Source organism: Anomaloglossus baeobatrachus, chromosome 3, assembly GCF_048569485.1.
Source record: "Anomaloglossus baeobatrachus isolate aAnoBae1 chromosome 3, aAnoBae1.hap1, whole genome shotgun sequence".
In the NCBI taxonomy this organism is placed as follows: Eukaryota; Metazoa; Chordata; class Amphibia; order Anura; family Aromobatidae; genus Anomaloglossus; species Anomaloglossus baeobatrachus.
In genome coordinates this window covers 121,783,037-121,855,125 of record NC_134355.1, presented here as the reverse complement: position 1 = coordinate 121,855,125, position 72,089 = coordinate 121,783,037, and positions in this window count along the sequence as shown.

The following is a 72,089-nucleotide window of genomic DNA, read 5'->3' as shown; positions in this document are numbered from 1 at the left end:
GTGGGGAAAGCAGCCGCTGCAAAGTCTCTCACTGCTGGGGCTGGTGGTATTGAGCAGCTTGGATGTTATGGCCCTCTGCAAGTAAGGCTAAGCCCCAGGGGAGAATGGTGGTGGTTGTAACATGGTGGCAGTTGGTGATGGAGAGGAGCAGGAAAAATTCAGACAACACAGGGACTGCGGGTTAACTTATTCTTTACTCACCGGTTCTGTGAAGCTGCAACCTGGCTGGTGCTGGTTTCTACCAATCTGGGCCTCAGGTAATCCGGTATTCCCTTTATCCGAGTGCCAGTGTGGTGACCTGGTGAGCTTTGCTTCCATGCACCCATCTGTAATTGGTGGGTCCCTGTGGCCTGAAGGGTTTTGGGGTCCCCTCCTATTGTCACAGTCCTGGCCCGTATGGCAGGCAGCTTGAACCTCTCTTGTGTTGGACCTCTGTCCCCGTTCCTGGGTTCCCTCTTTGCTGCTGTGCCTCGGACAATAAGGTTGGTGAGGAACCTTGATGATTCCCTCACCAGGCAGATTTATCAGGCGAGCTTTAAGTGCCTTCCTGAACTAGGGCTCTGCACCCCGCCGGTACTCGGTCCCGTGAGTACTCACACTGTACTCTCCCGGGCGACCGTACTCCTTTAGCCCAATAAGTCACTTTACACTCTCTGTCTGTGCGTTGACTTCTGACTGACTTCCACTGACTGTCTGCTTGACTATCTGAACATCCATCTCTTGTCCACTGCACAGACTATCCCCTCCTCCTCCCAGGTTTCTGAATAGCGGATTGCATAAATCCCGACCAATAGGTGGCCATCCATCAGATCCGTCTCTAGCCTGTTACCCAGTCTGGGAAAAATGGGCATGGATGTGTGTTTGAATGGTATTTACCGTCACTGGTCTTCCTGGAATCCCGGGGTTAGCACCGCAACTATTATTGGATGCAATACCCGGTGGCACCTGACACCTCAGGGGCGCCACATTGGCACCAGGACATAGATACAGATACAGGAACACAGGCTGTCAGTGTCAAGGTTGGGAATTTTGGGGAAACCACAAATGGGAATTCCCAGGGTCACAGAGATGGATTTCAAATCGATCTGCGCAGATATAATTAATTCTGACAACAATGATCATGCCAAGACGTATTCACTGCTTGAGCAGAAGCAAGCTTCTGACTCATGTATTAAGAATCTCATGATTATACAGTCCAATATTTGACCTTGAAGCAGAGTGAGAAAGAGATAAGACCCCCAGTTTCACATCCCCAGCTGCTGGGAACCAGTGTGTTATGATTCTGAATACCTCTTTGTTCATTGTTCATTTTGGCTTAATTATCTAGTTAACACTTTCCTGATCACACATCTTTAAGTTTTAATGGTGTCTATGCGATTGTCATACAGACATACAGATAATTATGCAAGGACATCTATGCTTTGATTATATACACACACAGATCATCTTATTACTTCCGGACAAACAGCCTACAGCCTGGGCGGTCCTCCCCTCACATCACCACTACACAGGCACGGATCCAGAGTACAGGAACACAGTCTGGTACCAGGACACGGGCACCGATACAAAAACACATGAACTCAAGTTTGAAATGGAAACCAGGAACTGGATCCGGACTGAAATCAGGAACTCAAGTTGGAACCGGGAACCAGTAACCTGATTAGAAATAGAATGAGGAACTCAGGCTGGAATCAGGAATAGGATCAGAAACAAAATCAGACTGGAAGAGAGAACAGGATCAGACATGGAATCAGGAACTCAGGCTGGAACCGGGAACAAGGAACTGAATCAGGAACTCATGATGGAACTGGTAATCAGGAACGGGATCAGGAACAGAATCAGGAACTCTGGCTGGAATTGGGAACCCAGAACGGGAGCAGGAACGAACTCAGAAACTGAAACAGGTTCAATTACGGAATCAGGAACAGAATAGGGCATACAGTCGACTATTGAATCTGGAGCAGGATCAAGGAACCAGACAATGAGCTTGCAGCCATAAGGCAAAATGACTACAGGAAACGTTGCACAGCCACCTCCCAATAGGTGAAGATTCCTTAAATACCTGGTACTCCCCAGCGAAAGGCTGAGGACACATCAGGTGTCACATTGAACTCTCCAGCCATAGGCTGGGAACACATCAGGGACTTCCCTGGTACTTCCCATCAACAAGCTGGAAACATATCAAGTGTGCGCGCACTGCCTCTTTAAGAAACCGGGAGCGCACATGCAGGCAAGCTAAGTACATGGCAAGTGAACCCATGTGAAAGCCAGGAGTCATGGTGGGCACAGACGCTGGCAAAACAGGAGGGCAGAGACAGGTGTGGTGAGTACGTTGGTATATCTTTCAATTAGAGCAGGGAACACCTGCATTACAATACACCAATTTATTGACAAGAATACAACCATTTCAAGCATTTTACCATTTAGAAAATTGGATCAAAATGTATGTTTGTGACTAAAATTCTAAACTAAGCAGAGTCTAAAATGTACAAGACTTTCTCAAAATAAAAGTTTAAAATGTGCAGAGTATGACCGTTATGGCAACATGCAGAATGTTATCAAAACTAAGGGTATAAAATATCCACAATCCAGATGCTCATGAACATCACAGTCACAAACAGTCTATTTAGGTGCATGGATTTCAGCGATGAGTAAATTGATATAAATCATTTCAAATCTGTTAAGAATTTTGGATTTTAGTAAATCTTAAATTTTGGGGGTTTGATTAAGACAAATCCCACAAAGTAATGATCACCATTTTGCTATTTTCTTTTGAGCAGTGGGAAAGGGTTGAAATAGTAAAATACATTAAACGGACCTCTCCTACAATTTCATCTTACTTAGGCCCTTACCTAGAAATGTCAATGACATGCATTGCCATTTTGTAAGACTAATCATAAAAGTCTGTACACTGTATTATGGCCCCTATAGTAGACCCCACACTGTATTATGGCTCTCCCTGTTTCATCTACAGTATATATACTCACTATGGATCAGTGCAATAAATGAATATGTGAACTCCAATATTCTATACACTAAAAACATATGCTTTTTTGTTGACTTTTTTAATCAATAAGTGTAAAAGCCAACCAAATATGTCAAGGTGTACCATTAATATGGATGGTCCCTATCACTTCAGTTTCATCTCTCTATGTGCTAAGGAAGGCCTCATCAGAACTCAGGAAACAAAAGAAGACCAGGCAAAGCTTATAGTGATTAAAGCCATCTTTTGGAAAGTTGGGCGGGCAAGAGTGCTGAGCCCTGGAGCAAGGCGCCAACCTTCCCCAATGTATAAAAAACACAAGCCACAAAGGTCTAGCACACATTCAGTATTAAATTAATGTACACGTGCACACATTTCTGTTGCCAGTATACAAATATATATATATATATATATATATATATATATACACAGTATATATATATATATATATATATGTATATATATATATATATATATATATATATATATATATAGTGCCTACAAGTAGTATTCAACCCCCTGCAGATTTAGCAGGTTTGATAAGATGCAAATAAGTTAGAGCCTGCAAACTTCAAACAAGAGCAGGATTTATTAACAGATGCATAAATCTTACAAACCAACAAGTTATGTTGCTCAGTTAAATTTTAATAAATGTTCAACATAAAAGTGTGGGTCAATTATTATTCAACCCCTAGGTTTAATATTTTGTGGAGTAACCCTTGTTTGCAATTACAGCTAATAATCATCTTTTATAAGACCTGATCAGGCCGGCATAGGTCTCTGTAGTTATCTTGGCCCACTCCTCCATGCAGATCTTCTCCAAGTTATCTAGGTTCTTTGGGTGTCTCATGTGGACTTTAATCTTGAGCTCCTTCCACAAGTTTTCAATTGGGTTAAGGTCAGGAGACTGACTAGGGCACTGCAACACCTTGATTTTTTCCCTCTTGAACCAGGCCTTGGTTTTCTTGGCTGTGTGCCTTGGGTCGTTGTCTTGTTGAAAGATGAAATGATGACCCATCTTAAGATCCTTGATGGAGGAGCGGAGGTTCTTGGCCAAAATCTCCAGGTAGGCCATGCTATCCATCTTCCCATGGATGCGGACCAGATGGCCAGGCCCCTTGGCTGAGAAACAGCCCCACAGCATGATGCTGCCACCACCATGCTTGACTGTAGGGATGGTATTCTTGGGGTCGTATGCAGTGCCATCCAGTCTCCAAACGTCACATGTGTGGTTGGCACCAAAGATCTCGATCTTGGTCTCATCAGACCAGAGAACCTTGAACCAGTCTGTCTCAGAGTCCTCCAAGTGATCATGAGCAAACTGTAGTCGAGCCTTGACATGACGCTTTGAAGGTAAAGGTACCTTACGGGCTCGTCTGGAACGGAGACCATTGCGGTGGAGTACGTTACTTATTGTATTGACTGAAACCAATGTCCCCACTGCCATGAGATCTTCCCGGAGCTCCTTCCTTGTTGTCCTTGGGTTAGCCTTGACTCTTCGGACAAGCCTGGCCTCGGCACGGGTGGAAACTTTCAAAGGCTGTCCAGGCCGTGGAAGGCTAACAGTAGTTCCATAAGCCTTCCACTTCCGGACGATGCTCCCAACAGTGGAGACAGGTAGGCCCAACTCCTTGGAAAGGGTTTTGTACCCCTTGCCAGCCTTGTGACCCTCCACGATCTTGTCTCTGATGGACTTGGAATGCTCCTTTGTCTTTCCCATGTTGACCAAGTATGAGTGCTGTTCACAAGTTTGGGGAGGGTCTTAATTACTCAGAAAAGGCTGGAAAAAGAGATAATTAATCCAAACATGGGAAGCTCATTTTTCTTTGTGCCTGAAATACTTCTTAATACTTTAGGTGAACCAAACAGAATTCTGGTGGTTTGAGGGGTTGAATAATAAATGACCCTCTGAATAAACTTTTCACAATTTAAAAAAAAAAAAATAATAAATTACATTCTTTTTTGCTGCAGTGCATTTCACACTTCCAGGCTGATCTACAGTCCAAATGTCATAATGCCAAGTTAATTCCGAATGTGTAAACCTGCTAAATCTGCAGGGGGTTGAATACTACTTGCAGGCACTGTATATAAATACACTGTGCGCAGAATTATTAAGCAAATGAGTATTTTGATCATATGATACTTTGTATACATGTTGTCCTACTCCAAGCTGTATAGGCTTTAGAGCCAACTACCAATTAAGTAAATCAGGTGATGTGCATCTCTGTAATGAGGAGGGGTGTGGTGTATTGTCATCAACAGCCTATATAGGGTGTGCATAATTATTAGGCAACTTCCTTTCCTTTGGAAAAATGGGTCAGAAGAAAGATTTGACGGGCTCTGAAAAGTCCAAAATTGTGAGGTGTCTTGCAGAGGGATGCAGCAGTCTTGAAATTACTAAAATTTTGAAGCGTGATCACCGAACAATCAAGCGTTTCATGGCAAATAGCCAACAAGGTTGCAAGAAGCGTGTTGGGCAAAAAAAGGAGCAAAATAACTGACCATGAATTGAGGAAAATCAAACATGAAGCTGCCAAGATGTCATTTGCCACCAGTTTGGCCATATTTCAGAGCTGCAACATTATTGGAGTATCAAAAAGCACAAGGTGTGCCATACTCAGGGACATGGCCAAGGTAAGGAAGGCTGAAAAACCCCCACCTTTAAACAAGAAACATAAGATAAAACGTCAAGACTGAGCCAAGAAATATCTTAAAACTTATTTTTCAAAGGTTTTATGGATTGATGAAATGAGAGTGACTCTTGATGGGCCAGATGGATGGGCCAGAGTCTGGATCAGTAAAGGGCAGAGAGCTCCACTCCGACTCAGACGCCAGCAAGGTGGAGGTGGGGTACTGGTATGCGCTGGTATCAAAGATGAACTTGTGGGACCTTTTTGGGTTGAAGATGGAGTGAAGCTCAACTCCCAGACCTACTGCCAGTTTCTGGAAGACAACTTCTTCAAGCAGTGGTACAGGAAGAAGTTGGTATCGGTCAAGAAAAACATGATTTTCATGCAGGACAATGCTCCATTACATGCATCCAACTACTCCACAGTGTGGCTGGCCAGTAAAAGTCTAAAAGATGAAAAAATAATGACATGGCCCCCTTGTTCACCTGATCTGAACCCCATAGAGAACCTGTGGTCCCTCATAAAATGTCAGATCTACAGAGAGGGAAAACAGTACACCTCTTGGAACAGTGTCTGGGAAGCTGTGGTGGCTGCTGCATGCAAAGTTGATCGTAAACAGATCAAGCAACTGACAGAATCTATGGATGGTAGGCTGTTGAGTGTCATCATAAAGAAAGGTGGATATATTGGTCACTAATTTTTTGGAATTTTGTTTTTGCATGTCAGAAATGCTTATTTCTAAATTTTGTGCAGTTATATTGGTTTACCTGGTGAAAATAAACAAGTGAGATGGGTATATATTTGGTTTTTATCACGTTGTCTAATAATTCTGCACAGTAATAGTTACCTGCACAAACATACATCCTCCTAAGATAGCCAAATCTAAAAAAAACCCACTCCAACTTCCAAAAATATTAAGCTTTGATATTTATGAGTTTTTTGGGTTCATTGAGATCATAGTTATTGATGAATAATAAAAATAATCCTCTAAACTACAACTTGCCTAATAATTCAGCACACGGTGTATATATTATGCATCAGCACCAGTGTCGTAACTACCGCGGTCGCAGCACTCGCGATTGCAACCGGGCCCGGGAGGTTAGGGGCCCGTGGCCGCCTGGCAGATCAGCAGCCAACTCCTTTCTGTGAGAGTAGCTGTGCTGTTCTGCCACAGACCGCGCGGTGGCCGCTATATCACAGGCCCCACGCTCCCGTCACCGCACACTGCTTTGATATTGCATAGAGTGTCCGGCGCCGTTCTATTCATCATCAGTCTTCCCCCGTGCCTGCGCGGTGACGTCACTCCTGTGCGACTGCTCTGTGTGGTGAAAGCGCAGAGCACAGGAGGACGCCAACCAGAGCCACGGGGGAACGAGGACAAAAGTGAGGACGGGCAAGTAGAGGTGAGGACAGAACTGTGGTGGAAGGAGAAGAGAGGTGAGTACTTGTTTTTTTTTTGTTTTTTTTTTATAAATCAGTGAGTACACGGGAAGGCTGGCTGCAGGACAAATGGAGTCCTTGGGGGGGCCCATCTGCAGGACACATGGAGTCTTTGGGGGGGCCCTGGGTGCAGTACACATGGAGTCCTTGGGGCGGGCTGGCTGCATGACACATGGAGGCCCTGGAGGGGGCTGGCTGCAGGACACATGGAGTCCATGGGGGGAGGCTGGCTGCATGACTCATGGAGGCCTGGGAAGGGGCTGGCTGCATGACACAGAGACCCTAGGGGGCTTGCTGCATGACACATGGAGGCCCTGGGGGGGGCTGGCTGAAAGACACATGGATGCCCGGGGGGCTGGCTGCATGAAACATGGAGGTCTATGGGGCTGCATTATACATGGAGGTCTATGGGGCTGCATAATAAACATGAAGGACACCTTATACATGGACTATATGGGTGCATTATACATGGAGGAGTATGGGGCTGCATAATACAATATGAAGGTTTATGGGGCTGCATTGTAATACATATAGGACTATGTGGGCTATATTATAATATATGGAGGACTATGGAGGCTACTTTATACCTGGAGGACTATAGGGGTGCGTTATAAAACATGGAGGACTCTGGTGCAGTATAATATATGGAGAACTATGGGTGAATTTTAATACATGGAGGACTATGGGAAATGCATTATAATATATGGAGGACTATGGAGATGCATTCTAATATATGAAGGGTTATGTGGGACCCTTTGTACTATATGGAAGGCTATGTGGGGGCCATTATAGTATTTGGAGAACTATATACAAGGGGGGACAAAGATACAAGCATGGGATGGGAATGTTTTGTGCTGAGGGAAAAAGGCTGTTTCCCTCAGCACCCAGCTTTCCCATGCTCTGCTGTACAGCTCTCAGCACCCAGCTTTACCATGCTCTGATATGGGAAAGCTGGGTGCTGAGGGAATGATGTATAGCAGAGCATGGGAAAGCTGGGTGCCGAGGACAAGATGGATATCAGAACATAGGAAAGCTGTGTTCTGATAGAGGGATTTCAGGTCATGGGAAACCTGGGTGCTGAGGGTAAGAGCCAAGTGTCAGCATCATTATCCTGTACCCCGAGTGTCAGTGTCATTATCCTGTACCCTAAGTATCAGTGTACGTAGAGGGGGGGCCCCGGTCCAAATTTTGCACCAGGGCCCATCAAACTCTAGTTACGCCTCTGATCAGCACACTCACTGGCAGACACAGACAGAAGAGGGCCCTGATGCAAAAACAATATGTGGCCCCTTTGAGGCCCAATAGCTCATCATAATGCACAATCCACCTAATTTGGAGGTAGAAATGGGCCCCTTTACCTTGTGGGCCACTGACCGGCCACACACAGTTTGCACCAATTATATGTCCGCCCCTGAGCACACAGCAATAAATTAATTCCCTATTGCTACACACATTAAAATAGTAAGGTACTTGGATATAATGGTTTGATCAAAAAGTACAAAAGCCATCCAACTACATCTTAGGGAATGTGTACCTGCAGTTGTCTAATCATTTATACCATATACTGCAAAACCTTAGTATTGTAGCATATAATGAAAATCTTTGTCTCCTATAGAACTCAGCTTATGGCTGAGCTTTATAGGAATACCAAGATGGCAGTGATGGGGGCCTGAAGAAGGCTGTAATGGTAACAAATCAGTGCCCCACGACACAATAAGGGGGGGCGGCGATGGAAGCTGTTTTCATTACGCACCAGTAGTCACTCCATCTAAGTGACACGATCAGAGATTGACAGCGTCATTCAAATGGTTAACAGTAGTGATCAGAGCTTAGCCCTGGTCACTGCTATTACAGACAGGTGTCAGCTATATTAAATAGTAACATCTAATATGTGTGAAGGGAGTCTCTTTCACAGATGCACACTGCAAAGAGGGGTCTTAGCGGAAGCCACTTGTCCTTGACCATTAGAAGTATCTAAAGATATTTCTAATGGTCAAGGACAAGTGGCTTCCGCTAAGACCCCTCTTTCTCACGCTTTTTATGTTAATAAACTAACTACTGGTGATAGTTTCTGCTATTTTTGCTTCCAGAGGGAACCTGTGAGCTGAGGACCAGGAAGCCATTCAGAGAACATTTGCTGTGTGAAAGGTGTGTTGTTTTCCTTTCCTTAGTCCTACTTGGTTTTTCCCTTCTGACCCGTTCCTCATTATTACCTTTTGTTGTTTGGAGTGCTTTGTATTATTGCTGTTTATTTTACCCTTTTCTGTCTAATCCTCTCTGTGTCTTCAACCTAGAGCAGGATTAGCATTTCTTCTGCCCTGCACACTATACAAGGCTGAGCTCAGGGAAAGACAGACATAGGCACGTGATCAGCGACGGGGTGAAAAAAAAACATATTGGCATGTTAGGAAGTGCAGGGATCAGCCTCAGGTGAGGGTAGGAGATGACCCTGCTCCCATTTCCCTAGCGCAAGGGTCCACCTTTGTACTGCGTGCCCTGTATGTTGTGGCGCTCGATGGGGCTTCCCATGTACCTGGTGGAACCCCAGTAGTCACTGCGTGACACAGACGCTCCTGATTCATGGTGTACACCTGTAAATGAATCAGGCTTCTCCTATTTCTCCTATTCACTAAAACTTTCATCTCTAATACTAGTCTTAATGAATAAGGGTCTATGAGTTCTTGAAAAAGCATAAAATAGATCTTTCCATAAAATGAATATTGAAATAGTATAGAATGATATAAATTGATATACTGTACATAACATCTAACAAAAAAGGAGGTGAAGTGATGAGACATTAAGAGACGAAAGTTCACTCTTTCCCTTTATGATACTTATCAGCTTCCATTCCTCGTAACCTTTATCATATCTTACTATTCATTGGAAAATATATTACATTTAGGTGTCTACAAAGCAGTGTTGTAATAATCAGGATGTTTCCGAAATGTGTTCTTTCATTTCTAGTATATGGGGTTTACTGCATACTTTCATTTTTTGTCATGTTAATTAATGGCTACACATATATTTAAAAAGAAAAATTGTATTTTCAAGCTCATAGTGATTTACTAGGTAATTTGCAGCTTGCAATTGCTCACAGTATGTAAATCTATGCACCTGACATATTCGTACTCCTATAGATGGAAAGTATCAGCTTTGAAACTCATTATAAATGGATCAATAGTCAATTTAGTTTAAAGTAACTTTATGACACATCAATATGCTGATCTTAAATTGGCCATTCATAGCGTATTAACTTGCAGTTTTGTGTATCACTGTGTACATTAGCTATGCCTCAATAAATTATGGTAAATGTAAAAAATAGAGTAGATGTATGCAAAAAAAACATGCACATGAGAAAAAAGAAACATTCATAAAATGTATATTTGCATGGTTACAGTTTGTTTTTTTTACTTCACAAAGGCGATTTTAGGAACATCTTTAAAGTATCTATTAACCCTTTTGTTTTATCTTTAATTCAAATAGATCCAAAAATATTTTCTAATATTCCTTAATATTGGTTGGAGTTCTGTTTTGCCAAAGTAAATGGCTAAATACCTCGCTGTCTGCAGGTTCCACAATAGGTAGCAAAGGTGCCTACTGAATATTATTTATACACTGAACTCTACAAGGGCTCATTCAGATGTCTGATTGTCACATGGAGTGGCCATCACAAAGCCCTGATCTCAATCCTATTGAAAATTTATGAGCAAAGCTGAAAATCTGGTGCGAGCAAGACGACTAGAGATAAGCGATGATCGAGGTTCCAGGGTCGTCAATTTCATGTTCGAGTGATTTTGGGGGGTGTTCGAGCTCGAACTCGAGCTTTTTGCTAAAAGCTTAACAGTTCGAGTTAGGTTCGAGAATGGTTCGATCAACAAAAATGTGTCTTTTCACAGTAAGGCTATGTGCACACGTTGCTATCTGCATGTGTCCTGTGTCCCCAGCACAATCCCTCTCTCTTTCCTACTCACCGATCACGGGCGTCTCGCTGCACGGCTCTCACAAATCTGCGGCATCTTTTCCTCTTTAGAAAATGGCTGCCGCTTCATTATTCAATTAGTTATTCCGTGCTTTCCCTGCCCACCAGCGCCCATGATTGGTTGCAGTCAGACACGCACCCACGATGAGCGTCAGCTGTCTCACTGCAACCAATCACAGCCGCCGGCAGGCGGGTCTATATCGTGCAGTAAAATAAATAAATAAATAATAAAAAAAAAATAATAATAATGCGGTTCCCCCCATATTTGATACCAGCCAGGATAAAGCCACAAGGCTGGAGGATGGTATTGTCAGGATGGAGAGCACCACGGTTTGCGGAGCCCTCGAGCATAACAATATCACCCAGCAGCCGCCCAGAATTGCCGCAACCATTAGATGCGACAGTCCCGGGACTCCACTCAGCTCATCCCGAATTGCCCTGGTGCGGTGGCAATCGGGGTAATAATGAGGTTAATCATGGCAGGCGTCTCCCCGAGATACCTTCCATGATTAAAGTGAAAGAAAAGAAACACACACAGCGAAAAATCCTTTATTTGGAATAAAAGACAAAAAAACACCCTCTTTTACCAGTTTATTAATCCCCAAATACACATCCAGGTCCGACGTAATCAACACGACACTGTCAGCTCTGCTACATGAAGATGCAGCAACACTGTAGAACACGATCGCGCTGTGTCCTCTCCACGTAGCAATGAAGTGAATCGCGCTGTCACCAGAGACTTCACTCTGCAACGCAGACGTCAAGATGACCAAATCTGCCTATCTTTATCATTAGAGGCAGTAGTTCAGTGGATAGAGCGCTCGCCTAAGAAGTATAACTTTGTGAGTTCTAGTCCTAGTCCCGGTAAACAATTTAATTTATTTTTTTTACATTTTTTTTATTTTTAATTTTAAATGATATCGTGCAGTAAAATAAATAAATTTAAAAAAAATGCGGTTCCCCCCATATTTGATACCAGCCAGGATAAAGCCACACGACTGGAGGCTGGTATTGTCAGGTTGGGGAGCACCACATTATGGGGAGCCCACCACCCTAACAATATCACCCAGCAGCCACCCGGAATTGCCGCATCCATTAGATGTTACAGTCCCGGGACTCTACCCGGCTCATACCGAATTGCCCTGGTGCAGTGGCAATCGGGGTAATAATGAGTTTAATCGTGCCAAGCATCTCCCTGAGATACATTCCATGATTAAACTGAAAGTGAAAGGAAAGAAACACACAAAGCGAAAAATCCTTTATTTGGAATAAAAGACAAAAAACACCCTATTTCACCATTTTATTAAAATCCCCAAATACCCCTCCAGGTCCGACGTAATCCACACGACACTGTCAGCTCTGTTACAGAACACGAGTGCTCTGTATCAGCTCCATGTAGCAATGAAGTGAATCGCACGGTCAGCAGAGACTTCAGCAATGCAGACTTCAAGATTACCAAATCTGCCTTTCTTTATCATTAGAGGCAGTAGCTCAGTGGATAGAGCAATCGCCTAAGAAGCATAACTTTACGAGTCCTGGTTCCCGTAAAGAATTTATTTTTTTTAATTTTATTTTTAATTTTAAATTATAATTATTATATATTTATAATTATAATTTAATTTAATTATGCACTGAGGGGAGGAGCTGGACATCAGCTGTGAGCCGCAGGACACACCTCTAAAATCGGAGCAGTTCACGGAATGAGGCTGCATTGCTTTCTCCTCTCTCTCGCTCTCTTTCTCTCTCTCTCTCCCTTTGTCTCTCTCTTTCTCTGTCTCTCTTTCTTTTTCTCTCTCTTTCTCTCTTTTTCTCTCTCTCTCTCTATTTTTCTCTCTTTCTCTCTCTCTCTCTCTCTCCCTCTCTCCTCTCTCTCCTCTCTCTCTCTTTTTCTATCTCTCTCTCTTTCTCTCTCCTCTCTCTCTTTTTCTCTCTTCTTCTCGCGCTCTCTTTTTCTCAGTCCCTCTTTTTCTCTTTTTCCCTCTCTCTCTCACTCCCTCTCTCTCTTTCTCTTTCTCTATTTCTCAGTCTCTCTTTTTCCCTTTCTCTCTTTCTCGCTTTCTCTCCTCTCTCCTCTCTCTCCTCTCTCTTCTCTCTCTTCTCTCTCTTCTCTCTCTCTCCTCTCTCTCTTCTCTCTCCTCTCTCTTCTCTCTCTCTCTCTTCTCTCTCCTCTCTCTCTTCCCACTCTCTCTCTTTTCTCTCTCTTTTCTCTATCTTCTCTCTCTCTTCTCTTTCTCAGACCTGGCAATGATCAGCTGATGCGGTCACCTGACAGAATCAGCTGACACTATAAGTCGAGCGGTGTGGCCGGCTTTTCACTGCCCGGCCGGCTAAACTATCAGCTGATGCTGTTGGACAGGAGTCTGCACAGAATTGTGTAGTTTGTTTGTTTTTTTTGCACTGATGCATCAGCTGATTGTATAAAAGCCGTTAATACAATCTGCTGCTGTGTCATGTGATTCAGGCCCTTAAACCTGACACATCATCTGATCGCTTTGCCTTCCAGCAAACCGATCAGATGATATTAGATCCGGATTGGAAGGTGTTGGACCCTTGACCCAGGATTACTGCGGAGGGGGGGTCTTTATTTCAATAAAGATGGAGTCACTAATTGTGTTGTGTTTTATTTCTAATAAAAATATTTTTCTGTGTGTTGTGTTTCTTTTTATCTGTACTAGAAATTCATGGTGGCCATGTCTAATATTGGCGTGACACCATGAATTTCGGGCTTAGGGCCAGTTGACAATATACAACTAGCCTTAACCCCATTATTACCCGGCGAGCCACCCGTCACCAGGGCAGCTGGAAGAGTTGGATACAGCGCCAGAAGATGGCGCTTCTATGAAAGCACCATTTTCTGGGGCGGCTGTGGACTGCAATTCGCAGCATGGGTGCCCAGAAAGCTTGGGTACCCTGAGCTGCGGATTCCAATCCCCAGCTGCCTAGTTGTACCTGGCTGGACACAAAAATTGGGCGAAGACCACATCATTTTTTTTTAAAATTATTTCATGAAATTCATGAAATAATTAAATAAAAAAGGGCTTCCCTATATTTTTGGTTCCCAGCCGGGTACAAATAGGCAGCTGGGGGTTGGGGGTAGCCCGTAGCTGCCTGCTGTACCTGGCTAACATACAAAAACATGGCGAAGCCAACATAATTTTTTTGGGGGGCAAAAAACTCCTGCATACAGTCCTGGATGGAGTATGCTGAGTCTTGTAGTTCTGCAGCTGCTGTCTGTCTGTATGGAGGAAAGCAGACAGGAGCTGCAGAACGACAAGGCTCAGCATGCTCCATTCATTAGTGTATGCAGGAGAGCAGACAGCAGCTGCAGAACTACAAGGCTCAGCATATTCCATCCAGGACTGTATGCAGGAGTTTTTTGCCCCCCCAAAAAAATGACGTGGGCTTTGCCATATTTTTGTATGCTAGCCAGGTACATCAGGCAGGTACGGCTGCCTCCAACCCCCAGCTGCCTATTTGTATCCGTCTGGGAACAAAAAAATAGGGAAGCCCTTTTTTTAATTATTTCATGAATTTCATGAAATAATTAAAAAAAAAAATCGACATGAGCTTCGCCCCATTTTTGTGTCCAGCCAGGTAGAACTAGGCAGCTGGGGATTGGAATCCGCAGCACAGGTTAGCCCGAGCTTTCTGGGCCCCTCTGCAGCAAATTGCAGTCCGCAGCCGCCCCAGAAAATGGTGCTTTCATAGAAGCGCCATCATCTGGCGCTGTATCCAACTCTTCCAGCTGCACTGGTGACGGGTTGCTTGCTGGGTAACAATGAGTTAATACTAGCTTTGTTTTACTAGCTAGTATTAAGTCAGAGATTCTTAATGTCAGGCAAGTTTGACCGGCCATTAAGAATTCTTTAAGAAGAAAGGGTTAAAAAAAAACCACACCACACAGAGAAAAAATACTTTAATAGAAATAAATACACAGACACACTTAGAGACTCCATGTTCATTACTCCCTCGCATCCCTCCACGATCCATGGTCTTCTGTCTTTTTTCTCCTTCAACCCATGCAGCTCAGCCAGATCAGACAGAACTGCATGGGAGAAAGACGCTGCTGCTTCCCGTGCAGTCTATATCACTCAGTGAGTGAGCAGCAGCTGCATGCTGTAAGCGGTGACGTCACCGATCACAGGCGCTTTGCTATAGCAATGGTGATCTCCGTTATTGAACGGCTGTGGCAGCCGGTGAATAACGGAACAGGGAAGCAGAACGGGGAGCCGACCATGTGCCAGAGCATCTCGCCGGTACACGGGGAGGCACAACCGAGCACCGCGTACTGGAGAGATGCACTGACAGGACCTAGCAATGACGTCTAGCCATGTGACCAGTCTGTAGCCAATGAGATAATAGACACGTGACTGGTCACATGCTTTTTTGACATCACGGAAGGTCCTATCATCAGTGCTGGTTACCGGGAGGACGCAGCGATTATCGGAAGGAAAAGCGGTGGGAGACAGAGTGCAGGATGCATCACAGGGACCTGTAAATGTAAAGGCAATGTTTTTTAACTATATGTGTACATTTATAATGTGTTTTTATGTGTTTGTCTGCCATTGTTTTCGAAGGGGTTCGAGAGGTTCGTCGAACGGTTTGTCGAACCGAACTCGAACGCAGCCTCCGTTCGACGAACCGAACTCGAGCCTATAGAGGCTCACTCATCTCTAAAGACGGCCGACAAACATGGCTCAGTTACACCAGTTCTTTCTGGAAGAATGGGCCCAAATTCCTACCAACTACTGTGAGAAGCTTGTGGAAAGTTATATAACGTTTGACCCAAGTCATACAGTTTATGGGCAATGGTACAAAATACTAATGAAATGCCTTAAAACATTCTCTCTGTCTCATTATTCTGTAATATGGCAAATATAAACAATTTTGGCTCCTAATTGACCTAAAACGGGAAAGGTTTATTCTTATTTGATGTCAGATAGTGAGAAAAACATGTATATGTATCTTTATAGATAGTGTATGTAAACATCTGGTTTCAACTGTATGGTTCGCACTGGTGTAGAACTAGTATTACCATTCTATGGTCACTGTAAGGTAGTAATATCAGTTTTATTGTAGTGTTTTGGTTAATGATCAGTATTATATGTTCACTATATTGCAGTATTGATGTCAAAATTGTTTTTTTACAGATGAGTTTGATAAATGGGTCGTCCACTACATTTTCAGCAAGCAATGCAACTTGCCAAATCTTAATGTATTACCCCACAGGACCTGCAGGGCTTAACCCGTCACCAGGCCAGTGGTTTTGTGGGGTTGCTGTGAATGGCCTGACCCAGCTCTGTGGCTCCGTCGGCTACAGGCAAAGAGAGAGTCAAAAGGGAGGCTGGGGGGGTTTGCTTTGCAGCGCCACCTGTAGTGCACAGCCAGGGAGCACGGTGGTGACAAGGGAAGAGCTGTTGGTGTCGAAGCGCGGGGCGGCGGCGCTGGCAAATCAGCGTCTCACACAGGGGTTGCGGTTCCAGGTGTTTTACTCACAGTTCGTGTGCTGCGCCCGCAGAGTACTGGTCATCGCTGTGATGGGCCCCGATACTGGATGAAGCAGAGGTCACCACTGGTGTTGTGAAGTGTGATGCCCTGGACTAGTCAGGTCATCCCAGGTAGTCACGCACACATACACCCCCTCCCCGAGTAGGTGACAGCAGCAAACCAAGAAACCCTTGTCACCACCCTCCAGGTTTGATGTCCACACCAGGGGGGCGGAGCCAGGTGGTTGGCTCCGCCCACCGAGGAGTTCACAGGCCTGGAGGCGGGAAAGACACAAGTTCAGAGAGAAGTTCTAGAGCAGTGTGAGGAGTAACCTTGACAGTGAAGGAGGGAGGATGAGTTCAAGGGCAGACCTGTGACCAGGCCTGCCAACAAACTACTCCAGTGGCTGGGTTGGAGTCCAGTCACCTTTGGCAAGGAGGCAGATGGTGGTGGCCGCCTGCAGGAGCTGGGATTACAGCCGGTGAAACCGTAGGGACCGGGGTCTGGCGGTGGCCCGCCGGTACCGAACCAGGGAACCGATTGGAAACCGGAGCACCAGGAGGGGTACTCAGACCCAGTACAAAGCTTTGAACCGACAGGGCCGAGTCAAATCAACTGATTGAGGACTGGACTTAAGGACCTATCCCACACAAGACCTGTTAGAAGACAACAGCCCAACTATACAGGGTAAAGCCACCGCCAAGGCATAGAGACCCAAAGGGCCAGCGTCTGCGGGCAAACGGGCTCCTAAGGCATATACCAGTTGGGGAGCGGACTACCATTGCTTAGGCATAGGAGTCAAACATTCACACAAAGAGGTGCAGAAGAAAGGCGGAAACTACCAACCTATTCTGGGAGAAGCTGCAGCCAGCTGCGGGCCCTGTTCATAACCCCGTTTGGTTTACCAGAGACTCCAGTGTATTGTGTCATAGTGAGTACACCAGTGCCTTCGAGCTGCGCACCACGCCGCACAGCATCTGCACCCAGCACGCACCCGCTCCCACGCCTCGGCACCTCCATCAGGCCCCCGGGACCATCGCTCCCCTACCCACGGAGGGGTCAACACCAAGCTGCGCAACACTGTCCCTGGGAGGCCTAGTTAACGGTAGCGGTGGTGTCCATCTATTCACCACAACCCGTGGGTGGCGTCACGAACTTACATCCCAAACCAAACACTGCGGCCCCAGCCGTGGAACTTCCCCGTCAAGTCCCTACATGTAGCGCCAAGTCCCTTGCAGTGTGACGTGACCCCCGGGTCCGTGAGAGGCTCGAGCCACCACCCACCGTACGAGCACGGATCCGAGCGGCTCGGCGGTCGCAGCCGAGCCCGCGGGACGGTACAACAGCACTCGCGGTACAGAAGCATGTGAGACCTTCCTCCTTGTGCCTTGTAGTATGGATCCTTGTGGCGTGAAGCTACTTGGAGACCCCAGTGTCGGCTTTAGTTGTCATCCCGTATGCAGGCAGTGTGAAACTTGTTATGGATCCGATCATGGCCATGGCTCCTGTCTCTATCTGCTGCTGTGCCCCGGTACTTTTCATGGTGGGCAATGGGACGTGAAATCCCCTTTCCCTGCAAATTTATTAGAGTCCATGAAGGTTCCCCTAACCGAGGGCTCTGCACCCTGACTGGCGCCGGTCCCGAAGGGGCTGTTGGGGCTCAGCCTCCGGCTACCGTATAAACTCCTCTGTCTCACAGCTGTCTCTGTCATCTCCTTCTTTTCTCTCAGTCTTTCCTGTGCAAACTCAGTGCAGTGTCATGGCCCCTGGTCCTGGGACTAATTCCTCCAGCCTCTTGTCCCCAGGACCAGTCTGCTAAACGCTGCTCTCCTAAGGCTGTCTGCTCGCTTCTGCTTCAAAGACTGTTCTGAGGTCAACCTCCTTCTAAAGTGAAACTAAGTGTGTTCGCTCACTTCCTAGGCAGCTCCCACTTTTTTGATGACTCATCCTGTCTGGGAATTTCCCAGACTGGCTTCCTGAGTAATGTAAGTGCTGGCTCACTAACTGGGTGTTTATGTAAGTGTATTGTGTAAGCTCCAAGCACCAGCGGTCGTAACCTCCTCTTACCCGGGATGAGCATTACACCTTAAGACAGATGCAATACTCTGTGGCGACTGAAGCCTCAGGAGCACCACAAAAACAATGTGTAATACAGTATGCACACACTGTTAGGATTTGTCTCCGCTTGGTGGTTCCAGAGATCACCATGTGACTACATTTATGTATTTTGCATATTTGCAGCCACATGATGACTGGAGCCTCAGGTGCTTGAGTAAAGTGGCTGATAGTCTAGTTGACACACGACCGCACGTGACGACTGCTGGAACCAACAAGCAGAGCTGAATCCTATACTTCTGTATATATTACACACTATTAGGATTCAACAAGCTGAGTGACATGACAAAAATTCAAGTGGACAACCCCTTTAAAGGGACCCTGTCAGCAGGTTTCTGCTGTGTAATCTGAAGACAGGTGGTTAACACTCTGATTTTAGTGATGTGCTCTTTCACACTGTGTGCAGTTGTTTACCTTAATTCTTTGTTTTAGCTTCAGGAGATTATCATTGACAGACTAGTTGAGCTAAAGTTCAGCTAGTCCGGCAAGTCCTCTCCTGTGATTAGCGCCTCACTGTCTACAGAAATGTACAGAGAACCTGATGTGAGCGGGGCAGCTTTCTAAGCTTTGCTACATTCTAAATCTAAAAACTCTGATTTTGTCAGTATTGCTACAACACATAAACTAAGTGATACATTGTTGGATTCAGGACCATGTTGCCTACATCAAGCATGCTCTCATATGTGGCAGCAAAAACCTGCTAACAGATTCTCTTTACATTTCCGTGTGATAGTATTATACTATAACCATAACTACTGTATATGGTGATACTATGTAGTCATGTCCTCCAAAGACAGAAACATTAATAATTGCAATAGAGACCCCCATCTGGGGAATGTAGCATAGGATGTGGCATTCAGCACGAACCTATGTCATTTCAAATGCCAGTGCTAAATTTCAGAGCTAGTCTGGCCTTGTCGGACAATCCCATAGAAAATTCAAAGAGCAGAGGAGTGCATCCTCAGTTCTATACAGATAGATTTCTGCATAATTCTCGGAATTGATACTAGTCACAGCTGTGCCAAACCTAGCAATTAGGAAATGATCCCTTATTAATAACTTCTAAGCCTACCCCGTTAAAGGTTTTGCCACATTTTCATTCTTTAGGATTGCACAGTAGAGATGAGCCACCCCCCTAGAGTTTGAGTTCAGTTCGGTTCGTCGAACGGAGGACAAGTTCGTCGAATGTTCAACGAACGTTCGACGAACCAATTCGAACACTATTGAAAACAATGGCAGACATACACAAACACATAAAAACACATTCTACATGTATACATACAGTTAATAAACATTGTCATTACACTTACAGGTCCCCGCGGCGCGTCCTTTACTCTGTCTCCCGCCGCTTTTCCTTCCGATAATCGCTGCGTCCTCCCGGTAACCAGCACTGATGATAGGACCTTCTGTGACGTCAAAATATTATGTGTATTATCTCATTGGCTACAGACTGGTCACATGGCTAGATGTCATGCTAGGTCCTGTCAGTGCATCTCTCCGGTACGCGGTGCTCATTTGTGCATCTCCGTGTACCGGCGAGATGCTATGGCACATGGTCGGCTTCCCCGTTCCTGCATGTCGGCACTCTTTACAGAGTCAGCCCACATGCAAGGACTAGCTGCCACAGCTGGTGAATTGCTGCACCGGGAATCACGTGATCGGAGCACCGTTGCTATAGTAACCTCCTGTCAGCTTTGACGTCACTGTTTACAGCCCGCAGCCACTGCTCACTCTCACTGAGTGATTAGACTGCACGGGGAGCAGCAGCGTCTTCCTCCCATGCAGTGCTGTCTGATGTAGCAGAGCTGCATGGGTTGAAAGAAGACAGAAGACCAGGATCGTGGATGAGTGACAGGGAGTAATAAACATGGAGTCTCTAAGAGTGTCTATGTATTTATTTCTATTAAAGTATTTTTTCTCTGTGTGGTGTCTTTTTTTTAACCCTTTATTGGAGATTCCTAATGGCCAGGTCAAACTTGCCTGACATTAAGTATCTCTGGCTTAATACTAGCTAGTAAAACAAAGCTAGTATTAACCCATTATTACCCAGCAAGCCACCCGGCTTCAGGGCTGCTGGAATAGTTGGATACAGTGCCAGATGATGGCACTTCTATGAACGCGCCATTTTCTGGGGTGGCTGCGGACTGCAATTCGCAGCAGAGGGGCCCAGAAAGCTCGGGCCAACTTGGCTGCAGATTCCAATTCCCAGCTGCCTAGTTGTACCTGGCTGGACACAAAAATGGGGTGAAGCCCATGTCGATTTTTTTTCTAATCATTTCATGAAATTCATGAAATAATTAAAAAAAGAGCTTCCCTATTTTTTTAGTTCCCAGCCGGGTACAAATAGGCAGCTGGGGGTTGGGGGCAGCCGTACCTGCCTGATGTACCTGGCTAGCATACAAAAATATGGCGAAGCCCACGTCATTTTTTGGGGGGGGGGCAAAAAACTCCTGCATACAGTCCTGGATGGAGTATGCTGAGCCTTGTAGTTCTGCAGCTGCTGTCTGATCTCCTGCATACACTAGTGAATTGAGCATGCTGAGCCTTGTAGTTCTGCAGCTGCTGTCTGCTCTCCTCCATACAGGCAGACAGCAGACAGCAGCTGCAGAACTACAAGGCTCAGCATACTCCATCCAGGACTGCAGCAAAAAGAAAAAAATATCCAGCAGCAACATCTTCAGAGGGAAAATATTTTTCTTAAAATTCCATTTTATTGAAAACTAATTAAAAAAAATAGTGCAGCAAGTTATAAACACGTGGTTGACGTGTTTCAGAAGTTAGACTTCCTTAATCATAACCATAACAACAATGGTTATGATTAAGGAAGTCTAACTTCTGAAAAGTGTCAATCGTGTGTTTATAACTTGCTGCACTATATTTTTTAATTAGTTTTCAATAAAAATGGAATTTTAAGAAAAATATTTTCCCTATGAAGACGTTGCTGCTGGATATTTTTTTCTTTTTGCTGCAATCACGTTTGAGCCTTCCTTATTCCATGCACCGTCTGACCTACTCTACAACATGAATTTAGTAGCATAATATCATACGGTGAGCTGTATTTTTTCTTTTTTTACTTGTGTCTATCCAGGACTGTATGCAGGAGTTTTTTGCCCCCCCAAAACAAATACGTGGGCTTCGCCATGTTTTTGTATGCTAGCCAGGTACAGCAGGCAGCTACGGGCTACCCCCAACCCCCAGCTGCCTATTTGTACCCGGCTGGGAATTAAAAAATATAGGGAAGCCCTTTTTTTAATTATTTCATGAATTTCATGAAATAATTAAAAAAAAAAAATGACATGGGCTTCGCCCAATTTTTGTGTCCAATCAGGTGCAACTAGGCAGCTGGGGATTGGAATCCACAGCGCAGGGTGCTTAAGCTTTCTGGGCACCCCTGCTGAGAATTGCAGTCCGCAGCCGCACCAGAAAATGGCACTTTCATAGAAGCGCCATCTTCTGGCGCTGTATCCAACTCTTCCAGCTGCCCTGGTGATGGGTGGCTCACTGGGTAATAATGGGGTTAGGGCTAGCTGTATATTAGCAACTGGCCCTAAGCCCAAAATTCATGGTGTCACGCCAATGTTAGACATGGCCACCATGAATTTCTAGCACAGATAAAAAAGAACACAACACACAGAAAAATATTTTTATTAGAAATAAAACACAACACAATTCGTGACTCCATCTTTATTGAAATAAAGAACCCCCCTCCGCAGTAATCATGGGTCAAGGGTCCCGTGCCGTCCAATCCAGATCCAATATCATCTGATCAGTTTGCTGGAAGGCAAAGCGATCAGATGATGTGTCAGGTTTAAGGGCCTGAATCACATGACACAGCAGCTGATTGTATAAACGGCTTTTATACAATCAGCTGATGCATCAGGGCAAAAAAAATGAACTACACACTTCTGTGCAGACTCCTGTCCGACAGCAGCAGCTGATAGTTTAGCCGGCCTGGCGGTAAAAAGCCGGCCTCACTGCTCGACTTTTAGTGTCAGCTGATCCTGTCAGGTGACTGCATCAGCTGAGCATCGCCAGGTCTGAGAGAGAGAAAAGAGAGAGAAGAGAGAAAGAAAAGAGAAGAGAGGAGAGAGAGAGAAAGAGAGAGAAAGGGAAAGAGAGAAAGAGAGAAAGAGAGAGAGAACAAGAGAGAGAGAGAGAGAGAAGAGAAGAGAGGAGAGAAGAGAGAGAGAGAAAGAGAGAAAGAACGAGAAAGAGATAGAGAATGAGAGAGAGAGAGAGAACAAGAGAGAAAGAGAACAAGAGAGATAGAGAACGAGAGAGAGAGAACAAGAGAGAGAAAGACAGAAGAGAGACAGGAGAGAGAGAGGAGAGAGCAATGCAGCCTCATTCCGTGAACTGCTCCGATTTTAGAGGTATGGCCAACGGGTCACAGCTGATGTCTGGCTGCTCCCCTCAGTGCATAATTAAATTAAATTAAATTATAATTATAAATAGCTCTAACCATTAAGCCACTGGCTCTAATGAGCAACATAGGAAGATTTGGTTATCTTGACGTCTGCATTGCAGAGTGAAGTCTCCAGTGACAGCGTGGCTCACTTCAAGTGCTGCGTGGAGAAGGACACAGATCACTCATGTTCTATGGGGCTCCCTGTCATCTTCATGTAGCAGAGCTGACAGTGTCGTGTGGATTACTTCCGACCTAGATTGTTGTTTGGGATTTAATAAAGAGGTAAATGAGGGTTTTTTATGTCTTTTATTCCAAATAAAGGATTTTTCGCTGTGTGTTTCTTTACTTTCACTTACAGGTTAATCATGGAAGGTGTTCGCGGAGACGCTTGTCATGATTAATCCCGTTATTACCTCGATTGCCATCGCACCAGGACAATTCGGGATGAGCTGGGTAGAGTCCCGGGACTGCCGCATCTAATGGATGCGGCAATTCCGGGTGGCTGCTGGGTGATATTGTTAGGGTGGTGGGCTCCCCATAACGTGGCGCTCCCCATCCTGACAATACCAGCCTCCAGCCATGTGGGTTTATCCTGGCTGGTATCAAAATTGGGGGGAACCGCATTTTTTTTTTTTAATTACTTATTTATTTATTTTACTGCACGGTATAGACCCGCCCACCAGCGGCTGTGATTGATTGCAGTGAGACAGCTGTCACTCATCGTGGGGGCGTGTCTGAGTGCAACCAATTATGGGTGCCAGTGGGCGGGGAAGGCACAGAATACCTGATTGAATAATAAAACGGCAGCCATTTTCAAAAGAGGAAAAGCCGCTGGAGATTTGTGACAGACTTACAGCGAGGCGCCCGTGATCGGTGAGTAGGAAAGAGAGAGGGATTGTGCTGGGGACGCAGGATGCATGCAGATATGCAACGTTCGCAAAATACTTACTGTGAAAAGCCACACTTTTGGTGAACAAACCATTCTCAAACGTAACTTGAACTGCCGAACTTTTAGCAAATCGTTCGAGTTCGTCAAACGACTCAAACACTCCCCAAAATCACTCGAACATGAAATTGGCAAACCGTTTGACTCGAACATTGCTCAACTCTATTGCACAGCCATCTGCTTCCTGGCTTCTTTCTTGCTGGAGGTAGGTGTCTTTAGATGTATGGTTGTGCCACTGATTTGAACTCGTTAACGCTTCATGCAGAGGCAGCTTTATCTCTGCAGCATCAGAAGCCTGCGTCTGGTCTTTAAATGACAGGTCACTCCTGAGATTTCAATTTGAGGAGGTAAGCTATACAAAGACCGGAAGAAGGTGGAGGGGCTGGGGAATCACAGACAGGGAGGAGAAGACTTAATGTACACTCTGGCCCCCTTGCACCGAAATCTAACTAGCAGGAAACTTTCAAATGGTGATTACAGAAGAACAGAGTGGATTTCTTCACCAAAGGTATCAATATAATCAGTATTACAGCCATGTCTTTACAGTAATGGTCAGGTTCTCTTTAATAAGCAATCCAAAAATTCAGACGACGTTTCTCTCTGTGTAATTAGACCTTCATCAGACTAATGAATTGAAACAGTCAGAAATAGGCTGAAGCAGATAGAAATTTGCCCAGTAGAGAAAATTGATGTTTGCTGCTGACAGGGTAAGCTAGATAAGGTAGATTTTTATGCTATTTAACTTCAGATTAACCTTATATCTGTAAGGTTTATTGACATGCCAGGTTCCCTTTAAAATATCTTTTAAAGAGGAGTTAAATGATAAACCTGCTACTTGGTTTTCTTTTTAGAAATATTTTTTAAAGAAATAGGTATAAATATATGACGTTTCAGAAAAAAAGCAGATTTACATATTCTAAGAAAAATGTTTATTATATTTATATTCTAAGGTATATATATATATATATATATATATATATATATATATATATATATACCTTAGAATATAAATAATTAGTCCATAATTAACGTAAGGTAGTATACTGAATGTGTGACAAATTAACACCATATCCTAATTCTTGCTGTTAGTCTGACGGATCATAGTGTCTGTTGGATTCATTTCACGGTCTAGTTGATCAGCCGTAGTTGCAGAGCGGGGTGAATAAACAGCTAATGCTCCGGGTGAGATGCAAGGCTCAATGCAATGCCTTAGACTTTCATTATATGACTCTGATGAAGCATGCCAGTCATTTCATGCAAAATACAGCTTTGCCTCTGACAAGATAAGACAGCTCAAGCCAAATACAAGTCAGCTGCCAAATCAATTTTAGACCAATTTCCCCAACCTTCGTAGGGCCAAATAAAACTATCGAAACTAACAACCACAATGTCTAGAATGTGAATTCACTTACGTATATGTTGAAATTAGTAGTTAGAACATTTTAAATATAAATTTTAAATTGGATATGAAAACAATGAAAATCATACAGTCTGTTTGGTTGGTTTTGTTTTTGCATCTATGTTTTTTCCTTCCCTTCCTCCAAAAGCCATATATTTTTTTTTCTCTTCCATCAACATAGCCATATGAAAACTTGTGTTTTTTTCTGCAACAATATGTATTTCTGAATACAACTATTCATTTAAAGGATCCCAGATCCCATCCTAATATGTAGTGGGTGAAATAATATTAGCAAATACCTACAATTAGAAATGTAGTTGTTATGCAGGGATTTTAGCGAACCCACTGGGCCACAGCACACAGAAAACCCAGAGTGGCTTCACTGCCAAACCTCACCTGGTCTTCTCCAGGGCACCTGATGGTGAGGGTGTTACGTTACAGATGTGAGACTGGGTGTCACTCTGTAAAACTATTGCTGCGACAGCTGGCCCCAGTAGTATGGGAGCAACAGTCTTTGGAGATAGACAGCAGTAGCAGCAAGCATCAAGGTTTCAACCAGGAGGAATGGATGGATATGGCAGCAGCAGCTGGAGAGGATACTTTCTGGCAGCAGGTAAGGCTGGTTTCACACTACGTCTTTTTAACATCCGTTGAAAACGTTATTTTAGCGGAAGTACGGATCCAGTGCAAATGCGTTTTCATTTCAATGCATTTGCAATGGACTCGCGTTAACATCCGTTCACCTGCGTTTGCGTGCATTATAGTGAGGATCCAGTGACTTGCAGTTTTTTAACATGTTTCAAAAACGCTACTTGTAGCGTTTTTGAGCTGCGTCCAAATACTGCAAATTGCTGGATCCTGACTAAACAGCACGCAAACGCATGTGAACGCTGGCATGCTGATAGACAGGATCCTGCTTTTGTACTGAGCATGCCCAGAAAGTACTGAGCATGCCCAGAACCAGTCTCGCGTGATCTGTCTGTCTCTCCTCCTCCCTCCCTCACCCTCTCTCTCTATCTCTGTCTTTCCCCCTTCCTCCCCCTCCCTCTCTCTCCCACCTGAGAGCTGCGGACACTCGTAACCAAGGTAAATATCGCGTAACCACTTATCTTAGTTACCCGATGTTTACGTTGGATACGTGTGCAGGCAGCCCTGCTCCTAGCAGCTGCAGACACTCGTAACCAAAATAAATATCGGGTATCCAAGGCCGATGTTTACCTTGGTTACCAGCGTCTGCAGCTGTCAGAAGCCGGCTCCCAGTCTAGTTCCCCTCACTCCCGATCACATGACTCCAATGCCCGCCCCTAAACATCCAGTGCAGGATCCTGCAAAATAACAGATGCGTTTGCATACGTTATTTGCTGTAAAAGCAGGATCCGTATTTCCGCTAAAATAACGTTAAGGACGGATGTTAAATAAACGTAGTGTGAAACCAGCCTAACATGGCTGGTGGCTAGCATGGCAGCTTCTAACAGCAACGGCAGGTTAAGGATAACGGCTGCAGCACACTAGAACGCAAATATATATCAGCAACATAAACTAGCACAATGTAACAGCAGCAGCACAGTGCTAGGGGACCTGAGAGCTAGCAACATGTAGGACTCGTTGTCCATGCACTTTCTGAAGGGAAAAAAGTACCTTAAATGGCTGCAACCTTTCAGCTGACCTGAGAGGCACTTCCAGGTTAATGGTACGCTGGCCCTTTAAGAAAGGGGGCATGACCGCGTGTGATCCCCTAGAGCAGAAGCCTGCTGTGAGTACATAGCCTCCGGGAGACAGCAGCATGAGATGGGAATGGAGTGGCCACTGCAAGAGGGCCAGATGGGTGAGGGGCCCAATGTCCCCACCAGGGAAGGGGGGCAGAACAATGCAGTGATGCCAGTGTGGGCGATACAGTAGTACCGCTTTACTGATATGGACATTTTCTTACATCGTATATAGTCACAGTTAATTAGTTGCTAGTGGTCGTAATCATGGATACCCAATGTCCTGCAATGCCCTGCTCATGACATAAGTGACATAGTGAATCAGAAGAACTATACTACATTGCTATTTAGAGATATTTCCTCATATTCGTATTATTACACCCACTACATATTGGAATATGATCTTGGAAATGGGAATATCCCTTTCATTTTTTCAGGTTTTAAATATCAGGCAAAAAATTGTAAGTGCTATGAAATGGTTAAAAGCATGCAATTCCGCTATTGTTTTTTGGTATTCTGTTTTTACACTATTCATTGTGCAGTAAAATTGACCTGGAAACCTAATTCTCCACATTGCTATGATTATGATAATACCAAACTGACAAATATATATATTTTTTATTATTTATATGAGGAAGAAAAAAATAGAAGTTATTTTTTTTTAAAAAAAAAGCAAAAAATGTTTTGTGCTGCCATTTTCCTTGTGTTGAAGGGTTTGATTTTTGCAACAAAGCTGACATTTTTTATTCACACCATTTTTGGCGTATTGCTTTTTTTGTTACAATGTTTACCTTTTGGGCCAATTAGATTTCTATTTTGATAGACCGGATTTTTACGAATGCTGCAATTTCATAAATATGCATTTTTTTATTTCCTACCTTTATTTTAATGGATAGAAAGGGAATAATTTGAATTTTTTTCTTTTTCATTATTTTCTATGTTTAATAATATATATTTTTTTCTTTATTTGTTAACCCTTTTAAGGTGCTTGAAACTACGATCGATCACTTATACTATATCAGGGATGTCAAACTGAAATACACAAAGGGCCAAAATTAAAAACTTGGACAAAGTCGTGAGCCAACCTTGATATTTAATAAGGAAAATTTCCTCAATTGTACATTTTTTTTATCATCAAACATAACGATGAAACATTTCATATAAAAACCAACTTAAATGAGTTGTCCAAGAAACAAAGTACGTTTAAATGAATAGACCTTAAGTCTGATCACATGACCGGAATATTGGGTATTTCCTCACTAGTCGGGATGTACATAGAAATCATATAGTACTATATTGTTGCCTAAAAATAAACTTTATTATTCAATGGGGTCACAGAAGAGCAATGTCACAACTTTGCAGCCCTTACAAAGTAACTTTCCTTCTACTGAAGCCCCTAGATTACCCCGATAAAGTATGATTCCAGCAAAACTGACCCCCAAATGCAGTATGATATCCCCACAGTGAATTCCTACACAGTACTCTTTCCAATCCTGGTATGATGACCCTACTGTACCTTCCCCCGCAATCCACCTGAAAAAGAATGGTGACCTTAACACATTATGATGCCCCAACTGTGATCCCCACACAGTACACTAGGTCCCACGTAGTCCTCCATACAGAATAATGGGCCTCACATAGTCCTCCATACAGAATAATGGGCCTCACATAGTCCTCCATACAGAATAATAGCCTCACATAGTCCTCTATACAGAATAATGGGCCCCACATAGCCCTCCATACAGAATAATGGGCCCCACATAACCCTCCATGCAGAATAATGGGCCCCACATAGCCCTCCATGCAGGATAATGGGCCCCACATAGTCCTCCATAGAGAATAATGGGCCCCACATAGTCCTCCATACAGAATAATGGGCCCCACATAGCCCTCCATACAGAATAATGGGCCCCACATAGCCCTCCATACAGAATAATGGCCTCACATAGTCCTCCATACAGAATAATGGGCCCCACATAGCCCACCATACAGAATAATGGGCCCCACATAGCCCTCCATGCAGAATAATGGGCCCCACATAGCCCTCCATGCAGAATAATGGGCCCCACATAGTCCTCCATGCAGAATAATGGGCCCCACATAGCCCTCCATGCAGAATAATGGGCCCCACATAGTCCTCCATACAGAATAATGGGCCCCACATAGTCCTCCATACAGAATAATGGGCCCCACATAGCCCTCCATACAGAATAATGGGCCCCACATAGCCCTCCATACAGAATAATAGGCCCCACATAGTCCTCCATACAGAATAATGGGCCCCACATAGCCCTCCATACAGAATAATGGGCCCCACATAGTCCTCCATACAGAATAATGGGCCCCACATAGTTTTCCATACAGAATAATGGTCTCACATAGTCCTCCATACAGAATAATGGGCCCCACATAGTCCTCCATACAGAATAATGGCCCCACATAATCCTCCATACAGAATAATGGCCTCACATAGTCCTCCATACAGAATAATGGCCTCATTTAGTCCTCCTTACAGAATATTGGCCCCACATAGTATTCCATATAGAATAATGGGCCCCACATAGCCCTCGGTACAGAATAATGGCCCCACATAGTCCTCCATACAGAATAATGGACCCCACATAGTCCTCCATACAAAATAATGGCCTCACATAGTCCTCCATACAGAATAATGGGCCCCACATAGTCCTCCATACAGAATAATGGGCCCCACATAGTCCTCCATACAGAATAATGGGCCCCACATAGTCCTCCATACAGAATAATGGGCCCCACATAGTTTTCCATACAGAATAATGGCCTCACATAGTCCTCCATACAGAATAATGGCCCCACATAGTCCTCCATACAGAATAATGGGCCCCACATAGTCCTCCATACAGAATAATGGCCCCACATAATCCTCCATACAGAATAATGGCCTCACATAGTCCTCCATACAGAATAATGGCCTCATTTAGTCCTCCTTACAGAATATTGGCCCCACATAGTATTCCATATAGAATAATGGAATAATGGGCCCCACAAAGCCCTCGGTACAGAATAATGGACCCCACATAGTCCTCCATACAAAATAATGGCCTCACATAGTCCTCCATACAGAATAATGGGCCCCACATAGTCCTCCATACAGAATAATGGGCCCCACATAGTCCTCCATACAGAATAATGGGTCCCACATAGTCCTCCATACAAAATAACGGGCCTCACTTAGTTCTCCATACAGAATAATGGCCCCACATAGTCCTCCATATAGTATAATGGTCCCACATAGTCCTCCGTACAGAATAATGGCCTAACATAGTCCTCCATACAGAATAATGGCCCCACTGTCATGCCAGTAACCTGCACATGTTCGTAGAGCCAGCCTACTCACCATGCTGCTCCACTCAGGGTCAGGCCTGCACACTGATACCCCTGATAACACAAGCTATGATGGAATTGCAATGATTAGCTACAGCAGAAACTCAACTCCAGTCATGGCTCTTAAATACAGATGTTGACTGTTTAATTTAGTCAAAATCCGCCACTTTTTGATGGAGCTCTCCTGACTTGATCCTGACAGCGTGACGAGCAAAAGGGTAACAATGTTTTCAACTTTTAACTTTCATTCTCCTTATCTCAACCATACACTACAGATTCTAATGTGAGACTACCCTTTTATAGACAATCATCATGGCTATCTCATACATAAATCTGACTTGCAACTATTTGACACATGATTAGTTAGGCAGATTGTTGTCATGTCACTGCATTGTTACTGTTTTGCTTCTGGTAGTGGAAACATATTTTTCTTCTTGTATACTATGAATTACAACCTGTTCTCACATTCCCTAATATTTCAGTGTGTTATTAGGTTAATTCCCAAGGAAAATGTCTTTGGTTTGAGTCATGGAGCAGCCATGAAGAGGATTTCCCAAGAAAAGAGAAACAGCATCATCCAGCTCAATGATAGCGGTCTCTCGGACAATAAAATTACCAAACTGCATCATGTAAGTGCTATGACAGTTGGAAGAATTAAAAATGAAGTCCGTCCACCCATTCAAAACCCAAGTGGTGAATGTCCAATCAAAGTATGGGAGTGAAGAAGTCGGCTCATCACAAAGTCTGTCAGTTCTGATGCAACTTGGCTTCATAATAGTGACTCCACAGACATTCATGCAAGTACTCTACAATGCAGGTTACACAAGTCTGGAAAGGTGTACTGAAAAAATGGGAAGAAACCTCAACTTCAATATTGTCATAAGAAGCATTGGCTCGTGTGTGCAAAAAAGTACGAAAAGTTGGCAGTAAAAGACTTGAAATGGTTAATTTGGAGCAATGAAGCAAAAGTAAATAGACTAGGCTATTATGGGTGCAAATGGGTTTGGAAGAAACAATGGAAAAAGTGGCTAGTGAATCAAGAAACTGAAGAAACTGTCAAGTTCGGTGGAGGAAGTCTGATGATATGGGGTTGTTTCCCAGCCAAACAAAGAAGCTGAAGAGACAACATCACATGTTTCTCAACGCTGGCAGGTAACTAGCCAGGTCTTTCACCAGGAAGGAAAAACCACAAGAAGGGCAGTCTCCAGTCAAGGAAACCACCTATTCCAAAACATGGTATCCATCCACAGACAGCTGTTTCAGGGTATTTGCCCCTCATCAGTGTGGAATAAGAAACTGGCTAGTGGGAGCAATGCCTAGTAGAAGACTATATAGGTAAGGATGGTTGACCTTAGAGAGATCAACATCCAGCACCACGGAGCACCATCACGTGTTTTCTCAACGCAGTGATTCTAGAGCAATGCCCCCTGGGAAATATGCAAAACAAGGAAGCCGCTGAGACACCATCACGTTTCTCAACGCTGGCAGGTAACTAGCCAGGTCTTTCACCGGGAAGGAAAAACCACAGGAAGGGCAGTCTCCAGTCAAGGAAACCACCTATGCCAAAACATGGTATCCATCCACAGACAGCTGTTTCGGGGTATTTGTCCCTCATCAGTGTGGAGTAGGAAACTGGCTAGTGGGAGCAATGGTGCTCTGCGGTGCTGGATGTTTGTACTAGCTTTGTGTTCTCAGATGGTATTAAGCCCGAAATTCATGGTGTCACGCTAAATTAGACATGGCCACCATGAATTTCTAGTAAACAGTAAAAAAAAAAACCACAACTCAGTGAAAACATTTTTTTATTCGAAAAAAAGCAAAAAATACATTTAGAGACTCCATCTTTATTATAAAAAAAATCCTTAGTCCGACGTAATCCACAGGGACAGCAATGTCAACTCTGCTTCTATACATGGTCTATACACAGTCTATACACAGTGAGTAGCAAAGAGCATTATCAGCTCTGCTACATCGCTCTGTACAGAGCGTGAAGCAGGTTGACACTGAGGGTATGACTTGTGCAGTCTCACATCGGCATCACCCCACACGGCCTGACAATCTCCGGACAGGAACACCTCAGCTGCATGGAAATACATGCAGCTGACCCGCTCCTGTGGGGAGATTGTGCGCCGTGATGCGACACTCGCACAGTGACAGTCAAAGCTTAGTTAAAATGACTTTCAATGACATTGTAGTCATGTGACCAGTCTGTAAGCCAATGTCTGTACAACATTCACATCAGACTGGTCACATGGCTATGACGTCATTGAAGGTCCTGTAAGTCAGTGCTGGTTACTGGCGGCACAACAATGATCAGACCCAGAAGCAGAAGCGCCCGGAAGACAGAGTGTGCAGGACGAGTTGCGGGACCTGTAAGTATAATGACAATGTTTATTATTAACTATATTCTTTATTTTACAGCCGCCCCATCCCATAACTGTAAAGCCTGAGATCAGTGATTGGATGCAAGATTGTGCTATCTCGATCTCGATCTTTCCAAAACGATTGGGTGAGGCTCCCGATCCCAACCATTGGGAGGATCGCCCATCACTAATAACTAATCATATCCTAAATAGTTACAAGTAAAATTTGTGTGAGATAGGAAAGATGATTGTCTATAAAATGAAGGCAATCTCACATTGGAATCAGTAGTGGATGATGAGATATGGAGCTTGAAAATCAAAGTTTAAAACATTGTTACCCTTTTGCTCATCAGTGTATTTCTATGCAGCTGTCACGATCAGGTAAGGAGAGTAACCAGCCAGTTGGAGCATTGCGATGCGATCGTCGTTCGAGTTATATGCACGTCTGATTTTGCCCTTACTGTTTCCTTATTTCTAAAAACGCAGATTTTTAATGAGCGATGTCTGAAAAGCCAGCCATCCTTTATATACAGGTTCCTGGCCATGTTAGGTCAGAATAACTTTGTGACTGTTATATTAGCTATCATAATTGTTTGCTTTCCATTCGAGCTTTTGTATTCTAATAGACAGATTATCATCTGAATTTGCAGTCAGACAATTTGGCTATCACTGCTTTCAACTGCATTAAAAATCTTATCCTGTAATTTACTAATTTCCTGTATTGTTCTTAAAAATGGACTATTATTTGCTTCTTTGTATAGCAAATAGGAGGTTTAACATTCACATTTGTTATGATAAACATTTCAGAAATGTATTGCTTATGCTGTAAAAGTGAACCATTGCCATATTTATCTGTATTAGACTATAAAATGAAAGATATTATTAAACTATTGAATAAAGAAATGTATACTTATAAACTTTTAAATGCCAAGTTTAAGAAAGTCTAAGTATTCTCTTCTCTCATTGCATGAGGGAGTATAATGCCGGGGCAAAGGGTTGGCTGGTGTGCAGTGCAACACAGAGGGAAAAACAAGGAATAAGTTAAGCAAGGCCCTGGTGATAGGAGGAGAGGGGCCCACCACCTCTCACTCATCTGTGCTGATCCTCAAGCTCCCTAAGGTCCCTAGATGGGTCTTCCCTCCCGTGTGCCATCACATGCCTTGGCCCTTGTTAACCCTGAACTTTCCCTGGCTAGTGAGTAAGTTGGCAAGACACTAGTCCCACTACTACAATATAGCAACACAAGGAAGGTAATACAAATGGGTTGGGAAAAACTCAACAAAAAACATTCTTTGGTTTCTTCAGTAGGAAACTTCACAGTTGCAACTGAAACAATACTACAGCTGTGCAAAGATGAGCTCCTTCAATGTGCTCAGGATAATTTATCACCAGTAAGGAGTAAAGCCAAGAATGAGTATATATAATGGAAGGACATGATGACAAAATGCTGCAGCTGTGAATAAGGCTAAGAGTAATCTCAGCCAGCAGGGAAAAAATTGTTAACCCTTTCAGCATCAACAGAGACTAAATCCACTCCAACACAAGATGTAAACTGCGCATGCAAACAAACACATGACAGGAAGACCCCAATATGTCTAGGAATACCCCCAAATCAGCCACTTTTCAACAATTAGCATAACCTCCACTCCTTTTGCTGATTAGAGTACAGGGTTGTCATGAGCAACATTTTAATTTTTGCATCTAGTAGCACTTTAGTATCAAGATGTAACAAATCTGCTGGAATAGAGCAGTTTGCCAATGAGCAGTATTTAGTGAAGGGGTTGTCTCTTATACATATTTCCCTTTTTAATGTAGGTGGTATAGATGATTAATGCTGATTAGCTGCTTAATCTGCAGGCAGGTAGTGTGAGGGAATATGTGACAGATAAAGTCCATCATAGCAGAAGCTCCTCTTTACCTTAGATCTCTGCAATGGTCAATAGATTGTGGCAGGATGTGACCACTGACTCATAAACCTTTACGGATTGGTGGTCGTTTGACTACCAATTTGCGGAGGCAGCCAAAGCAAGCGATGCACAAAGAGTAATCTATACCAGATTGCTCTGTTCATTTAGGTTGCCATGTTTCTCCGCAGTGTGAGTTCTGTTTATACAGGATGGTGCCCCAAAGAGAATGATAATCTTTTATTTTACGCTGCGAAAAAGGTCACTTCATCAATGAATGAGTGTTTCTATGGGGGATCGGCAGGAAAGTAAACGTGAAACAAGCTTTTTAACAACACTTGTTAATGATTATCTTGCACTGCTAATGCCCCTAAAAAGGACCCTTCTCTATGAAGTCTCTATGAAGTCCACATGTTGTAACTGGGATATCAAGTTGAGACACCAGCTCTAATAGGATGACATGGAAGTCAAGACATGATATGAAGTAAGAATTCATGACTAGTCTTCTGCAATGGAATGCAATGGGATGAAATAAACATACCAAGACACACGGGGCATGAACATTGCCCCATGACTGATGATTAGACTACATAGGAGACCAAATGTGTAAGACCACTTTAGGCCTCGTTTAGACAGCTGCATGTTGATCAGTATGTAACTGCGAGCTCAATAGATCCCACAAACACAATGTTAGTTGATGTAAAAGTCTCCATGAGTAGAGATGAGCAGATCGAACTGTTCAGGATTTGTACCGAACACAGATTTTTAATAAAATCATTATCCAAGTATGGAATTCGGGTGCTCTTTGTATGATAACCCCTCAATCTTGCATTCGGGAGCTTGGGTACGCTCGGTGCTTGGCCCATTCAGAGATTGCTAGGTGTTTGCAATCTCTGAATGGCTCTCAATTAGAAATGAGTGGACCTGTGGCAGTTCGATTCAGCAGGTTCAGCCAGACTTTAGTAAAAGATCAGTTTGGGACTCGGACTTAACCTGAACCCCAATGGAAGTCACTAATTGGGTTGTGCTGGTCTCCACTCCTATGCAGCCAGCCATACACAGAGCACGTCCAGAGGCAGGTAGGCTGGGTATTTCCATTTTTGTTTGGTGCACACTAAATCCAATCATGCTTTTGTTACCCCCAGTGTGTGCTGTTCAAACACTGCAAGCGGCTCGCACTTGGCTGAGGACCAAGTGTACCTGAGCACAGCGATGCTCGCATGAGTGATTTTCATATGTAAAGTACCCAAACTATAAACCTGAACTCTGTTTATTTTAAAAGTCTGTGTTCGGTGCGAACCACCGGTTGGCTCATGTCTACTCTCAATGGCTGTTGAAAATTTTTCGGATGTATTGTGTCCCAGAAAACAAAACATAAAAACATCACCGCCTTCACCTCTCTGGAAGTATACTGTTTATGGCTGGCTGTATGTAGGTAGCCAAACTGCCCAATCATTGACTTCAAATGGGGTTCAGGATCAAATTCAGGTCAAGTCCAGATTCCGACCTGAACTTTATCTAAAGTCCTGCTGTACCCGGACTTCCACAGGTCTGATCATCTGTACTACTAGAGATGAGTAGAGATGAGCAAACCCGAACTGTAAAGTTCGGGGCTCATACCAAACACGGACTCTTTAAAAAAAAAAACAGTGTCCGAGTTCAGAGTTCAGGTGTTATACGTATGCTAACCACTTAATCGAAGATCGAGGGGTTTAGGTACGCTTGGTGCTCAACCCAATGCGAGCCATTTGCCATCTCCGAATGGGTCTCACTGGAGGTATAAACAACGTTTTCAGATGTAGTATGTCCAAAAGAAAATAAAACCCCTCCCTCCCCTGGAAATGCTCTGTTCATGGCTGGCTGTATATGGGTGGAGAGCTGAACTGCCAAATCAGTGACTGTAAATGGGGTTTGGGCTCCGCAATCAAGTTTAGGTCAATTCCGGTGCCTGAATTGAACTGTATCTAAAGTCCGACTGAACCCAACGAACCTGGAGTTTTATGGGTCTACTCAGGTTTACCCATGAGAAATTTTCCATACAGGCCATCGTCACACGGTCCACAAATTTAAATTTCCAAAATGTGCAATACAGTAATTTTTATTACATATTATAATCGCTCGTTAGAAGATACATATGTTTTCAGCACAAAATATAGGATAATCTTATCTGCCATTGCTCAGAACGTCAAATGCAAATAATACAGTTCATGTTCAGCTTGGTAAGAGATTATCGGGTTTTCAAGCACAATTCTACATATGGGCTTTCTGATGATGAATATTGTTTAGATTTGTCATTTAGCTTTGTTTGCTCTCAATATTGTTTATAGTTGTCCACAAATTACAAGAGGAATTTGTTTTCAGTAAATGTGCTTTCATTTATGGATTAAGCACCCAGCTAATGAAATGCAATTATTACAGTACTTTGAAGTGCCAATTTCTTTTTACTGTAGCCATTGTTTTGTCCCAAGGGGTTTCTACAGAATTTAAATAATTAAACAAGTTTCATGTGTAAATGCATCCTCTGCTTTATTATCAAATAAAAGGCAATATACATAAAAGGATACATAAATGGCACTGAAATAACACTACACAACAATTACTGTAATATAAAGAAAAACAAGAATTTATCTGATTTGCTAAATATATGCAAACTTATATATAAGACTGCTGGAAACAGAACCCAAAGCTCATCTGCAGGAAACAACCTACACATAATACAACAACGTGGCAAATGGTTTATTAAATGGGCAGGGCTGGCATCCCATACACTTTTTATTTTGGTATTAAACGCCCACAACTGATTTTCCTGGGAAATCCAATTGTCATTAAAGTTATCCTCTGCAATTTGAATAATCCCTGATGGGCTCTGGGTTCTTTCCAGAGACCTCGGAGCATAATAAACATAGGATGTAAAGATTAAGACAAAACCTAATACTCACCAAATGTGTCGTGGCACCCTTGCTGGACTCCAGTCCTCATTGCCTCTTCTTTCCCGATATTTGGATGTCTATACGCAGGTGGGGTATACCAGTGGGGACCAGGCCATGGTCCTGCACAGGGGACTTTCTATGTCAGTGTCTTCCCCTGATATATACATCTGTGTGTTTATATGTGATGTGAGTTAGTAGATGCTTGGCCATATATCTGAATAAATATGCAAATATATGGTGAAAAGTGGACAAGATTATGGGAACAAAAGATGTAGAGCCTGGCTCTGTGGTATCTGGGTGAAAGAGAACTGTCATTAGTATACTGCAATATTAATTAAGTACAATTTGGAACTACTATTTGATCTAGAGATGCCACTAAATTTGCACTGTTCGGCATTGCTGTTACTGTATTGCATCTTACTAGTGACCGCATGAACAAGGCTCCTTAAGCCGAAACTTAGGATTTGGTCGTGTTAAAATTTATGATTTCTTCTACATAAATTAAACCTTTTTACTTGCAAAGCAAAAAACAAGGTGTGCAGTGTATTTCCATAGGCAATGTATTGTATAGTAATTTCTTAGGAGCTTGAAAATTGGTCCTTTACCATTTTACAAACATTATGGACTGTTGCCACCCTAATCCCATTGTTTTGTGATTAGTGTTGAGCGAGTAGTTGACTATTCATTCTCGCTATGCTGTTAGCGAGTACTGTCCGCTACTCGCATATTCATTATGAGTAGTGGACGCAATATAAGTCAATGGAAAATACTCGCTAAGTAGCGAGTAACCCGAAAGCCGTATTATTCGCTACTCGCATGAAAAGTACGGTTTTGGGGTTACTCGCTACTTAGCAACTATTTCCCATTGACTTACATTGCGCTCGCTACTCATAATGAATATGCGAGTAGCGGACAGTACTCCCTAACAGCATAACGAGTACGAATAGTGGACTACTCGATCAACACTATTTGTGATGAATTATCTAGTACTGAGATATACTTTGAAGGTTTATATATATTACAATTGGTCGTGAAGAGGTGTGGCTACAACCTGGTTTCCTATGTTGCCTTGCTACTAGTCAAACATCATATTTGTGGTGTAATATGCCATGCCATATGATACCTTGTGTTGTACCTGCTGTGAGTGCCACAAAAGAAAGGCAAAAATTCTATAATTACTGCATTAATAATATGAGAGGGTAATAAGTATATGGAAGATATTCCTTGAGCAACTAATGAGTAGGCAGGATGCAATTGTTGTAGCCTGATGTAGAAAAAAAGAGACCAGTTCAGCTGACCATCGTAGGTTAGGACATCTCAGAGGGCGTGGTGCATGGAAAACTTCAGGCCAGTTCTTCAGCAGAAGCAATCCTCTACACTCATTAAAATGGAGAGTTGTGCATTACCCTTTTAAAATAATGCACTTAGTTGCTGGTGGTAGTATTAAAGATCTAGAACCATGGATAGCTAGATAGTGCTGGTGAGTAGCACTACACAAGGTCTTTAGAAAAGGCCACATAGGAGCAAATAAACAGCATCAATATCTATACTGCAGCTGTCCCATTGCAGTTTGTCCCGAATCAAGGAGAGCAGCCCACTTACATGAGTACCAACAATACACAGAGAGATCAAGGCTGAACGGAGCCAGGGCAGAGCCATGGGCGTAGTGACCCATGACTCACCTTTGCAGGGCAGCAAGGGGTTAATGTTTTCTGTAGAAAGAGCGGGCTTGTGCGGGGTCAAGAGTTTAGGGGGGGGTGGATCTATAGGGCCAGGGGAGGGGACAGGGTGGGGGCTGTATATATGTCCAGGGAGAGAGGGGGGGGGGCACTACTTCGGCACGAGGTACCATTAGAGAAGGTCCCCGTGTCACCTCACCTTGTCTCCCCCTGATCTGATGGCATCGGTTGCAGGACTCCTGGAGCAGCTTCGGGCTGCTGCCGGCGGCACAGATGGAGCAGCGATCAGGACAGCGTTGAGGGAGATCCTGGGAGGTCCGGATGCGGTGTCTGAAGCTGACCCCCCACCTCTCCGGAGTGGGCGCAGGGCGAGGGCACCGGAGAGGTTCTCGCCTGATGCTGCTCCTGGTCCTCAGCGGCGCCGTAGGAGCCCCTCCGGGGACCCTCCTCACCACAAGAATCCACCTGCAGCAGCTGGCAGGAGCAGGCGAGGGAGGAATCCTGCTCGGCGTTCAGGACCTGCGGCGGTGGGCGGTCCCTCCAGGGGTCATGTGACCGGCTCAGCTGCCTCTACTGCTTTGAGCTACAACAAAATGGCGGCGGTCCTCCCTGGCGATGCTCCTGTCGGGGGACTGCTAGACAGCATGGAGATGGAGTTTCTGCGGGGCCTCCGGGGCCGGGAGTGTGGAGTTCGACCCTGCAAGGAACATCACCGGCCGAGCCCAGGATGGATGCAGCTTCCGGGATGACAGCGCGCGCTGGGTTCGAGGATACTGCCAGGAGTGGGGCATCGCAGCTGCGGAGATCATCGCCAGAGAGGAGGTCGCGGTCCAGGTTCCGGTCCCCTTCGACGCGGAGGAGCGGGTCGCCATCAGGGAGGTCAGCAACGGGGAGAAATTCGCCCGCACGGCAGGGGCCTGCGCCATCCCGGTCGAGGTCGCGATCCAGGAGGAGGTCGCATTCACGGTCGGCATCTGAGGGGAGTCATCCTGCATCTCATTATCCGGTTCGCTCCCGGGTCATCCGACCAAGGTCGAGCGCGGCGGGTTCCCAGGTCCCCCCTGGTCGAGCTGCCGAAGACGTTTCCGTGCTGGTCCATTCTGGAGGAGAGCGTCGTCTGGAGTCAGGATTTTCGGCTGGTGGGTCTCATGTACCGACGCAGCTTGGTGAGTACTCCTCTATGTTGTGTGCGTCCTCACCTAGTTTAGTTTCCCCGGGAGTGAGCAGGGGCCAGGCGCAGGGCGTCATAGGGGGTCTGGGGGTCGCGGGGCCGAGCGCGGCGGGGTTGGATGTCGGTAGTCTGAGCAATGTTTTGAAGGGTGTGCGTGATTTGTTGGCGCAGTTGGATAGGACGAGTCAGGGGGCGACCGGGTCTCCTGTCCCAGCGTGGGTGCCGGATTCTGGGGCGGCAGCATCGGCTGTGGTTGTGGTACCGACGGGAAGCGAGGTGGTTGCTGGGGATAGTGTGGCGGATCCCGGGCAAAAGGAGAAGGATAAGGAGGGAGATAGGATTATTTTGGATGATAGGGCCAGAGGGGAGGTGTACGTTTGCTTTGAGGGCCCGCTGGGGGCGCATTTAAAGAAGGAAGTGAAGGAGAAGATTTGGAAGGATGAATACGTGGAAATTTTTTCCCTCCTTCCTTTGGAGAAGTTTAATTTGGATAAGAGAAAGAAGGATGATAGCAAGAAGGAGGAGGAGGAAAAGCGGAGGTGGCGGCTGATCCCTCAAACGTTTGTTAACTGGTTGCAGGCTTTTGCTATCCTAGCTAGCGTCGTTGGCGAAAAGGCGCCGGATAATTGTTCTGGGCTATTCTGCTACATGGATGCTATAGCGGAAGCTCATAGGATTTATGGTGGGCAGACTTGGTTGCGGTACGATGAACAATTTAGGCAGCGGAAAGCCGTGCGGCCCAGTATCCGTTGGGATCAGAAGGATATTGGTTTATGGTTAAAAGTCATGGCTCCGGCTCGTTATGGTCAGCCCTTTCACGGGGGGGCCGGGTCGGCCAGCCACACTACTGCTGGGGTTGCGGGGACCCAGGCAGGGGGTGTTGGAGCGAAGGCAGGTGTGTGCTGGCAGTTTAACGACAGCCAGTGCAAGTTTGGGAACTCCTGCAAGTTTAAGCATCAGTGTTCAGGTTGCGGAGGGTCCTCCCATGGAGCAGCTCTGTTACGAGGGGGACCCGGGGAAGCGTGCCAAGATGGGAAATGGACTGCTTCCGCCGGTCAAGGTCCACTGTGCGGTGTAAGGGACCGCCGCTATGGTGGGTGAAGAGTGAGCGGGTTGCTGCTAGCGATCGTCTGGAATGTCACAGACGATCTATGTACACCGACCTGCCCTAACCCCTGAGGGTTGTATGGCACAGATCTCACGGCTCGGTGTACCTGTTGCACGGGGAAGCACAGAGGTGCCCACGCACGTGTGCCAGTGGAAGTCACGAGAATATGGCACGAGGGTAGCACAGAGGTGCCCACGCACGTGTGCTTTCAATAACCAGGTGAGTCCAATGGAGACTTGAGGAGCTCACCTGGGACAGGAACACGGCCTGTTGACGGGGGTACTGCCGGAGCAGCAAGGCAGGAACACGGCCTGCAAACGAGGTACTGCCGGAGCAGCAAGGGCCAAGCCCACAAGAGACAGTAATGCCTGAGCAGTGGCGTGGCAGCACGCTGCCAGACATCCAAACATAGAAGGACGGTCGCGCGCCGCCATGATGGCAGGGGGAGCTTTTAAGGAGGTGCAGCTCCACCCGAGGGCGGGCGCGAGGCGGAGATGACGGACTTGACCCAATCAGGATCCACGACGTCCCAGCCTGGCCAGTCAGGATTCACCACGTCACCAGCCTTGTCATCAAGCCGTGTGACGTCAGTGAGCGAATCAGGACCCACCACGCATTGCACATGCTCACCCTCCTGCCTCTGGGAAATAGAGGCGGGATCCTCGGTCTCACAATGTGCAGAGATAACGGGAATCTCACTGCTTCCCTGAGCAGTAAACCTCTGCACATTGCGCAGCCTCGCAGACCTTCGGGGCCGCTGAGCAGGAGAGTCTGCGGCAGGCCAGGAATGGGAGACCGCTTCACTCCTTGTAACAGGAGAACCACTAGGTGTCACCCTTCTGCTGCCTCTCTGAGAAGGTATCTCCTGCACACTGCGCAGTCTGGCAGACCTTCGGCGCTGCTGAGCAGGAGTGCTCGTGGCAGGCAAGGAATGGGAGACTGCCTCAGTCCTTGCCTCAGGAGAGCCACGAGATGTAACACAGCTCGTTGCTTTAAGAAGGGTAGGCCCAAGGCAGGGGGAGATTTGGGAAAAGGGGCTGAGCCCGGTGAGGCTTCACGAGATGGCCCCTTATCTAAATAGATACCCCAAGCGGGATAAGGCGGTATTGTTGGAGGATGGTTTTCGTGTTGGTTTCAGGATCCCCCCCCCTCCTCATGTTGTTCCGTTTCAGTTAAAGAATTTGTTGTCGGCGCGGCGACACCCAGAGGTTGTGGCTAAAAAGCTTTTTGGGGAGGTTGCTTGTGGGCGGATGGCGGGTCCGTTTGCATCCCCCCCCATCCCCAATTTGGTAGTATCTCCGTTAGGGGTCGTCCCAAAGAAGGAGCCGAACAAATTTCGGCTCATTCAGCATTTGTCGTTCCCCAAGGGTTTGTCGGTGAATGATGGTATTGACCCAGACCTCTGTGCGGTGGTTTATACCTCGTTTGACGCAGCCGTCAGCTGGGTTCGGAAATGTGGTCGGGGAGCATTGCTAGCGAAGACGGACATCGAGTCGGCATTCCGCTTGCTGCCGGTGCATCCTGAGAGTATGCGACTGTTGGGTTGTTTTTGGGACGGTTCCTATTTTGTTGATCGTTGCTTACCAATGGGGTGTTCCATTTCTTGCGCTTATTTTGAAGCGTTCAGTTCCTTTTTAGAATGGGCAGTGTGTGATGTGGCGCAGCTCTCGTCGGCGATCCATTATCTCGACGATTTTTTGTTTATCGGCCCCGCTGAGTCGGCAGTGTGTCAGACGTTGTTGGGGATGATGCAGTGGTTGTCTGGCCGGTTCGGGGTCCCCTTGGCGCAGGATAAGACGGAAGGCCCGTGTACTTGTCTGAATTTTTTGGGTATCACTATTGATACTGTGTTGATGGAGTGCAGGCTGCCTGAAGAAAAGATCTCAGCTTTGCGGGCAGAGGTGGGATCGGCTGTGCGTCTTAGAAAAATCCAGTTGAGGGACCTCCAGTCTTTGTTGGGCAAGCTTAATTTTGCTTGCCGCATCATGCCCATGGGCCGCGTTTTCTCACGAAGGTTGGCGTCGGCGACCGCTGGAGCGCGCTCCCCAAGGCATTTCATAAGGTTGACTCGGGACCTTAGGGAGGATTTGGCGGTATGGGGCAGTTTTTTAGAGAAGTACAATGGCCGGTCGCTAATGATTGCGGAAGTCTTAGATGATTTTGATTGCGAGCTCTTCACCGATGCCGCGGGGGGTAAGGGCTTTGGAGCTTACTTTGGCGGCAGATGGTGCGTGGGAGAGTGGCCCGCGGCTTGGCATGAAGCAGGGTTTACGCGGAATTTGACTTTGTTGGAATTTTTTCCAATTGTGGTGGCGGTGTCCGTTTGGGGAGAGCATTTCAGCAACAGAAAAATTCGTTTTCACTGTGATAATATGTCAGTAGTCATGGCAATTAATAACCTGTCGGGCGCGTCTCCTCCGGTGGTCCGCTTGTTGCGGTACTTTGTGTTGCGGTGCCTTTGTCTTAATGCGTGGGTTGTGGCAGTGCATGTACCGGGGGTTGAGAACGCCATTGCTGATTCCCTTTCTCGCTTGCAGTGGGATCGTTTTTGGAGCCTGGCACCGGAAGCGGAGTCCGCTGGCAGCATCTGGCCGGCGGAGCTCTTGGAATTGGTGTTCGAGAGGCGAGTTCGTTGATCAGAGCATCATTGGCCCCTGGCACGTGGGCTGCGTATGAAGCAGCTTGGATGGAATGGACAAATTGGAGGCAGGAATTTGGGGCGGGGGAGTCTGCCGAGGATTCTGTAGGCGCTTTACTTTGTTGGATGTGCCGGATGGCTTCCGGTCAGTGGTCTTTTTCCAGGGTGAATCGGTTTATGGCAGGGGTTGCGTTTGGTTGTATATTGCGGGGGATGGTTGACATAACAAAGAATTTTTTGGTTCGACAAGCTGTGAGGGGCTTGAGGAAGGGGCTTCATAGACTGGACAGTCGGAGGCCGGTGTCATTCCAGCTGCTGGAAGAGCTGGGTGTGCAGCTGGAGCAAGTGTGTGTTTCCTATTTTGAATTGGTTTTGTTTCGGTTGGCGTTTTCCTGGGCTTTCTTCGGAGCTACGAGGATAGGCGAATTGGTGTCCCCAGCGTCGTCCCGTGGGGGGGGTGTTTTGGGAGAAGACACAGTTGATTTGGGAGACTCTGTGGAATTTTGGATCCGGCGGTCTAAGACGGATCAACTTGGTCGGGGAAGAAGGGTCACTTTATGGGCATTGGCGGGGTCCTTGATGTGCCCTGTCTCTTGTTTTAAACAGTACTTAGAATTGGGGCCTGGCTGTCTGGGCCCGTTGTTGAAGCATCAGGACGGATCGTTTTTGTCCAGGTACCAGTTTGTGGCAGTCTTTCGGAAATGCCTGGAGAGGTTGGGGTTGGAGGCGGACAAGTTTTCAGCCCACTCTTTTCGCATTGGGGCGGCGACGGAGGCCGATAGGTGGGGGCTTCCAGCGGAGACAGTGAAGAGGATAGGCAGGTGGGAGTCGAGGAGGTTCAGGATGTACGTCCACCCCCATTTGTTGTAAAAGTCGTGGCTAGTCTGGTGTGGTGGTGTATTTATAAAAAAAAAAAAAAAATTTTGTAATGTTGCTCTCAAGTTAATGGCAGTTCCTGGAGTGTGTCTGACTTGTGGTTGTTGTACCCTCCCCCCCCTCTTTTCTTGTTTTGTTTCCTTTTATAGGTGGTGCGCCCCTGGTCTGGATTTTCGGCCATTCATTTGTTTATTGGGGGGCACTGAGAGCTGATGTGCGGCGCAATGGTCGGCAGTTGGGTTGGTCCAGAGACGAGGTAATCGTACGTTGGATCGGGGTGAGGGGCATGCGCTGGCGGCAGGTGTTGGTTGATTTTCACCGGTTCGCTCGATTGGATCGCACCCCGGATGTGCTGGTGTTGCACATTGGGGGAAACGATTTAGGGGCCCGCCCCTGTCGGGAGTTGATTCGGGATATACGGTATGACCTGCTCCGCTTTTGGTCAGTTTGTCCTAACCTGAGGGTGGTTTGGTCGGACATTGTTCCCAGAAAGGTTTGGCGGGGGGCTCGGTCCCTGGAGGGGATCGACAAGACCAGAATAAAGGTCAACAGGGTGGTTGGGAATTTTGTGGCCAGGAATGGAGGAGTTGTGGTTCGGCACAGGGACTTGGAGTCGGGGGAGGGGAATTTTTGGCGATCAGATGGTGTGCACCTGACTGCCGTGGGTATTGATTTATGGGCCTTGAGCATTCAGGAAGGTGTGGAGCGGGCACTCATTTTGGTGGGGTGACTCGCATTATGAGGTGTCAGGTAATGCTCGTGGTGGCGGTGGCGAGGGGGGTTCTTGGAGTCGGTGGAAATTCGGGGTGGGGGATGGTACATCGGATAGATGGGGGACCACCCCCCTTTGTTTATTCTGGTATGGTAATTGCCTGGCGGACTTGGGGGGGCTCTCCAGGGGTGGGGTCCCCTGAGAGTCGGTTAGGGACACTGTTTTCCGGCAAAGGTGGTGCCCCCGAGCTTGTAGGCGCGGCTGCGGGCAAAATATGCCGGATGGTTTGGTAACAATATTTGGTGTCCGCCAGGTTTTGGGGCTCCAAGAACCGCCCTTGCATTGGTAAAATGGTTATTTATTATCTGTTATAATGTTTGTTAATAAACCGGGCCGATTTGGCCAATTTATCCAAAGAAGGGTGTTGTGTTTTTATTAGCGGTTGGGAAAAGGGGGGGGTTTGGTGTGGGGGGTTCTGCTGACAATATGAAGAAAGCCTCTGCAGTAGGGCAGTCAAGGCTGAACGGAGCCAGGGCAGAGCCATGGGCGTAGTGACCCATGACTCACCTTTGCAGGGCAGCAAGGGGTTAATGTTTTCTGTAGAAAGAGCGGGCTTGTGCGGGGTCAAGAGTTTAGGGGGGGTGGATCTATAGGGCCAGGGGAGGGGACAGGGTGGGGGCTGTATATATGTCCAGGGAGAGAGGGGGGGGCACTACTTCGGCGCGAGGTACCATTAGAGAAGGTCCCGCCCTCCCGCCCTATACATATATGTTTAATCTTTGTCGGAGAAGACGGTGGTGTCGAGGTTCATTTAATTTTCTATTGGGGTTCGAGTCATTTCGGCGAGCGGTGGCGAGCAGGGTTCTTGGAGTCGGTGGAAATTCGGGGTGGGGGTGGTACATCGGATAGATGGGGGACCACCCCCCTTTGTTTATTCTGGTATGGTAATTGCCTGGCGGACTTGGGGGGGCTCTCCAGGGGTGGGGTCCCCTGAGAGTCGGTTAGGGACACTGTTTTCTGGCAAAGGTGGTGCCCCCGAGCTTGTAGGCGCGGCTGGGGGCAAAATATGCCGGATGGTTTGGTAACAATATTTGGTGTCCGCCAGGTTTTGGGGCTCCAAGAACCGCCCTTGCATTGGTAAAATGGTTATTTATTATCTGTTATAATGTTTGTTAATAAACCGGGCCGATTTGGCCAATTTATCCAAAGAAGGGTGTTGTGTTTTTATTAGCGGTTGGGAAAAGGGGGGGGTTTGGTGTGGGGGGTTCTGCTGACAATATGAAGAAAGCCTCTGCAGTAGGGCAGTCAAGGATTGCCACCACAGATGGAAGCAGAATGGCTAATTCCAATGAATGAAGAATGCATCCACCAGGTAGGCAGCGAATAGCCTTCCAACATTGGTCAAAAAGATAACTGCACCAAAAAAGTATGTATGCTGATGCCTGACTGTGAAGAAGACTGAGATATCAGAAACCGAGAGCATATTAGAAATGTCTCACTGTGGGGTGGTTGAGTGGATACAGCTACACCGGTGCAGAGACCTAAAGGCGACCTATGACAAACACTGAAAGTGTGTTGTGCTACATTGAGAGCGACACAGAAACTGTTTCAGCATAAAGTAGGAGATGCTAAAAAAATTGTGGTAAACTGTATGAAGTGTTGCAAGTATCAGTGCACTCTTATTATAAATACCAACTGTTCTCTATCATTAGAAAAACAGAGACCAAGTAGAGCGGACCTCATATTTGTTGTAATATACATGGACCCCATAGAATACAGTTAGGTCCAGAAATATTTGGACAGTGACACAATTTTCGCGAGTTGGGCTCTGCATGCCACCACATTGGATTTGAAATGAAACCTCTACAACAGAATTCAAGTGCAGATTGTAACGTTTAATTTGAAGGTTTGAACAAAAATATCTGATAGAAATTGTAGGAATTGTACACATTTCTTTACAAGCACTCCACATTTTAGGAGGTCAAAAGTAATTGGACAAATAAACCAAACCCAAAAAAAAATTTTTAGTTTCAATATTTTGTTGCGAATCCTTTGGAGGCAATCACTGCCTTAAGTTTGGAACCCATGGACATCACCAAACGCTGGGTTTCAGGTCTTGCTTGTTTGTGGGTCTTTCCATCTTAAGTCTGGATTTGAGCAAGTGAAATGCATGCTCAATTGGGTTAAGATCTGGTGATTGACTTGGCCATTGCAGAATGTTCCACTTTTTTGCACTCATGAACTCCTGGGTAGCTTTGGCTGTATGCTTGGGGTCATTGTCCATCTGTACTATGAAGCGCCGTCCGATCAACTTTGCGGCATTTGGCTGAATCTGAGCTGAAAGTATATCCCGGTACACTTCAGAATTCATCCGGCTACTCTTGTCTGCTGTTATGTCATCAATAAACACAAGTGACCCAGTGCCATTGAAAGCCATGCATGCCCATGCCATCACGTTGCCTCCACCATGTTTTACAGAGGATGTGGTGTGCCTTGGATCATGTGCCGTTCCCTTTCTTCTCCAAACTTTTTTCTTCCCATCATTCTGGTACAGGTTGATCTTGGTCTCATCTGTCCATAGAATACTTTTCCAGAACTGAGCTGGCTTCATGAGGTGTTTTTCAGCAAATTTAACTCTGGCCTGTCTATTTTTGGAATTGATGAATGGTTTGCATCTAGATGTGAACCCTTTGTATTTACTTTCATGGAGTCTTTTCTTTACTGTTGACTTAGAGACAGATACACCTACTTCACTGAGAGTGTTCTGGACTTCAGTTGATGTTGTGAACGGGTTCTCCTTCACCAAAGAAAGTATGCGGCGATCATCCACCACTGTTGTCATCCGTGGACGCCCAGGCCTTTTTGAGTTCCCAAGCTCACCAGTCAATTCCTTTTTTCTCAGAATGTACCCGACTGTTGATTTTGCTACTCCAAGCATGTCTGCTATCTCTCTGATGGATTTTTTCTTTTTTTTCAGCCTCAGGATGTTCTGCTTCACCTCAATTGAGAGTTCCTTAGACCGCATGTTGTCTGGTCACAGCAACAGCTTCCAAAAGCAAAACCACACACCTGTAATCAACCCCAGACCTTTTAACTACTTCATTGATTACAGGTTTACGAGGGAGACACCTTCAGAGTTAATTGCAGCCCTTAGACTCCCTTGTCCAATTACTTTTGGTCCCTTGAAAAAGAGGAGGCTATGCATTACAGAGCTATGATTCCTAAACCCTTTCTCCAATTTGGATGTGAAAACTCTCATATTGCAGCTGGGAGTGTGCACTTTCAGCCCATATTATATATATATAATTGTATTTCTGAACATGTTTTTGCAAACAGCTAAAATAACAAAACTTGTGTCACTGTCCAAATATTTCTGGACCTAACTGTACATACAAAAACTTGTGAACAAGAAGGGGTATTTATCATGGTTTTTTTAAGAAAAACTACTGTACCACAGTTGTGAAAAAGTATACAGTTTTTATTATTACAAAAAGTGCAAATATCAATAATCACATGTGATGACAGTTAGTAGTTAGACATACATAGTTAAAATCCAATTAGATGAGACAGAGAGAGAAGCACATGCGAAACACGTGTCGGGACCGGGTCCACATGTGAGGCTGACAGACTCCCTTTCTGGGTGCTATACATACCACAGGTAGGTCCTTCAGGTGCCATTTTACCCACCACTATATGACTTTTTTTTTTTTTCTTTTTTTTTCCTCTGAGATTATTCTGGTGGTGTTACATACTGGTGTACGCAGGCCCTGATTTGGACCTTATCCTGTTGGTTACTGTTTAATGTATGGACATTCCATCACTCCACTAGCCCAGGGGGTATACTATTGATATCTTTTGGTTACTTATATGCCCCCCCGGGATATAGTAATACTACTTTCTTACCAGTTTTAGTTAAGGGGTAGTCTGTCTCCCTCCCTGGGACCTTTTTTTCTCTCTCTGTCTCATCTAATTGGATTTTAACTATGCATGTCTAACTACTAACTGTCATCACATGTGATTTTTGATATTTGCACTTTTTGTAATAATAAAAACTGTATACTTTTTCACAACTGTGGTACAGTAGTTTTACTTAAAAAAACCATGATAAATACCCCTTCTTGTTCACAAGTTTTTGTATGCTCTCTATCATTGTTCAAGGCAATCTGTTGCCTCTCATGAGTTTGATGGAACCACTAAGTATTTTCCCTCTTGAGAAACTTAACCAACAAGCTCATTGCTTCTTAAAAAAACCTATTCTTGAACAATCTCCTTTGGCTGCCTTCATTCCTTAGTGGTGAAAGAAATCTATCACCAAGAGGCAGCATCCTATACATTTAAAAGGATGAAGCATGACATAAAGCCACTCCCTTTTTAAAATGTACAAAAACATTAAATAAACATTTTTTTTATCTATCTACTGTATATACACCGTGTGCAGAATTATTAGGCAAGATGTATTTTAGAGGATTTTTTTTATTATTGATCAACAACTATGTTCTCAATCAACCCAAAAGACTCATAAATATCAAAGCTTAATATTTTTGGAAGTTTGAGTGGTTTTTTTTAGATTTGGCTATCTTAGGAGGATATCTGTTTGTGCAGGTAACTATTACTGTGCAGAATTATTAGGCAACTTAATAAAAAACAAATATATTCCCATCTCACTTCTTTATTTTCACCAGGTAAACCAATATAACTGCACAAAATTTAGAAATAAACATTTCTGACATGCAAAAATAAATCCCCCCAAAAAATTAGTGACCAATATAGCCACCTTTCTGTATGATGACACTCAACAGCCTACCATCCATAGATTCTGCCAGTTGCTTGATTTGTTTACAATCAACATTATGTGCAGCAGCCACCACAGTCTCCCAGACACTGTTTCGAGAGGTGTACTGTATTCCCTCCCTGTAGATCTCACATTTTATGAGGGACCACAGGTTCTCTATGGGATTCAGATCAGGTGAACAAGGGGGCCATGTCATTATTTTTTCATCTTTTAGACCTTTACTGGCCAGCCACGCTGTGGAGTAGTTGGATGCATGTGATGGAACATTGCCCTGCATGAAAATCATGTTTTTTCTTGAACGATACAAACCTCTTCCTGTATAACTGCTTGAAGAAGTTGTCTTCCAGAAACTGTTAGTAGGTCTGGGAGTTGAGCTTTACTCCATCTTCAACCTGAAAAGTCCCATAAGTTCATCTTTGATCATACCAGCTCATACCAGTACCCCACCTCCACCTTGCTGGCGTCTGAGTCGGAGTGGAGCTCTCTGCCCTTTACTGATCTAGCCTCTGGCCTATCCATTTGGCCCATCAAAAGTCACTCTCATTTCATCAGTCCATAAAACCTTTGAAAAAACAGTCTTAAGATATTTCTTGGCCCAGTCTTGACAATTTGTCTTATGTTTCTGTTCAAAGGTGGTCGTTTTTCAGCCTTCCTTATCTTGGCCATGTCCCTGAGTATGGCACACCTTGTGCTTTTTCATACTCCAGTAACGTTACAGCCAGGGTCGGACTGGGGTGTGAGGGGCCTTCCTGGGAAATTGCCTCTAGGGGCCCACACTATGGCTACAATAAACATTTTTATTACTTGTACATTTTCGGCTTCTCTCAGTATAATGTGCGCCTATTAGCAAACTCTACAGTGCGCAGTAGAGACCTGTCCTGTGCCTGCAGATAGCACAGGATTTCTTGTAGCCTCTTATTTATTGTAGTTAATAATGGAATCTGTTATTTACAGTCAGTCGCAGTTTTTCTTACACACGGACATTCATTGTCCTAGGAAAACCACCGAGTCCATCAGCCAAAATATATTCAAAGAGAAGCAAAATGCTATCCAGCATCTTCACATGGAAAAGATTACTAAAATTAATCCCCCTCTGCCTCCATCTATCTGGGAAATCCCCTGTAAGGTGCGTGCTCAGCCGTCCACGATCAGTGTTTGCAGCATATTGGCTGTAGCATGGTTCAGCTGCATCCAAAACGCTGCGTTGTAAGTACAAGCATAGTGGATGGATTTCTAGAAATCCTGTGCCCAATGTGATTCTTTTTTCCGCAGCAAACACTGACCTGCGGATCTTCTTTCTAGACAGCAGTATGTCAATTGTTTGCTGCGTAATCGCATGCTCCTCCGTAGGGAGAACACAAGTGAAAGACCGCAGCGCACTGAAGCCTGATTGTGGGTACTGACAGCTGCGGTCTCCTGCGGAGGAGACGGGCGGCCCCGCAGGTCAGGACCCGCTCCATGCGGAACACAGTGAGTCCTGATCGTGGGCACATACCCTAAGAGCCAGTATGTGGAGGTGTGAAGCATTACCACCCAATACACTTTTCCATATGGAGACTGTGGTGAATATTTGTCTTCACTATAGTTTCCAAACTAGTTTTACATGTTGGATAAACCCTTCACTAGTCCTGTATATTCTGACAACACTGCTCTATAGGCAGATCAGGCTTTTTTTTTTTTACATATACAGTATTTATACTGAAGCTCCTCTTGTACTATCATCACATATAGAGACCCCCTGAAAAGTAATTACATATAGCCTAAGATAAAAAATACTGACACTGGGGGTACAGGATAATGACACTGACACTGGAGGTACAGGATAATGACACTGACACTGGGATACAGGATAATGACACTGACACTGGGGTTGCAGGATAATGACACTGACACTGGGGTTGCAGGATAATGACACTGAAGCTGGGGGTACAGGATAATGACACTGGGGGTACAGGATAAAGACACTGGGGGTACAGGATAATGACACTGGGGGTACAGGATAATGACACTGGGGGTACAGGATAATGACGCTGATGCTGGGTGTGCAGGATAATGACGCTGACACTGGAGGTACAGGATAATAACACTGACACTGGAGGTACAGGATAATAACACTGACACTGGGGGTACAGGATAATAACACTGACACTGGGGGTACAGGATAATGACACTGACACTGGAGGTACAGGATAATAACACTGACACTGGGGGTACAGGATAATAACACTGACACTGGGGGTACAGGATAATGACACTGACACTGGAGGTACATGATAATAACACTGACACTGGAGGTACAGGATAATGACACTGACACTGGAGGTACAGGATAATGACACTGACACTGGGGGTACAGGATAATGACACTGACACTGGGGTTGCAGGATAATGACACTTACACTGGGGTTGCAGGATAATGACACTGACACTGGGGGTACAGGATAATGACACTGGGGGTACAGGATAATGACACTGGGGGTACAGGATAATGACGCTGATGCTGGGTGTGCAGGATAATGACGCTGATGTGGCGCCCCTGACCTGGTCAGGCACCACTGAGTACTGCACCCATGCTGGGGACAGTGCAACACAGGTAATCCAGAAGGCTGACCGAGGTGTGACTACACAGGCGCATAGTGATCAGGTCTCACACATGTACCTTTGAGAGGACCCCTGGGGATCCCAGGAGGGGGCAAAGCCTTCACCTCCACTGGAAGAGTGGAGGGGGCGAAGCCTCCATCTCCAATCAAGGGGTGTGGTGGAGAGCCTGGTTGCTAGGTGGCGTAGGCAGGCACAAGAGGGAGAAGGAGGAGAACAGTCTGAAGCAGAGTGAGGAAGAGTGAGGAGCAGGAAAGTGGAGCTCTGACAGGAGCAGCAGTGCAGGTCCCTCAAGTGAGCCGGTTTAGTGTGCAGCTCAGGGAGAGCAGAAGCAGCCCCTGGAGCTGTTGCAGTCTAACAGCGTCCGCGCAGTGACTACCGACGGGGGAGAACGGTCACCTGGTAGTGCTGCCCGAACTCCACACACAGCTAGAGAGAGAGCAACGTAGTGGAAAGTACGGAGACTGTCAGGGAGTACCAGGCCCAAACGGGCGGCAGATCCCGGTGCGGGGATAGATCCACCTTTCCTTGCTAAACCTGCCGGTGTGGGGCCCTCAAAGCCCACGCCACAACACCCCAAAAGCCGCAGCCACGTAGCCACAGTTAGGGCCCATAGTTCACAGGAGGCAAGCAGCTGGAGTGATCTGGTCCAGGCGACAAGCAAACGGCAACCAAACGAGGGGAGCAGTTACTTCCCTGGGTGACCCCCATAGGGACTAAAAGTCGGGGTTACCACAAACCACAGAAGGGCTAAGGAAGGCGAGTTGGTAGTCACCCTCATCAGCCAGCCTGAAGGATACCTGGTTCCAGCCTGGTTCATCCCAGCTACGCCCGGGTTACTCACCCTGCCATCTAAAGTGAGTAAAACCCCTGAAAGACATTCTGTTTGTGTGGAGTTATTCTGCGCCTTGTGGTTCTACACACCTACACAGGGCCCTGGGGCTTGCCTCACTCTCAGGAGGCTACTCCAACTGACTGCACCTATCATCAGCCCCAGGCACCCTTAATCTGCAGTGGCGGTCCCCACTGACCGCAATTCTGAGAGTGGCGTCACGACAATCCTAGAAGAAGATCTCCTACCTGTGACAAGATCCAGCTGCGTGGAGTCCCTGAAGGTAATGCACCGACACTGCACTTGTGGGGCTTCACACTGACACTGGAGGTACAGGATAATAACACTGACACTGGAGGTACAGGATAATAACACTGACACTGGGGGTACAGGATAATGACACTGACACTGGAGGTACAGGATAATGACACTGACACTGGAGTACAGGATAATGACACTGACACTGGGGGTACAGGATAATGACACTGACACTGGAGGTACAGGATAATGACACTGACACTGGGGGTACAGGATAATGACACTGACACTGGGGTTGCAGGATAATGACACTTACACTGGGGTTGCAGGATAATGACACTGACACTGGGGGTACAGGATAATGACACTGGGGGTACAGGATAATGACACTGACACTGGAGTACAGGATAATGACACTGACACTGGGGGTACAGGATAATGACACTGACACTGGAGTACAGGATAATGACACTGACACTGGGGGTACAGGATAATGACACTGACACTGGGGTTGCAGGATAATGACACTGACACTGGGGTTGCAGGATAATGACACTGAAACTGGGGGTACAGGATAATGACACTGACACTGGGGGTACAGGATAATGACACTGACACTGGGGGTACAGGATAATGACACTGACACTGGGGGTACAGGATAATGACACTGACACTGGGGATAGCAATGGGCCCCCCAGCCTTGTGTACTGTAGCAATGGGCCTCTCTTCCTGTCCCCCATTATGCCATTGCTCGCACACACACGTTCTCACCTGTCCTCCGTTCCTGCGCTGTCCTTACCTTACCAGTCCGCAGGCTCATGGACCCCTCCATGATCTCGTCCGGTGCACCGAGCCGCCGCCACAGGAGGCCATCATGGCTTTACTGCAGTTAAATGCTTTGCGGCGCCGTAAAGCATTTAACTGTAGTAAAGCAATGAAGTCAGCCTGCAGCGGCGGCTCCGTGCACCGGACGGGTCACTGAGGGGGTCTGTGTCTTGCGGTATGGAGCACCGCGGGAACAGAGGAGAACAGGTGAGAATGATTTTTTTCTTCTTCGGCTCCTTCTGAGCACTTACCTCTCCTCCGCAGCCCTGCGCGTCCTCTCCTCTGCTGCTCCAGCGGCGGCAGTGTGATGATGGCCGCTGAGTCGGAGCAGGGCTGAGCAGCTCCTCCGCCTCCTGTCACCGGCCGCACTGTTCACTTGTACGCGCATCTGAAGGATGCACGTACATTTGAATAGCGCGCGGTGCAGGACCTACGGTGAGTCACATGACTGTCTGTGATGTCACCACAGGTCCTTCTGCACTCGCAAAAACTGCAGCGATAGTACAGAACTTGTGCTATCGCTGCAGTTTGTAATTGAAAGGCTGGGGGGCCCTCAGAGCGTGGGAGGGGGCCCATCAGAGCGTGGGGGCCCTGCCCAGTCTGCCGCACATAACGCCGGCCGTGAAAAACCGGCGGCCCCGCGGCGCTGTACACAGCTCCGCACTAATTAAGGCATGTGGGGCCCACTGAGGGACCGAGGCCTACCTTGGAATCCCCCGGTACCCCGGCGGGCCAGACCGAGCCTGGTTACAGCTCTGAAATATGGCTAAACTGGTGTCAAATGGCATCTTGGCAGCTTCATGCTTGATTTTCCTCAATTCATGGGCAGTTATTTTGCAACTTTTTTGCCCAACACGCTTCTTGAGACCCTGTTGGCTATTTGACATGAAACATTTGATTGTTCGGTGATCACGCTTCAAAAGTTTGGCAATTTCAAGACTGCTGCATCCCTTTGCAAGACATCTGACATTTTTGGACTTTTCAGAGCCCATCAAATCTCTCTTCTGACACATTTTGCCAAAGGAAAGGAAGTTGCCTAATAATTAAGCACACCTTATATAGGGTGTTGATGTCATTACACCACACCCCTCCTCATTACAGAGATGCACATCACCTGATTTACTTAATTGGTAGTTGGCTCTCAAGCCTATACAGCTTCTAATAGGACAACATGTATAAAAAGTATCATGTAGTCAAAATACTCATTTGCCTAATAATTCTGCACACAGTGTGTATATATATATATATATATATATATATATATATATATACAGTACAGACCAAAAGTTTGGACACACCTTTTCATCCCTAGAACAACTATTAAGAGGAGACTTTGTGCAGCGAGCCTTCATGGTAAAATAGCTGCTAGGAAACCACTGCTAAGGACAGGCAACAAGCAGAAGAGACTTGTTTGGGCTAAAGAACACAAGGAATGGACATTAGACCAGTGGAAATATGTGCTTTGGTCTGATGAGTCCAAATTTGAGATCTTTGGATCCAACCACCGTGTCTTTGTAGAAAAGGTGAACGGATGGACTCTACATGCCTGATTCCCACCATGAAGCATGGAGGAGGAGGTGTGATGGTGTGGGAGTGCTTTGCTGGTGACATTGTTGGGGATTTATTCAAAATTGAAGGCATACTGAACCAGCATGGCTACCACAGCATATTGCAGCGGCATGCTATTCCATCCGGTTTGCGTTTAGTTGGACCATCATTTATTTTTCAACAGGACAATGACCCCAAACACACCTCCAGGCTGTGTAAGGGCTATTTGACTAAGAAGGAAAGTGATGGGGTTCTACGCCAGATGACCTGGTCTCCACAGTCACCAGATCTGAACCCAATCAAGATGGTTTGATGTGAGCTGTACCGCAGAGTGAGGCAAAAGGGCCAACAAGAGCTAATCATCTCTGGGAACTCCTTCAAGACTGTTGGAAGACCAATTCCGGTGACTACCTCTTGAAGCTCATCAAGAGAATGCCAAGAGTGTGCAAAGTAGTAATCCAAGCAAAAGGTGGCTACTTTGAAGAACCTAGAATATAAGACATATTTTCAGCTGTTTCACACTTGTTTAAGTATTTCATTCCACATGTTTTAATTCATAGTTTTAATGCCTTCAATGTGAATGTGAATCTACAATTTTCAGAGTCATGAAAGTAAAGAAAACTCTTTGAATAAGATGTGTCCAAACTTTTGGTCTGTACTGTATATATATATATATATATATATATATTTATATATCACATCCCAAATTAATGTAAGCTGAAGGTTGTACATTAATTTGTAGTTCAATGGGCCAATCGTTAGTGTTCTAACTGTTACAATTCCATTGTGCAGAACATTCTGTATTGTTCTGCTATGCTCTCCTGCAGAGCTGGTATATGTTGCCTATGGTGCAGAGTTTTGAAGGATGAATGCTCTGCAGGTTGTTTCACAGCACTGGTTTTCACGCTGGTCCTGGGTGGTGCCTTGCAGATGCTTCTCGTTCCCAGTGATTACTCTACTTCTTTAGGGAACGTGTTAGCTCAGGACACCGCCAATCGTACTTTCTGTTTATAGTTGAGCTGTTGGCTCAGGTGGTGCTCAGTGTTCAGGTCTTGGTCTCTCGATTTTGGACTGCTGTTTACCCATCTCTGCCTGTCCTCCCCTATTTCTGTTGTGACTTCCAGGCTTCTGACCTCGGACTTCCTCCTGATCCCGTCCTCACCTGCTCCCTGTATCTTGTATGTACTCTGCTGGAACCCTGACCTTCGGCTTGTATCTTGACCTAATCTCTGTACTGTCGTGACCTCCTGGTTTATCTCGGCCTGTCTGACTATCTCTCCACTTATTGCATACTAGTAAAGTCTAGCGCCACCTAGTGACAGTCATCACTTTACCCTTTAACTTGACTACACACTCTGCATCTATGGCACTTTTCCATGGGCACTTTCATGAGATCATAATATGAGCACATTTTAGAATCTATTTTATGATAGCAATGTTCTTACATCTAGTTCTAATAACCACATCTAGATTACCACAGGACTATGCTGATCCAAGTTCAGTTCGTGAGAACTATGGGAGGTCTTGGTCTTGTGACCATAAAACAGGAGCCAAAATGCACTTCTATGATAGTCCTGTGAGAGTGAGTAAAGTCTTATTTATCTTTACAGTTTCTAGTACCAGGAGATAGCTGTTCAGTTTATGATAACGCTTCTTTTCTTTCTATTACAACTGTAACAAGATAAAAGATACACCTTCATTTTCAAAGCAATATTGAGCAGTGAAGCAGAGGTTATTAGGTAATACCTTCTGTTATATAAAAAGGTTTAGGTGCATTGTGAGACACTTCCGCACTATTAAACCTCTCGACGCTTGTTTTATCAACCCTAGAAATACACGCTAACAACCAGAAGCTAATGAAATAATAAATCTATGTCGAATTATGGCCATAGCCTAGAGATAGAGGTGAGCGTAGACATATTGATCAATATATCATTTGTACATTTAGTGATGAGGATTTTGCTTTCCTTCTTCTACAAGTTCTGATTGCACAGAATTAAATATAACCATGTATAACATTACCTTCAGGGTTCTCTACACTACATATACACTTTGGTTCTTTCTTATCGTCCATCTGTGTCTCCTTCTTTCTTTCGTTGCAATTTTCCAATTTCCTTCTTGTCATATTCGGGTTCTCTGACCAGTCATTTCTTTACTTTAGCTTCACTTCTGCTAAAACTATAAAAAAAAATTCACCTATCAAACCCTTGCAATCCTTCTTACAACAGTTGGTGAATCCGCTGGTCTCCTGCCTTCCTCTTATTGCAAGGGAAAAGGGTATCACTGAGAGTAGTGCCCGAGTTGAGAAGTGCAAGATGAAAGATCCACAAGACAGTTTCCATTGGCACAAACTGTGACTACTGCAACTCATCAGTGGTCGTTGACTGGCTACAGTGGTCACTTGATGCCACCCACCAAAAGAAGAAGTCAGAAGACGGAGCAGCACGAGCAATAGTATACAGGAGTGGTATGAATTCAGTAGGTTAGTATATTTTGGGGTGTATGTCTACATATTGTATTTTGAGCTCTGTTTTAGAGAAATTGTAACTTCCTAAGTTATATTAATAAATGCATTTATAATTTAATCAATCACTTTCAGATGAAACATTGATATGGTTATAAAAGTCAGAGAATTATTTTAATGGAAATCTCATACAAGTTCTACATAAAACTCTCAATGGGGGATTTTGTCAAAATGCTGTATCAAAATCTTCACCTCATAAACGTGGCACATGTTTAGGCCGCTCTTCTAGTAGGTTGAAGTTGATCACCCTCCTACTAAGCCTTGTCATGCTGACCACCATTTTAAGGGGAACCTGTCATCCGATTCATACTGCCTGAACCACGATCAGTATGAATAGAACACTTTCTGTTTGATGGCAACCAGGTTTGTTTCAAATGCTACATGCTTTCTGTTGGGCCTTACATTTTAGAGTTTCTGTCCCTGCATGAAACACAGGTGGGGTACGGCTTGGCAGCCCGCCTGATCTAATAGTATGGGCATCACCTAATAGGCTGCGGGCTTGTGGCTGTGCATCTACATGTGTGAACAGCGCTCTATGCAAGCCATCAGTGTGCAGTGTTATCATCTAGCAATCGCCTCCTCCATTCCATGGAGGTATGTGTGATTTGCTCCTCCTGCACCTGTGATGCCGCCGCTTAGTGGGGGCTTAGCTGTATCCTGATAGAGTATTAGTTTTTGGCCTGGGCAATGTGCACACTGCAACCCATCTTTGCTGTAAGCATACCTCCCAACATTTAAAGATGAGAAAGAGGGACAAATTCTGCGTTGCGCGTAGCGCGCAGCGGCAATTTTAGGACACGCCCCTAACCACACCCATTTTGCAATCTGTCACTCCCACATCCAGTCCTTTTCAGCACTGCTGATCACATTGTTTAAGGCTGCGTGCCCACGATCAGTGTTTGCAGCATTTTGTATGTAGCGTGTTTTTGAGGTGTCCAAAATGCTGCGTTGTACAGTACAAGCACAGTGGAGGGATTTCTAGAAATCCCATGCCCACTGTGCTTGTTTTTTCTGCAGCAAACACTGACCTGTGGAGCGTCTTTCCAGACTGTAGCATATCAATTGTTTGCTGCAGTTGCATGCGTCCTCCGTAGGGATAACACAGCAGGAGACCGCAGCGCATTGAACCCTGATCATGGGCACAGGCAGCTGTGGTCTACTGCGGAGGAGACGTGCAGCCCTGCAGGTCAGGACCCGCTGCCTCCAGGACACAGTGAGTCCTGAATAATGGGCACAGGCAGCTGCGGTCTCCTGCGGAGGAGACATGCAGCCCCGCAGGTCAGGACCCGCTGACTCCAGGACATAGCGAGTCCTGATCATGGGGACAGGCAGCTGCGGTCTCCTGCATTCTCCTGCGGAGGAGACGTGCAGCCCCACAGGTCAGGACCCGCTGCCTCCAGGACACAGTGAGTCCTGATCGTGGGCACAGGCAGCTGCGGTCTCCTGCGGAGGAGACGTGCAGCCCCGCAGGTCAGGATCCAGTGCCTCCAGGACACAGTGAGTCCTGATCATGGGTACAGGCATACGCACATATACGGTACATATTTGAAGACAAATTCCCCAAAATACATATAAACAGACAAATCTATACACAGTCATCTACACTGACATACATAGATATATACATCATACATATACACACATTAAAGGTAATAATATGGGGAAGCCGGCAGCAGCCGCACTCACCTACCCCGCTTGTCTCCGTCCAGCTCCTCCTCGGCATGTGATCACTTGGCATCAATTTAACAGACCTAGCCACGCACAGTGCACACTGACACCGCTGTGTATGTATCACAAGGGATGATGGGGGTTTTATATTATATATATGTGTGTGTGTGTGTGTGCATACACTGTATATATACAGTATATATCACAGGAGGGGCTGGGGGCTACAGTATATACATCACAGGAGGGTCTGGGGCTACAGTATATACAGCACAGGAGGGGCTGCGGGCTACAGTATATACAGCACAGGAGGGGCTGATGGCTACAGTATATACATCACAGGAGGGTCTTGGGGCATAGACAGTACTTGAGGGGGCATACATATTAGGCCTGTTTCAGATGTCAGTGATTCTGGTATGTATGTGCTAGTTTTTATACGTACCAGAATCACTGACCTATGCAGACCCATTATAATCAAAGGGTCTGAACACACATCAGTGATTTTTCACTGACCGTGTCTCCGTGCGGCGTATATGCGTATCCGTGATTGCCACACAGAAACATGTCCGTTTTTTTTCTGGCATCACTGATGTCCCACGGACCACACTATGGTGTGATCCGTGAAACACGTACCAGAAAAACACGGACATTTAAAATAAAAAGCTTTTTCAACTCACCTTCTCCAGCGATGCTGAGTTCGGCAGCTGTTCTCTGCTTCTTCCTGACCGACACATTATGGCATGCATATTCATTTATGCAGCCAGAGCCGACCCGGAAGTAGCTGCAGAGGTGAGAGAGCAGTGGCTGGATGCTGAATCGTGGGACTCTTCAGCATCACGGAGAGCAGGAGGTGAGTATATGTCCATGTGCAATCACGGAGTACGGATCGCACATGGACAACCACTGTGTGCCATGAATCACGGAGTATGAAGGGACATATGCGTGTTTAACACGTCAGTGAAGAACGTCTGTGTTTTTCACTGAGGGGCATACATGTTACTAAGGGGTATACACATTACTGGCCGAAATACACTTTAATGTGGGGCATACAAATTACTGGTAGCATAGATATTACTAAGGGGCATATAGCTCTGGTGTTGGGGCTTATACAGCTCTGGGGGCACATACAGCTCCGATGGGGGGCTGGGGGCATACAAATATGGTGGGGGGGGTGGCTGGAGGCATATAGCTCTGGTGAGGGGGGGGTGGCTGGAGGCATATAGCTCTGGTGAGGAGAGAGCTGGGGCATACAGATCTGGTGAGGGGGGCTGGGGCATACAGATCTGGTGGGAGGGGGCTGGAGGCATACAGAGCTGGTGGGAGGGGGCTGGAGGCATATAGATCTGGTGGGGGGCTGGGGGGCATACAAATCTGGTGTGGGGGCTGGGGGGCATACAAATCTGGTGTGGGGGCTGGGGGTATACAAATCTGGTGACGGGGCATACAAATCTGGTGTGGGGGCTGGGGGGCATACAGATCTGGTGAGGGGGGGGTGGCTGGAGGCATATAGCTCTGGTGAGGAGAGGGCTGGGGCATACAGATCTGGTGAGGGGGGCTGGGGGATACAGATCTGGTGAGGGGGGCTGGGGAATATAGATCTGGTGGGAGGGAGCTGGAGGCATACAGAGTTGGGGGTAGGGGGGAAATATAGATCTGGTGTGGGGGCTGGGGGGGCATACAAATCTGGTGTGGGGGCTGGGGGGCATACAAATCTGGTGAGGGGGCCATACAGATCTGGTGAGGGGAGTGACTGGAGGCATATAGCTCTGGTGAGGAGGGGGCTGGGGCATACAGCTCTGGGTAGGTGGGGGGTCACATACAGCGTTCCTTGGTGTTGCAGCTCCTTTCCCTCCAGTCTCTTCATCTGTGGACAGAGCTCAGCATGTCACACGGTAGCTCCGCCCACAGATGCACTTCTGTACACAAGCAGCCCAGCTGAGAGTGGTGCACTGGGCTGCAGGTGCCGGATTTAAAGTGCCGGCAGCCAGGAAAGTGCTTCTGCCGCCCACCCATAACAGCGGCAGCACACAGAGCCAGAGCAGTGAAGCAGCGCTCGGCTCTGCTCATGTGGATAGGAGAGAGAGAGAAAGACGGGGAGAGAGCGGGTGGGCGGAGCCACGGGACACATGGCTCATGATCGTGACACCGGGACACCCGCTCAGATCCGGTACAGTCCCGCTGTGTCCGGGACGGTTGGGAGGTATGTGTAAGTAATGTTTCAGGGTAAGCATACTTGGATAAATTGGCCAGGATCTTGTGGCCTAGTTCATTAACACTGGCATTGCAAACTATAGTCTTAATAAGCCTGCATGGTGAGATAAGATGGCCCCAAATTCATTAAGATTTTGGCAGAACTAGCTGAGGCTGGCGTGAAAATGCTAAAATTTGCAAAACTTTTGCAACCTTTCAAAATATTTTACACCAGAAAACTAATGTGCACACTGATCAATAGGCCCCAAAGTCAATTTCTGTTTTTTTAAAGTATGATTACTCTAAAACACTGGCAGCATTTGTGAGTAAAACATACATGGTTGCAATTGTGCTACCAGTGTCTTAAGGCTGCTTTACACCAGACAATGTATCGTGCGATAGATCGTCGGGGTCACGGTTTTTGTGACACACATCCGGCATCGTTGGCGATGCCGGCCTGTGTGACACCTCCTAGCGACGCAGTATCGCTCACAAATCGTGAGTCGTGTACTGGACGCTAGGTTCCATAATATTGTTTAATTTAGTTGTTCATCGTTTCCGTGGTAGCACACGTCGCTCCGTGTGACACCCCGGGAACGATGAACAGCAGCTCACCTGCATCACGCAGCCGCCGCCGGCTATGTGAAGGAAGGACGTGGGCGGGATGTTACGTCCCGCTCATCTCCGCCCCTCCGCTTCCATTGGCCGGCGACCGTGTGATGTCGCTGTGACGCCGAACGTCCCTCCCACTCCAGGAAGTGGACGTTCGCCGCCCACAGCGTGGTCGCACGAGAGGTAAGTACGTGTGACGGGGGTTACCGACTTTGTGCGACACGGGCAGCGATTTGCCCGTGACGCAAAAAGGACGGGGGCGGGTACGATCGATTGTGAAATTGCACATCGGCAAGATCAGCTGAGCTGTCACTGAGGTTACCTGGATCCAGCGGTGGATCCAGCAGTGGCCGCGGGTAACCTCAGTGACAGCTCAGCTGATCGCGCTACTCACCGCCGCTCCGGTCAGCTTCACACAGCAACTGAGGTGAGTAGCGCTATCAGCTGCTGTCAGTCAGGTAACTCACGGCCACCGCTGGATCCAGCGGTGGCCGCGATTAACCTCAGTGACAGCTCAGCTGATCGCGCTACTCACCTCAGTTGCTGCGTGGAGCTGACAGGAGCGGCGGTGAGTAGCGCGATCAGCTGAGCTGTCACTGAGGTTACCCACGGCCACCGCTGCATCCACCGCTGGATCTAGGTAACCTCAGTGACAGCTCAGCTGATCGCGCTGCTGTCTTCAGTTGCTGTGTGAAGCTGACCGGAGCGGCGGTGTCTTCTGCTGCTCCTGTCACCTCCATGCAGCACAGCTGGATGCGACGCTGGAGGACTGTGGAGTACGCCGGACATGGAGGGTTTGTCGGGGTTAATAAATTGGTGATGAGAGACTTTGTTAGTGTTTTTTTATTTCTAATAAAGGATTTTTCGGGTGTGTGTGTTTTTTAACTGTAATTTACAGATTAATCATGGAAGGAATCTCGTAGAGACGCCTGACATGATTAATCTAGGATTTAGTGGCAGCTATGGGCTGCCATTAACTCCTTATTACCCCGATTTGCCAACGCACTAGGGTAAATCGGGAAGAGCCGGGTACAGTCCCAGAACTGTCGCATATAATGTATGCGGCAATTCTGGGCGGCTGCTGACTGATATTGTTAGGCTGGGGGGCTCCCCATAACGTGGAGCTCCCCATCCTGAGAATACCAGCCTTCAGCCGTATGGCTTTATCTGGCTGGTATTAAAATTGGGGGGACTGCACGCCGTTTTTTTAAATTATTTAATTATTTGTTTCACTGCACAGTATACACACACCCACCGGCTGCTGTGATTGGGTGTAGTGAGACACCTGTCACTCAGCGTGGGGGCGTGTCTCACTGCAACCAATCATAGGCGCCGAAAAGCAGGAAAGCAGGGAATACAAGATTGTTTAATGAGTGGCCGGCTTTTTCAAAAGAGGAAAAGCCGCCGGAGTTTAGTGAACAGCTGTGCAGCGCCGCGGCAGTGATCGGGGAACGGTAAGTAAGAGAGAGGGAGGAGACTGACTGACAGACTGTGAGAGAGGGACAGACAAGACAGAGCGACAGACAGAGCGAGACCGACCGACGGGAGATAGAATGAAAAAAAAAATGACCGACATCGCTAGTAAAAAGCACAAAACGTGCGTTTTGGACATCGGAGTGCCACACCATGTTTTACGTAAAATCTTTCATGTAATAATCTCAAAAAGTAACATACACCAGCTCTATCTCACTATTGGGTATGTGCCCTTAACATTTCCGCCATGAAAATTCATTTTGGTGTCATTTTGGAAGGTTTTCTGCTGAGTCCGTAAAAATGGCGTAAAACTCGGACAAAATTGTTCACAGCTGTGACTTTTGAGTGATAAATGCTTCAAGGGATCTTCCCCATGCTGTTGCCATGTCATTTGAGCACTCTTCTGAGACTTTTGTGACATTTTTAGGGTTTCTACATGCTGCCGGGGGTCATTTCAGAAAAATACTCGGGTCTCCCATAGGATAACATTGGGCTCGGTGCTCGGGCCGAGTACACGAGTATCTTGGGATGCTCGGCCCGAGCCTCGAGCACCCGAGCTTTTTGGTACTCGCTCATCACTATTTACAATAGCTTTTTAAAGATGTCCAAAAATTATTCCTTTCTTTTAGAGAACAGGAACACATTAGCAGTTTTCAAAGTGAAAAGGCAATGGCTTGTGAACAAGCCATAAAAAAAATAAATAAAAATCTATCTCTATTTTGGAAGCCGCTTTGCGTTTATGTATAAACATAAGACTGGTGAAGCAGAAAGATTTCTGGCATAGCTGGGCAGCAACGTCAGACCTGGCAGCACCAACATTGTATAGCACTAAATATATATCACAGTGGTCAGTTAATAGATGTATGGTTGTGCAGAAGCCATACAGTAGAAAAATATGATGAGGCATGCAAGGAGATTTTTGACAATGTAGGAGCATAAATGGCAGCACCAGTACAGGATGGCACTAAAAAACAGTGTGCAGCCAGGAGATGTATTGCTGTGTAGTGGCAGAAGCCACACGGTAGAAAAATATGATAGGCAAGACAATGTCTACCAGTGTAAGGTCAGCAACGGCAACCCAGTAGCATGAGTATGTGACGCCCTGGACTAGCCAGGTAGTCACATACATACCAACACACACACACCCCACCCTAGACAGTAACAACAGTAAGACAAAACCCCTTGTTGCCTCCCTCCAGGGTCTGATGTTCACACCAGGTGAAGCGGAGCCAGGCGGTTGGCCCCACCCACCGAGGAGTTCACAGGCCTGGAGGCGGGAAAAGTGACAGATCAGTTTTGGAGGTGAAAGTAAGAGGAGTAAACACTTGAAGTGTCTGGGTTGGAGCCCAGGCACTGACAACAAGGTTGGCAGACGGTGGTGGCCGTCTGCAGGAGTTGGTGGAACTCTGCAACGCCGTAAGGACCGGGGTCGGGCGTCGGCCCGCCGGTACCGGACCAGGGAGTGGGGTGAAGCTAAGCACACAGGCAGGGCCATCGGACCCCGACCAGGCTTGGAGCCGCCATCAATAGTCAAATCCGAATGTGACAGGAACCCCAGGGGTTCCCCAACAACCAAGTCCCGACAGAAGGCAACAGTCCACACCGTGAGGATATACAGCCACCGCCACAGGCTAGAGATCCAAGGGCCAGCGCCTGCGGGCAAAACGGGCTCCTACGGCACCTATACGCGGGGGTGCGGATTACCGGTGGGCAACCACAGGAGTCAAGAACATTTCTAACAGGTGCAGGGAAAGACAGCTACCATCAGCCGTCCGGGGAGAGCACAACAACAACACTGCAGCTGGCTGCGGGACCCGTCCATCCGGCCGTTTTGGTTTACCATCGACTGTGTCAGTGATTGTCTGAGTGAGTACACCAGTGCCGTCCGGCACCGCGCTGCGCAGTCCCTGCACCCCAGCCGTCCAGCCTCCCCGTTACACCACGGGGCCCCGGGATCACCAACCCCCCTACCCACGGAGGGGACAACATCCCAGCTGCACCCTACCATCTCTCCCAGGAACCCCGTTACCAGCAGCGGTGGTACCATCATCACCACGTCCCGTGGGTGTCGTCACGAACAATCTCCCTAAACATACTATCCCTTTCACTCACAGGTGAGGAGCGCTGCTCGAGTCCCCGGGTCCGGCCCACCGCTTGAGCCACCGAGCAGCAGCAGAAGCAGAAGCCCCGGACCCGAGCGTGGCGAGCGCGTCCCCTCCGCCCGCGACAACTACAATATAGATAACAAGATGGACAGAGGGTAGATGCACAGATGAATGTGGTTCATTGCAAATGAATGCAGTAAACAATATAGAAGGCAGACAATGGGTAGTTATATGGAATGGCTGATGTAATCATTGGCATCAGCCATAGGTGAATGAAAGTCAGCACTGATCCATGCCTGATTCATTTTAACAAATGTAAGATTTGCTACGCTTGCAGAGGATAACCTTGTCCGATTTGGAATGACAAAGCCAAGAGCCAAGCTGAATCCTATTTCTGACAGTATACTAGTGGCTGCAAATGACAGCACACCAGCAAACTGGGCTAGTTCTTGTTATTCATCAAATCTGATGAGACAAACGTCCATGAGATCAGGACTCAGCATGTCTGCTGGAGAAAGGACACAGTGCAGGTCCGACTGATCCTGACTTGTTCAGGCGGTGAGACTATACTTGCTGATCATCTGGTCCATCATGTCATATATATATTATCATTTTTGTTGCCTCTGTGATTTATTGTTGCTGTAGTGCTGGCACAGGAAGGGGAGTGTTTACTCTTAAGGGAGCAGAGATGGCTCTACTGCTCAGATAGCAGGTTTGCAGGTGTCTGCTCTGGAAAAGTTTCACCAAGCAGGGAGCACAGCTTACCCTGGTACTGTGCCAATTTGGACTCCATTTGAACCTGTAAAAAAAATATCCTATTTATCTTTTACAGCAAGGGAATAAGAGCAGGGCCACCCAATAGTCACCCTTTTCTTGATTTTTAACTATACATTAGTCATCCCATAAGCATTACAGCATTCAACTTGTCATGCTCAAGGGCAATGCTGGTTCACTTTTTGCCACCTCCTGCAACAGTTGGTTGTTGTGGACAGCTTTGTCATTGACATTGTTAATTTCACTCTGTAAGCCTTGTCTGGTGGCTGTTCTCAGATTTGGACCGGCCCAGTAGGACACTGGATGATGCTCCAGTGGGCCCTCAGCCCTATGTGGGCTTGCGAGCAGAATGTGAAGGGGGCCCACTAATAACTGGTCTGCAGTAGTTAAAAAATAGCCGTGCATGTCTCCAATTTGACAAGTTAAAGTGAACCTGTCACCAATGTTTATAATACTCACCTAATGGTCGGTGCAGAGCAGACTGGTAAGCTGGGGATCTCCGTTCTCCGGTTCTGCACCTCTTCTTTCGGCCATCTTTATCATCCTTCTTCTGAAACTAGTGTGTATGACGCGTTCTACGTCATCTATACTAGCTGACATTGAGGTCCTGTGCAGGATAATTCTTTACTTACGTTCATCACTCAATCAGCCAGCAATTTTCATGCAGGACAATGTCCCATCACACAGCAAAACGGGTACAGCAGTTTCTTGAAACAGAAAACATTGAAACAATGAAATGTCCAGCCCAGAGTCCTGATGTAATGAGAAGACTTTTATGTTATCTCTGTATACAGTGCTACTGAGGAAGGTCCATGTTCTGTTATGCACATTGAATAAATACACGTTGCAGCCAAATTTGGGAGTGCCTTGTTTTCTTCTGTTAAGCAGAGTCCTCATGTAAACTCAATAAAAAACCTCTGGAAAATACTTGGTGATAAAGTCATGGCCAAGAAACCCACAACAGTCAAAGAACTGTGGAAGAGACTGGAAGAAGAGTGGACCAAAATCATGCCCCGCAGGGTGATAGACTAGTGATATCCTCTGGCCGCAGATATGCTGAAGTCATTCAAAGCAATGGCCTGTACACTTGCTACTGATTGGTGACTTATTACCTTCAGAAAAGTTAGTTATCTTTCTCTGTGCAACAGTCATTCTCTAATTATGATCATCACATTTTGGGCAAAATAAAGGTTTAATGTTGATAAACTTTGGATCTTTCATAAAACACTGTTCTGGTTGCATGGTGTACACTTTACAAAAAAAACCCTTCAAATGTTGATCAATGCAGATTACATTATTTCTGAAAAAAGCAAATGATCATGCATTGCTCTCTAATATTGATATATAAAATAACTTTTGTATGTGAAATGACCAAATTGTAATTTCAATTACTGAATAGGATAGACCATTAATTTGTGATCAGTGGGGTACCACCTGCAAAACCCTGCAATCTTGGAACAGAGTACAGAGTTTAATACAAGTGCCTAGTGATAGTCTTCATCACATGCCACAAAAAAGGAGTAGACATTTTCTGTTCAAAAAGATTTTCCTGGGCAATTCAATTCCTCAAGAAGTTATTCTCAGTGAATTAGTGTTCCTTTGTAGGCTCTAAGGTTTCCCCAGACCATAATAAACATAAGATGTAAAAAATGAAAATAATTATTTATACTCACTGCTCACTTCTCCACCCTTCTGATCACAACCGTCTCCCATGTGGTCTTTGGCGAATCTTCTTCTCCCTGCTTCAACTGCTGAATCCCCAGGTTTCCCCATGATACACTAGGAATTGTGACCCTGATGAGGCACAGAAGAGGTCTCTTTGCAATGAGTATCTGGTCATGATGTCATAATGTCACAAAGTGCACCGTGATCTTGCATGCACATGCCCAGAACCCTCCCAGGCCTCATCAGAGCTGCAAGTCCTGGACTAGCATTAAGAGATCCGGGAATAAGAAGATGCAACGAGGACCAGACGAGTGATGGTCCAGAGCAGAGGGACCAGAGAAGTGAGTCTAAGGTGATTATAAGAATTGTTTTTATTTCTTAACCTTTTGATGACCCTCTATGATTCACAAAAATAGCAGGCATATTTCTGAATCCGCACAAAAGAATTTGCATTTTGGGGAATGCTAATTTTTGTAATAGTACAGGAGAATTCACTACACCTTGAATATATTTACTCATCATCTCCACATTTTTTTTTTGTATAGCTAAAAGAGCAGTTTAATACATGGAGATGTATTAGAAATAAATCTGTCCTCACAAATCCAACATTCTGTCCTCACAGGTAGACGTTATGTATGAAATCTGCAATGGGCTTTCAGTATAGGATACTGTAGGTAACTTAGTTCATAGTTACCCCATTTGATAAAAAAAAGCCTATATATAGATCTGGGCTGGATCCCTTACTATTTTCATATCTAACAGATGTCATCTAGTACATACTCTCAATGCTGGCAGGAAACAGCAATGTCATTTTTCTGCAATAATCAATTATTTCTTTAATATACATTCTTAATACGATTTTGTCACAAAAAGTAGATGTCAAACCTACATATCATAAAATACACCAGGGAAGAAGTTGGCTACCACTTAGCAGTCCTGTATATTGCCGATGCACATGATTTATTTTAGTCATGTCACATTATCAACAGGACTGTCAATCTCAGTCAAATACGTCTTCTTGGAAAGTCTGCACAGATGGTAGCATAATATGGGCAAGGAGTAGACATTTACTGCACGACATATGAATGGAGAAATGGTATGCTATCGGAAGAAAATGGTACAAAATCTAAATATTCATATTTGATGCCATCTAAGTCATAGCCACGTGGTCCATGAAATAAAGATTTGGGCTTCTGTTTAGAAAGAACCTTATCAAATTTAGAATTTATAACAGGTTTTATTAGAGTAAAAGATTTGCACTTTTTATGAAGCAGCATCTTATTTGTGGCTGTGCACACTGAGTATTTGATGAGTTTTTTGCATCAGTATTTATAAGGAAAAACCAGGAGTGGGTAAAAAATGCAGAAGTGGTGACATGTTTATACTTTTCCTTGCTTCACTCTTGATTTTGGCTTACAAATACTGACGTAAATAACACCAAATATTCAACATGTGCACGTGGCCTAATTAGGGTCTGTGGGTCATGTAGCAAGACTAAGCAAAGCACACAAGTCATTTCATAAAACAATGGTTAAAGAAAGATTACTGGATATACTCGAGTATAAGTTTTTCAGCGCATTTTTTATGGTGAAAACACCATAAAAAATTGTTATTCTCGAGTGAGGTTCCCATAAAAATTATTCTCACCTGTCCTCCGTTCCCACGATGTCCTCTTACCTGCTTTTTGCAGTCACGGGCACATAGATTCCTTGATGATTTCGTCCGGTGCACGGGGCCGCCAATGCAGGCTGCCGTCATAGCTTTACTTAAGTTGAATGCCTTTGCGCCGCAAAACATTCAACTGTAGTAAAGCGCTGACAACAGTGGTGGCCCCGTGTACAAGACGTGATCATACAGGGGTCTATATGCCTGAGACAGCAAGAAGCACCCCTTGATGATTACGTCTGGTGCACGGGGCCGCCGCAAAGCATTCAACTTAAGTTAAGCTATGACGGCAGCCTTCAGCAGTGGCCCCGTGCACCACATGAAATCATGGAGGGGGTCTATGCGCCTGTCGACTGCAAGAAGCAGGTAAGAGGTCACCACAGGAACAGTGGACAGGTGAGAATAATTTTTTTTGTGTCTGTAAACAACAGCATAATAGGGGACAACAAGGGGACCAGAATGAGGACATTACTAATTGATGGGCACATTACTGCAGGGCACGTTACTAAACAATGGAAATATTAGTGTAGGGCACATTACATTTTATTGGTATCTATTTTTATTTTTGAAATTTAGCAGTAGCTACTGCATTTCCCACCCTTGGCTTATACTCGAGTCAATAAGGTTTCCCAGTTTTTTGTGGTAAAATTAGTGGCTTTGGCATATACTCGGGTCGTCTTATACTCGAGTTTATACGATAAGTTAAAATGTTGGAAAAGCCAAGTC